Source organism: Centruroides sculpturatus, unplaced genomic scaffold, assembly GCF_000671375.1.
Source record: "Centruroides sculpturatus isolate CEXI.00-Female unplaced genomic scaffold, Cexi_2.0 scaffold1015, whole genome shotgun sequence".
Classification (NCBI taxonomy): Eukaryota; Metazoa; Arthropoda; class Arachnida; order Scorpiones; family Buthidae; genus Centruroides; species Centruroides sculpturatus.
The window spans coordinates 225,264-297,352 of NW_019385196.1; the positions used below are offsets into that span (position 1 = coordinate 225,264).

General features: G+C 31.4%; 5 protein-coding genes and 1 long non-coding RNA gene across 7 annotated transcripts in view; 3 read left to right on the plus strand and 3 right to left on the minus strand.

Annotated features, from left to right (window-relative positions):
• Positions 1-4,299, plus strand: part of LOC111636008 — a 58,374-nt gene extending 54,075 nt beyond the window's left edge. For both annotated transcript variants that reach the window (XM_023381161.1, XM_023381160.1), the window contains exons 2-4: positions 867-1,073; positions 1,502-2,747; positions 3,309-4,299. In XM_023381161.1, coding sequence (XP_023236929.1) covers positions 867-1,073; positions 1,502-2,747; positions 3,309-4,083 — 2,228 coding nt within the window. In that variant the 3' untranslated portion in view covers positions 4,084-4,299. The remainder of the gene's footprint in view (positions 1-866; positions 1,074-1,501; positions 2,748-3,308) is intronic.
• A 10,417-nt stretch (positions 4,300-14,716) lies between these two features.
• Positions 14,717-18,144, plus strand: LOC111636009. The gene is made up of 3 exons (XM_023381162.1): positions 14,717-14,918; positions 15,347-16,592; positions 17,154-18,144. The coding sequence occupies exons 1-3, from the start codon at positions 14,789-14,791 to the stop codon at positions 17,926-17,928; spliced, it is 2,151 nt and encodes a 716-aa protein (XP_023236930.1). The 5' UTR covers positions 14,717-14,788; the 3' UTR covers positions 17,929-18,144.
• A 2,100-nt stretch (positions 18,145-20,244) lies between these two features.
• LOC111635998 (lipoyltransferase 1, mitochondrial-like) lies at positions 20,245-22,923 on the minus strand. The gene is made up of 3 exons (XM_023381146.1): positions 22,849-22,923; positions 22,369-22,768; positions 20,245-20,276 (listed from the first exon to the last, which is right to left on the minus strand). The coding sequence occupies exons 1-3, from the start codon at positions 22,855-22,857 to the stop codon at positions 20,245-20,247; spliced, it is 441 nt and encodes a 146-aa protein (XP_023236914.1). The 5' UTR covers positions 22,858-22,923.
• A 3,915-nt stretch (positions 22,924-26,838) lies between these two features.
• On the minus strand, positions 26,839-50,939 carry LOC111636001 (lipoyltransferase 1, mitochondrial-like). The gene is made up of 4 exons (XM_023381152.1): positions 50,371-50,939; positions 46,517-46,624; positions 44,076-44,204; positions 26,839-27,269 (listed from the first exon to the last, which is right to left on the minus strand). The coding sequence occupies exons 1-4, from the start codon at positions 50,848-50,850 to the stop codon at positions 26,856-26,858; spliced, it is 1,131 nt and encodes a 376-aa protein (XP_023236920.1). The 5' UTR covers positions 50,851-50,939; the 3' UTR covers positions 26,839-26,855.
• An 8,373-nt stretch (positions 50,940-59,312) lies between these two features.
• LOC111636000 lies at positions 59,313-59,694 on the minus strand. Its single transcript, XR_002758471.1, has 3 exons — positions 59,655-59,694; positions 59,437-59,580; positions 59,313-59,369 (listed from the first exon to the last, which is right to left on the minus strand). It is a non-coding gene; the product is annotated as an uncharacterized LOC111636000 (long non-coding RNA).
• Positions 59,695-64,441: 4,747 nt separating this feature from the next.
• LOC111636002 (endoribonuclease LACTB2-like) overlaps positions 64,442-72,089 on the plus strand; it is a 25,609-nt gene continuing 17,961 nt past the window's right edge. Inside the window, exons 1-2 of the mRNA XM_023381153.1 lie at positions 64,442-64,643; positions 64,715-64,878. Coding sequence (XP_023236921.1) covers positions 64,522-64,643; positions 64,715-64,878 — 286 coding nt within the window. The 5' untranslated portion in view covers positions 64,442-64,521. The remainder of the gene's footprint in view (positions 64,644-64,714; positions 64,879-72,089) is intronic.

A 72,089-nucleotide genomic window follows, 5' to 3' on the forward strand; every position in this document is an offset into this window, starting at 1 on the left:
GCTCAAACAAAAGATGATTCGATGAGATTTGAAAATCACATAACTCTGGGTTCGCGTAAGTCGAGGTATTACTGTACTTTACAGCAACATACATACAACATTAAAATTTATATATNAAACCTCTAAACCCCCAAAATGCTAGATTTTAAACCTCTAAACCCCAATAATGCTAGATTTTAAACCTCTAAACCTCAGAAATACTCGATTTTCGAGCTCCTAAACCTAAAAACGACTCGATAAACTTTTTGAGGCTTCAATTTTTTTTGAGTGTTTACAAAAAAAAACCTGCTTAAATAACTTTTATAGCCCGAAGCTAAAAGAATTCATTAAATCTTAAAATTTGTAAAAATATTAAAGTTTTTGGGACTTAATTTATATCCTTTAGCTTTAGGCTATGAAGTATATAAAAAAACGCTTTTAACGAGGGCAACACTTCACTAAATTACACATCTTCAATCGGAATATTCTTCAAAAAGATGCATTTTAATTAAAAATTGCTTGCTTAAAGGAAATTTTGGCTTAAAAGTAGCGTTGTTCGTGCACTTTTTTAACTTAAATTTAAATTTTTTAAGTAATCGCACATTATCTTTCAGTTTAATGATGTATTTTAAGCACAAAAATGTAAGATTTTACAGTTAAAATACTTTAAAAAATTAAGAATTTAACCTATAAAGTATTAAATTTAAGCAATTTTCTTACATCTAGAAGCTCTAACACCATTTTTTTTTAATATCTAAACAGCATTGATACTATTTCAATTCATAAATCATCCTTGAAGATACAAAATAATTTAAGTTTAATGCTTTGTAAGTAATACAAAATTATATAAACATAATAATTTACGTATTTAATGTGAAATTTTACAGGTTTTTTAACTCAAAAATGCCATGGAGAACCGGACAAGTCGTTCAAATGCCCAGAACAATTCGGTTACTTCGCAGATATGGACGACTGCAGCAAGTACTTCGTATGCGTGTTTGGTGATGCTTTACACGAAAGTTGTACGGGTGGATTGTATTTTAGTGCAGAACTACAAACGTGCGACTGGCCTAGGAACGTCGAATGTGCCAGTGGTGAGTGTTAACTTTAATTAATTTGACACGAAATACGTAAATAATCATGTGAGAAAAAGCATCCCTCTTCAATTCAATTTCCTTTTATGAATATCATGCTTAGATTTTTATCGTGTATGACATATGGCTGGTCACGTTTCTGTACTATTCCACAACTATTACGCTATCTTACAATACTCTTTAACCTGGATATGAAAGTCCTTGAAGTTTATACAATGTCGAATGCTTAGCAATTTCCTCAATTCCACTTTCAATGCCTGCGATTGAAAAAAAAGAAGAAAAATATGTCAGCGATTTTGCCATTGTTTGTATAATAAGAAAGCTCTATTATCCGGATATGATTTTTTATACACGCGCGTATAAATGACTTGACTAATGATTTGTATCTAGAACGCCATTTTAAACTTATCCCCTTTATGTTTTTTCAGGTGAAAAGCCACCAAACCCAACTGAAGAACGTCCTCCTCAAGATGGTTTTGATTCAAACAGGCATCGCTCAAACATCACAATCATCTCCACCCCCAACGATAATCAATTATCCTTCCATAACAGGAGCAGAAGCACTACAAACAGGCCAACTACCACTACAACAACGGAACCCACGACTATTGCAATATATAAATCTCCACACGATTACAAAAAAGAGCTAGAACCTGAAAATCTCAATCCCTATAACCGTCAATCCCCTGATGTTAATGAGTCTTACGAGCCCGACACACCCGATTCGGATGAAGCTGCACCCCCCTACGTCGATTCGGAAGGTGGTATATACGTCAATGACGGACCCCCGAAAACTTCTGGAGTGATTCAACGAATACCGGGTGTATCTGATTACGATGTATTCATAAAACAGATTCTGGTTAAAGACGAATCGACAAACACCAATTATCGCAGAGATAACACCAATAAATTAAATGGCTATGGTAAAGAAATACGCGATCTACCTCCTCTACACTCTAATAATGGTAAATCTTACGATCACGATGCCGATCACAACCAAACAACGATTTTAGGTGGGTACGATGACAACTTCGAAGCCACTCGTAAGACTTCGATCAAACAGAACAACAACCAACCACGAATATACGAGCCACCACCAGCGCAATATGATTATCCACCCGATTATAGTAAGAAACACCTAAATTCTACCAGAACACCAACTATCTATCCTACTAACTACGATACATCGCCCGTCCAAGATTATCCGGATTACCAATCAAGCGATTACGATTACCCTACCAAAATTACCAACAGAGGACGTATACCAACAACCACAGCATCGCCCACAGTAGCCACGACGGATAAGACGACACTTAATTTAAGAAACACTCCTCCTTCGCGCCCAAAATCTGTTTATTCTACACCACCCCCTTTCGCTCAGGCCGTTAGATGCGATTCTTATTCATGTGCTCTTCCAGATTGCAGATGTGGTGGCACAGATATCCCTGGGGGATTAACTGCCAATCAAGTGCCTCAGATAGTGTTATTGACTTTCGATGATGCCATCAACGACCTAAATTATGATTTGTATAAAAGTATTTTTCTGACGGGAAGGAAGAATCCCAACGGGTGCCCTATTTTAGGAACTTTTTACGTTTCTCACGAATGGACGGACTATGGTCAAGTTCAAACACTCTACTCTCAGGGACACGAAATGGCCTCTCATTCCATCACGTAAGTACAAATTTTTGTTCACGTAGTACAAATTTTACTAGAATTTTGATATAAAAAATACCTTACAATGACCTTGAAGCTTCTCGAAACCCCTCTTTCCAATTACTCCATAACATACGTTTTCATTGACCTTGAATGTTTGTTTAATGGTGGCCTTGTTGCGACCTTCACATTTTACCGTTAAATTTCGAAATTTTAGTCACGTTTCTTTAATATACAGGCTAAAGTAACTTAGATTTGTTGTTTATATTGTTGTAAAAATTGGGCAAATTTTCAGGCAGATGCAGTGCATCCTCTTTTTTATTGTACAGTACTAACTTTCACGGTGAATTACATGATTAGATGATGAATTACATGAGTTAGAATCACCTGGAAACTCAAACAGGCAGAAAATTTTACTTCTAATATGAGAAACTATCCATAGGTTAAGAGGGTTAAACTTAATTATGATGTATCACGAGATAGAAGATCAATGTATGGGTATACAACTCTTACAACTAGTTTAATTATACATTTGTGATATATAATATTTTGCAAAATGTTAACAATATTTTCTTACAGTCACAGTTACGGAGAGAAATTTTCCAAGTCGCAATGGTACAAAGAAATTCAAGGTCAGCGTGAAATCTTGCATAAATATGGAGGAGTGAAACTTGAAGACATCAGAGGGATGAGAGCTCCATTTCTACAAATAGGTGGCAACAAAATGTTCGATATGTTATACGAAGCCAACTTTACCTACGATGCCTCCATGCCAATCTTCGAGAATAGTCCACCCTTTTGGCCCTACACTCTCGATTATGCCATAAATCACGAGTGTATGATAGCTCCCTGTCCTACTAAATCCTATCCCGGACTTTGGGAACTCGGTCTGGTTATGTGGTTGGATCTAAGAGGTGGTCGATGCTCTATGGCAGATGCTTGCGCCAATCCGCAAGACGAAGAAGGTGTTATCAAGATGCTGACGAAAAACTTCAATCGCCATTATAAAAACAATAAAGCTCCCTTTGGGTTGTTTTACCATTCGGCATGGTTCAACACGGATCATCATCGTCGTGGTTTCCTCAAGTTTCTGGACAATATTTTGGATAAGCAAGACGTATGGTTCGTTACTAACTGGCAACTGGTACAATGGATGAGAAATCCTACCCCTTTAGATAATTTAGCAAATTTTGAGCCATGGCAATGTGACAAATCTAAATATACTGGACTACCCGAACCCTGTCCCCATCCTACAGTGTGCAGCGTGTGGTATCAAGGTGGTGTTCGTTATATGAAAACTTGCCAGCCGTGTCCTACAGAATATCCATGGGTGAGTCCTGAAGACAAAGGATGAACTATCGTTTGACACTTTATCCATATTACATATTTAATTCTCCGCACAAGACTTGTAGATACAGCATTCCCCCGATCAATAAAAGAAAAATCTTCGCATTGTAAAATCGAGTGTATAATAATTTATTTTGCATATCAAAATTTTCAGCACAACAAAGTATATCCTTAAATTACGTTTTTAAGACCGGAATTTGCATAATTTAATACACAATTCAAAGGAAAAGAATGGAAGTTTTATGTTTTGATGCCCTAAATTTGCATTAAGAAAACAAAACAGAGAATTGAAAAATACGATTATTGTGTTTTCAAAGATCAAACTCCATAAATCTTATACAAAGGACAGTGAGAAATAATACAACAATTGTGCTATTAAAATGCAAATTAGTAGAATTTTCAATATTTAAAAACGTAAATCGTTATGTTCTAAGAGCAAAATTAATAAATTTTAATAGAAATTTGCATACTTTAATACGTAAAAAAGTCATTTTATAACACAGATAACGACCAGAAAATTATTTTGCGATTATAATTCGCGAATTTGTACTCATAGTTGTGGTGTTTTTCAGTCAAAATTTGCATATTCTAACAAATGCAAAAGAAAGAGCGATTTTATGACGTATACAACGAACAAAACTAGATGATTTTACAATAAAATTTCGCAAATTTTATACAGAATAAACATAACTCGAAAATAATCACTACATTACAGAGAAGCCAAACATAACAAAGATTAATAATAATAAAAAAATCACCCGACTACCGTGCGTAACGATCAAAATTCTCACAAGATCTCTAATCACAAAAGGGTTTTTTGAGGATGTGGGATTATTATTATTATTAAAAGACTAAATGTAACATCCCACAACACTAGACTCGAGTATTGTGTTAAGTTGCTATCGGGTTCAGAGGTCAAAACAGTCTAGACAAATGTGCACGCTCGACCGATTCCCAGATCAGTATCTGTCAGAATCGGGACAGATGATGATGTGGCTGCCATATTGTTCCATTTCTTTAACCGCGTTATACCGAACTTCAATGGAATTTGGGCTAACCAAGAAAAAGGGGAGAGATGGAAAGAAGAGATTATGGAGTCCAATTCACCTACAAATCGCACAGGGGATAGTTTATAGATAAGTTTGGGTGTAGACGGCCTTAAAATTGAAAACAATTGTTTTGATCCCGAGCGAGCCGCTTGACAATGTGTTATAGAAAACGCTCCGATGATTATGCAGAACGAAACAAAATCGTGCAGTTTTTTTATTATTATTATTTATTTAAACAACCCCACTGTAGATTTTTCTGTACCCCGAATACCTAGAAAAATATTGATTTCAATGAGGTGCATTCCTGTGTGATTGCTCAATCGAAGAGCCTTAAGGAGAACGTGTGAAATTCTTGAATATTTACGACCTTACACCCTTTCTAGAGTTACTATAAATCAAATTATGTTATTGATACAGTCATTTACCGTTAGACAAAGGTAATACAAGAAAGTGGGTGGTACTTTCACTGAGTGAGGGGCAGATTAGGGATAAGAGTTCAACAATCGAGGTCATATCGAGCTAAAAGATCGGACAATTACCGATTTAAGAAAAACTAGGGTGGAGTGTTTATCACGTTTATCGTGGCGGTATTTGTTCTAGTTTTTATTGATGGGTGGTACTTATTCAAATTTCTATCTTACTTTTGATTAATTGTAGTTTATTTTAATCGATAAATTACACCATGGTTAGAACAGGGTTAAGTGAAATTAAACGTGAAAAAAAAGTGTATCAGATAGTAGAAAACTGCTCAAGTTCTAAGGTAAATTGAGATGTAAACATGACACACTTATTATAGTAAACTAAATAATTATATCTTATTCTGTGGTGCCATCCATTAATTCTGTATTTTTTGAGCCTCCTCCATGTTGCATATAACTGTACACTTTTGGCAAACCCTCTCCCCTTTAACTACATGTACAATAGTTCACAGATCATCCTGACAGTAATGACTTTAAAAAGTTATGTAAACATTTTCTGGTAGTTTATGCACATAGACTTATAAGAACAAATATGTATGGCACTAAATACCACTAAAATAGTCCAAGTAAACAATGTCTCAACTCCTTCCCAATCTTTCCTGTACTTTTTGCAACTCCCCTCTCTCCCTTAAACAGTATACTTAATTAATGAATGGCCCCTGTTTAATGTTTTTATTTTGTTCCCCCCTTGTTTATTTTTAATTATATAAATAAATACATACCTGAATCTTGATAGAAAAATGAAAAATTACTATAAATATATCAACTTTCTCGCTTCAGTTCAAAGAAATTCTAAACATTTAATGGGAATTTCGTAAAAAACAGTTGTTTGCTAAACAAAGAAATTAAATAAATTAAAATTATTATAAATGATTATAAACAATGAAGAGTGGATGGTTGAAGTAGTTAAGGCATCAGCCTACTGCTCTGGTGCTAGGTGAGCAACTCCAATGGGCAGCCTATCTTGGATGTGTTGGGTCTTGTCCCTTGCCAACCAGCTGTCCCACTGTAGATCAGGCTGAACCAACAATGGTTAGGGGATAAGACTCTCCTAATGGAAATAATTGAAAATGAAATAGTATGCTGTTGTTCTTTCTAGAAAACAATTCTGCTTTTAAGACCTGAATATTTGTTTTACTTTACATTTTTCAGTGCTATTGTGCTTTCATTACAATGATAGAAGAGCATTTCTAACTGGGATTAGCTTTAGATAGCTAAATGGGATTTGTTATATTAAGATAATAGCATATTAAGGTTATATGTCCAGCCACAAGTGAATATCAATCACAATTAAATTAATGTAATTTTGGGGATAATCCACAGAAAATAAAATATTCATATAACCTACCCTACTGTATATCTTGTGATCCCTTTCAAATTATCTTTCAAAAACAGATAACCAGCAGGTTATCCACTGAAATTACAGTAGCTAGCTTATTAGGCAATCAAATTCAATATGTCTCATCAACTGGGTATAAACTATCTTTTGTTTGTTTGTTTATTAAATTATGGCATTGAAACACTTGGGCAATCTGCCTAAGGGAGATGCCTTCCGGGAGGTCTTTTTAAGAGTAACTGGTCCCTATTCAGGCGTTACAGACATGGAGAAAACTTGGAAAACTCCATGTGGCCAGCCCATCCTGGCGAGGTGTGAACCCATGAACAAACTCCCAGTGTTCAGGGAACAGAACGTCTTGGTCACTGGTGGGCCATAAATTGTCTTTTATCCAACCTGATAAGATTTCAAGGGCTAACAACAAAGACAGTTAAACCAGCAAAAACAAACAGAGAAGAGAATGAAAATGATGATGTAATCCACATAAATTTCTAATCCATTAATTAATTAATAATTAATAATACGTAAAATAAAAATATTTTTTCTTCAGAGTAGCATTAAAAGTTGGAAAAATNCCATAAATCGCCTAAATACAACGATATATTTATAGTTCCATATATAAAATTATTTTATTTTTGATAAGTAAACTCCTTATAAGTATAAACTAAGCCCTAATACAGGAGGAGCCTTTGATCTAGGCCTCATATTTTGAGGCTGTCAAAAGGTGAGTGACTTCTAAGAGGCTTGTTACAAAACATGCACTTAGAAGTCGAAAGAACACCACTAAAAACATACAGAACAGAAAACACAGAAGACATAGCTTAAAATATACAGAACACAGAACAGAGAACATAGAATTATTTCTGTATCAAGATAACATGATAAAGGCTTCTTTTCACATCAATGACCTACAAGATCAAAGAACAATGGGATTTCGAGCTCCTATTTCTGAACTCTCTGATACCCAGCAGGTGAGTCTAGTCAAGGTCGACATCACCCGCAATAGAGAAGGGTCATTCAGATAAAAAAAAAAGAAAGAAAGAAATATTTTTTGCCTTGACATCAATAAATTCAACAACACCCATTGCAGATTTTCCAAAATTCTTTCAATTGCCGTAACAGGATGTGTACAACTATTAATTAAAATTTATACAAGGAAACGCACCGTTACGCTACTTTTATCCTGTATATCACGGAATATATATTTATTAGCAATTTATCAGATAACGGTGGCAAACAGTGATATGTTCAAGAAACGTACCGACCATAAAAAAGTAACAAGATTATTTTTCCCTATCTAAACGTAACGTTACGTCCGATCCAGATATGCAAATGAGATATACAGATAGATATCCTCAAACAGAATTGGAGTGAAATAATATCTGTAACGCGAGGGAATCTTATAAAATGGATACCTTTCCTCACTCGTTATTCTAATTTTAAAAACCTCCCACACTCGAAAGTAAGGTGGAGTGAATGACAAACGATGACGTAAGCTGTCATCTGTCATCCGAATAAAATGCTAAACGTGAAGTTCTGTAGTGTGACCCTCGTCGAAGTTTAACAGAAAACTAGTCAAACATTAAAGTGGCTCAAGGACTACCTGATAGATCGAGTGCTCCAAGGAAATTCCGGCTTCTAACTGACCCTCGGATCATTTCCAACGTGGACAATGCCCCTTCTTCTCAACTCCTCCGTCTTAGATCATCCTAAAAGATGGAGGAGTTCAGTCCAAATCCAAGATGAAAGGGTTCATCCTTCATCTTGTAAGATATAACACGAGTACTCAGCCTCACTAGAACTTAGACAAGTTGAATTTTAGACATGTCAGTGTAATTTTTTTATGTAAAGTTACATAAAAAAAAGTGACCGAAGACATAAAAATTCAAGTCGTAGAAGACATTAAAACAAATGTAGAAACTATAATTTTCTGCATGGTTTCATCTAACTTGTTTGGTCAGTGAATTTATTTATAAAATATCTTTGCTCCGTCGAACTTGTTACTGCTTTTTTTTCGACCGATTAGAAACTAGTAAAACAATTCCAGTCAGGTTAGAAGACGTTGAAGGTAAAATTCCACAAGAATTTATTGCTTAATTATTAATTTTTTCGATATTTTTCTGATCTAGTTTCTTTACCTTTATACACAAGAAAATAAGCGTATTACTCACTATTAATTGTTAACAAAAATGTTAATTTTATTCTTAAATTAACGCAAAATTTAATAAGTTATTACTTGTTTAATCTTGCAGAAACTGTCATTTTCTGCTTATAAATTTCAATTCTAGCCGCAAAATAGTATAAATTTATGTGTTTAATGTGTATAAAGCATGTTAATTATGAACGCAGTATGAAAATTATAGAAGAGACCCAGTGACTACAGAAAAATAAGCTCTCAATATGCTCAAGAAAAAGCTCAAAACAATGCTCCAAATATGCTAAAAATCTGAAGAATAAACTCAAATCATGCTCCAAAAACATTCAAAATACATTAAATAAGTTTACAGTAGCTGAAACTAAACTAAACAGATTCATTTGGTTACATAAGAACATATTATATGCAAATTTTAACAATGGCTGCATTGTAACCCAGTTTTAATCACTTTCACGTTGCATCAACTCTGTTAATTTGAACTAATTAAAGGGCCATGAATTTAGTTTAATTTAGAAATTTTAAATTCTAAAGATATTCCCGATAAACACATTATATAATATAAAATTCCGATAACGATCAAGCACCATCCTGCAACACGCGGTATATAAACTTACAAATCTTCAGCAGTGCATCGAAACAGAACCGATGTACGCGTACGAAACAATTCAAAAACTATCATTTGTTCCACACCAAATGTTTTTTTAACCAGCATTTAAGATATTGAAGATATTTATTTACGACTAGAAACATAAATTATGTAGGTATAAATATGTATAAGGCTTCATTCTTATAAGGAATGTTAATATCAATCACAGCAGGAAACATAAATTGGACTTAACTCTTTGACACTGGAAACCGTTCCGGTAATTTAGAGTTCATAGAAACGATCAGGCCTACTTGTTAAACCGGAACGATCTAAAAAAAAAACAAAAAAAGAATAATTTGATATAGGGGTGTGAGGCACCAACACCCAGCCTTGAGGGTGAAACGTGAAATTTTCAGGGTTCTCGACAATGGATCTTTTCATTGTTACTGTCAGTAACCTTTTATCAAACCATCGATATTATTTTTCCTAAACATAATCGAATTTCTTTACGACCTTGATTTTATTGAACAATCTCCACCCCTTTGTCTACGTGTTTCCTGAAATTTTGCCAAATTTTTATCTCAATTGATCTTACTCATTGACCTATATCCGTTTAAAAAAATAAGAAAAATGGATTCGATTTCTGTGATTTATACTTTAGTAAATTGTTAGAAAATTGCTGTTTTTGATTTTATACACTAACAAATCTGTTTCTTTAAGTCACAATGTTTAAAAGTGGAGATATAAACATACCATTATCTTCAAAACATTACCATAAATAACAACAATAATTGGCTTTAAGTAGCGGCTAGGATTTAAGGTGTCTTCAGATAAGAATTAGCGATCAGGATAAAGGATAAAGCAATAATTTAAGGAGAATCTTCAAAGAAATTAGGGCAAGGATGCGATAAATATCATCTTTTTTCATATAAAGTGAAGGAAATGTTCTTGCAAAGTGGTTTCTTCATTATATTACAGATAGGTCTAACTATATTCAATGCGCCTGATTTCGCTACATATTGCATAAAAGTCATTTAATATGGTAAAAAAAAAAGGAACCAACTAACAGAACATCCTTAAACTGCAGCGAAAGGAAAGTATCATAGAATAAGAATGTAAAGAACAAGTTCAGGATGTCATTGCTTAATGGCCGAACTATCATTAAGGATGCAATTGTTGAAGAAAAGACAAATCAGGATGCAACCAGGATAGTTAAAAGATATTTTTATAGTCACAGTGAGGTATGCATGCCAGAGAAAGAGCAGCACTATAACCGGGATAATCAGGCAAACCATTGTTACAAACAGGATAATGGAAGAAAAGATAGAATCAGGATAATTAAGCATATCATTATTAGTTTTACGGTAATTAAGTATTGTTATCAGAGGTAACATGACAATAATATAGTGTACAGTGTTTAAACCAGTATTTTATATTAAAAACTGATGTAATTGGCCCCAAAAATTTATATACATAACAATACAATTCGTCAGAATATCTGGAAGATCAGTTAATCATCATGACGTTCCCACGTATTGAAACTTTTGTTTACATAACATATAATTTTCCCTATGTCATCAAAACTAGAACAAACCTTTCTCTAAGCATAGAATATATTAAAAACTATAACTCATAATTGTATATTTGCCAAGAAAACGTGAAAGGTAGCATCGTGCAATGACCAAGACGTTTAAGAAGATAATGTTTTCAGTAACAGATACGATGATTTACATCAAATTAACCATAAAAAAAATAGTGATTTTTATCATGTTTTAACCGCAATCCGAAGCTTATTTCTTTATTTGTATTACTATTACAGTAACAGGTAAAACTGTACATGAGTAGTACTTTTTTTTTATCATTAATTTTTTGATAAATGACTCACTTATGCCTGAGGGTACGAAGCTTTGAAGTAACGTACTTTGGAGGACGTTCATAAATAGGACGTTCGTGTAGCGAAAAATCTACTACTAACGCTATTGTTCGACTCGATTTAGTTATTAAAAGTTAAATAATAGAATTCATTAAGTAAGAAAATTAATTTTTAAATAAATACATGTAAATTATGTGTTACGGCGTGGGTTCTTCGCGTCACGTATCTTCAACGCGTGAAAATATCAATGTTACGCATGACTTTATAACAATACTTTAAATAAATAGTCAAACGGGTTAACACGATTGGATTTTTACATAAGAAACCAGTATTATTTGACTTATATTCTATGGCAAAGGACTTAAATTATGATACGCAAAATTCGACTTTGTAGCGTGCCAGTTTTGATTAACACGCTCTGTTGGTTGTGAAACTAATTCGTATTGACACAATTTGATTAAATTTACCTTCAGAAACATCTTTATCCCAGTTAAAGAACAGTGACATAAGTTTCCATCGTGTGCCTTTGATGAAACTATATTGTATAATCGGGGTCGAGTTCCGATGTTTCATATTAATACATGATGAAAATGCATTGAAAAATGCAAAAATTTAATTAATTTTTCAGTAAAACATGTTAATTGATGATTAGAAACAGATACAGTAACGTAATTCAGTTGAAAGCAGACTGTTCTGTGTAAAAATCTCAAGTTATATTGCTTATACATTATATGAAAACGTGACGTTACTAGATACAAGGAAGAGAAGACAGTAAAAATGTGTATACTTTTAAAATTTTACATACTTTATAAGTTATTTTAACTTATTAGAGTTAAGAAATGACTGTATATACTCTTGAAATTGTACGCAGCATCTTAAAATATACTGAAGCGCGTGTAGTAATTCAAATATACCCTTCAAGATGATAGTACAGTAAAACATGTATAAACATTCATGATTTACTGTATATACAATATATACTACCATCTTAAAGAATACATGGCATCCTGAAGCGAATACAGTACATTATATGTCATCGTGCTGAAGCGTTGAAGCGCACACAGCATTATCTTGTAGCACTTATAGTAGCATGGCCTCATATGGTAACCAGTACAGTAGCAAGTTAAAGCATTTCGAAGCGCAATAGTAGCACCTTAAGCTGATTCTTGAAGCATATACACGGCGAAATAAAGTTAAAATCACTAACTTATCTTCCCATTAAACTCATTTCAACGACCGTTTTCAAAACTAATCTTCATATTAACACACTTTTTATTATTATAACTATAAATAAATACTACTTTAAACACCTTTAAAAAGTTAAGTACCTTTAGAAACAAGATAATTTATTACTTTATGGAATATTCTTGAATGAATAACGCGAGTCAACGTACAATAAATGAGTAATTATAGTATACAAGATTTAATGCCTTGCCCGTGAATTATTATTAGTAAAGTGTACTTAATGCATCAATGAACACTTCAACGATTTAAATTAGAGTGGAACTGTACTTTGTACATCGTTTATATTTATATAAATGGCTTTTGTAAAAATCGTTTTCACACTATCAAGTGTGAAAACGATTTTGTATGGATGAATAATTTGATACAGAAAAAAAAGTAGAATTTGTGTGATAAAAATTTCTGCTTATGACTTTTATACTATTAAATTCTTTTTTGTTTGCTTATTTTCATGGAAAGAATGGAGGTGAATAGTAAAAAAAAAATTAATAATGATCAAAACGTCTTGTAATTTAAAGGAAATTTTTCGTTACATTGTAGTAAATATTTGCATACAATTAGCATTAAATTTTATGATGTTTAATGTATTTTATTTAACCTGAAAAGTTTGATTTCAAGCTCGTAAACCACAGAACATTTGATAATTAAGATTTTTTTACGTATTTAGCTTCTAAATCTGAAAAAAAATATGTGATATTTAAGCCTCTAAACCCCCAAAAATGCTAGATTTTAAACCTCTAAACCTCAGAAATACTCGATTTTAAACCTCTAAACCTCAGAAATACTCGATTTTATACCTCTAAACCCCAAAAATGATAGATTTTAAACCTCTAAACCCCAAAAATGCTAGATTTTATACCTCTAAACCTCAGAAATACTCGATTTTAAACCTCTAAACCTCAGAAATACTCGATTTTATACCTCTAAACCCCAAAAATGATAGATTTTAAACCTCTAAACCCCAAAAATGCTAGATTTTATACCTCTAAACCTCAGAAATACTCGATTTTAAACCTCTAAACCTCAGAAATACTCGATTTTATACCTCTAAACCCCAAAAATGATAGATTTTAAACCTCTAAACCCCAAAAATGCTAGATTTTATACCTCTAAACCTCAGAAATACTCGATTTTATACCTCTAAACCCCAAAAATGCAAGATTTTAAACCTCTAAACCCCCAAAATGCTAGATTTTAAACCTCTAAACCCCAATAATGCTAGATTTTAAACCTCTAAACCTCAGAAATACTCGATTTTCGAGCTCCTAAACCTAAAAACGACTCGATAAACTTTTTGAGGCTTCAATTTTTTTTGAGTGTTTACAAAAAAAAACCTGCTTAAATAACTTTTATAGCCCGAAGCTAAAAGAATTCATTAAATCTTAAAATTTGTAAAAATATTAAAGTTTTTGGGACTTAATTTATATCCTTTAGCTTTAGGCTATGAAGTATATAAAAAAACGCTTTTAACGAGGGCAACACTTCACTAAATTACACATCTTCAATCGGAATATTCTTCAAAAAGATGCATTTTAATTAAAAATTGCTTGCTTAAAGGAAATTTTGGCTTAAAAGTAGCGTTGTTCGTGCACTTTTTTAACTTAAATTTAAATTTTTTAAGTAATCGCACATTATCTTTCAGTTTAATGATGTATTTTAAGCACAAAAATGTAAGATTTTACAGTTAAAATACTTTAAAAAATTAAGAATTTAACCTATAAAGTATTAAATTTAAGCAATTTTCTTACATCTAGAAGCTCTAACACCATTTTTTTTTAATATCTAAACAGCATTGATACTATTTCAATTCATAAATCATCCTTGAAGATACAAAATAATTTAAGTTTAATGCTTTGTAAGTAATACAAAATTATATAAACATAATAATTTACGTATTTAATGTGAAATTTTACAGGTTTTTTAACTCAAAAATGCCATGGAGAACCGGACAAGTCGTTCAAATGCCCAGAACAATTCGGTTACTTCGCAGATATGGACGACTGCAGCAAGTACTTCGTATGCGTGTTTGGTGATGCTTTACACGAAAGTTGTACGGGTGGATTGTATTTTAGTGCAGAACTACAAACGTGCGACTGGCCTAGGAACGTCGAATGTGCCAGTGGTGAGTGTTAACTTTAATTAATTTGACACGAAATACGTAAATAATCATGTGAGAAAAAGCATCCCTCTTCAATTCAATTTCCTTTTATGAATATAATGCTTAGATTTTTATCGTGTATGACATATGGCTGGTCACGTTTCTGTACTATTCCACAACTATTACGCTATCTTACAATACTCTTTAACCTGGATATGAAAGTCCTTGAAGTTTATACAATGTCGAATGCTTAGCAATTTCCTCAATTCCACTTTCAATGCCTGCGATTGAAAAAAAAGAAGAAAAATATGTCAGCGATTTTGCCATTGTTTGTATAATAAGAAAGCTCTATTATCCGGATATGATTTTTTATACACGCGCGTATAAATGACTTGACTAATGATTTGTATCTAGAACGCCATTTTAAACTTATCCCCTTTATGTTTTTTCAGGTGAAAAGCCACCAAACCCAACTGAAGAACGTCCTCCTCAAGATGGTTTTGATTCAAACAGGCATCGCTCAAACATCACAATCATCTCCACCCCCAACGATAATCAATTATCCTTCCATAACAGGAGCAGAAGCACTACAAACAGGCCAACTACCACTACAACAACGGAACCCACGACTATTGCAATATATAAATCTCCACACGATTACAAAAAAGAGCTAGAACCTGAAAATCTCAATCCCTATAACCGTCAATCCCCTGATGTTAATGAGTCTTACGAGCCCGACACACCCGATTCGGATGAAGCTGCACCCCCCTACGTCGATTCAGAAGGTGGTATATACGTCAATGACGGACCCCCGAAAACTTCTGGAGTGATTCAACGAATACCGGGTGTATCTGATTACGATGTATTCATAAAACAGATTCTGGTTAAAGACGAATCGACAAACACCAATTATCGCAGAGATAACACCAATAAATTAAATGGCTATGGTAAAGAAATACGCGATCTACCTCCTCTACACTCTAATAATGGTAAATCTTACGATCACGATGCCGATCACAACCAAACAACGATTTTAGGTGGGTACGATGACAACTTCGAAGCCACTCGTAAGACTTCGATCAAACAGAACAACAACCAACCACGAATATACGAGCCACCACCAGCGCAATATGATTATCCACCCGATTATAGTAAGAAACACCTAAATTCTACCAGAACACCAACTATCTATCCTACTAACTACGATACATCGCCCGTCCAAGATTATCCGGATTACCAATCAAGCGATTACGATTACCCTACTAAAATTACCAACAGAGGACGTATACCAACAACCACAGCATCGCCCACAGTAGCCACGACGGATAAGACGACACTTAATTTAAGAAACACTCCTCCTTCGCGCCCAAAATCTGTTTATTCTACACCACCCCCTTTCGCTCAGGCCGTTAGATGCGATTCTTATTCATGTGCTCTTCCAGATTGCAGATGTGGTGGCACAGATATCCCTGGGGGATTAACTGCCAATCAAGTGCCTCAGATAGTGTTATTGACTTTCGATGATGCCATCAACGACCTAAATTATGATTTGTATAAAAGTATTTTTCTGACGGGAAGGAAGAATCCCAACGGGTGCCCTATTTTAGGAACTTTTTACGTTTCTCACGAATGGACGGACTATGGTCAAGTTCAAACACTCTACTCTCAGGGACACGAAATGGCCTCTCATTCCATCACGTAAGTACAAATTTTTGTTCACGTAGTACAAATTTTACTAGAATTTTGATATAAAAAATACCTTACAATGACCTTGAAGCTTCTCGAAACCCCTCTTTCCAATTACTCCATAACATACGTTTTCATTGACCTTGAATGTTTGTTTAATGGTGGCCTTGTTGCGACCTTCACATTTTACCGTTAAATTTCGAAATTTTAGTCACGTTTCTTTAATATACAGGCTAAAGTAACTTAGATTTGTTGTTTATATTGTTGTAAAAATTGGGCAAATTTTCAGGCAGATGCAGTGCATCCTCTTTTTTATTGTACAGTACTAACTTTCACGGTGAATTACATGATTAGATGATGAATTACATGAGTTAGAATCACCTGGAAACTCAAACAGGCAGAAAATTTTACTTCTAATATGAGAAACTATCCATAGGTTAAGAGGGTTAAACTTAATTATGATGTATCACGAGATAGAAGATCAATGTATGGGTATACAACTCTTACAACTAGTTTAATTATACATTTGTGATATATAATATTTTGCAAAATGTTAACAATATTTTCTTACAGTCACAGTTACGGAGAGAAATTTTCCAAGTCGCAATGGTACAAAGAAATTCAAGGTCAGCGTGAAATCTTGCATAAATATGGAGGAGTGAAACTTGAAGACATCAGAGGGATGAGAGCTCCATTTCTACAAATAGGTGGCAACAAAATGTTCGATATGTTATACGAAGCCAACTTTACCTACGATGCCTCCATGCCAATCTTCGAGAATAGTCCACCCTTTTGGCCCTACACTCTCGATTATGCCATAAATCACGAGTGTATGATAGCTCCCTGTCCTACTAAATCCTATCCCGGACTTTGGGAACTCGGTCTGGTTATGTGGTTGGATCTAAGAGGTGGTCGATGCTCTATGGCAGATGCTTGCGCCAATCCGCAAGACGAAGAAGGTGTTATCAAGATGCTGACGAAAAACTTCAATCGCCATTATAAAAACAATAAAGCTCCCTTTGGGTTGTTTTACCATTCGGCATGGTTCAACACGGATCATCATCGTCGTGGTTTCCTCAAGTTTCTGGACAATATTTTGGATAAGCAAGACGTATGGTTCGTTACTAACTGGCAACTGGTACAATGGATGAGAAATCCTACCCCTTTAGATAATTTAGCAAATTTTGAGCCATGGCAATGTGACAAATCTAAATATACTGGACTACCCGAACCCTGTCCCCATCCTACAGTGTGCAGCGTGTGGTATCAAGGTGGTGTTCGTTATATGAAAACTTGCCAGCCGTGTCCTACAGAATATCCATGGGTGAGTCCTGAAGACAAAGGATGAACTATCGTTTGACACTTTATCCATATTACATATTTAATTCTCCGCACAAGACTTGTAGATACAGCATTCCCCCGATCAATAAAAGAAAAATCTTCGCATTGTAAAATCGAGTGTATAATAATTTATTTTGCATATCAAAATTTTCAGCACAACAAAGTATATCCTTAAATTACGTTTTTAAGACCGGAATTTGCATAATTTAATACACAATTCAAAGGAAAAGAATGGAAGTTTTATGTTTTGATGCCCTAAATTTGCATTAAGAAAACAAAACAGAGAATTGAAAAATACGATTATTGTGTTTTCAAAGATCAAACTCCATAAATCTTATACAAAGGACAGTGAGAAATAATACAACAATTGTGCTATTAAAATGCAAATTAGTAGAATTTTCAATATTTAAAAACGTAAATCGTTATGTTCTAAGAGCAAAATTAATAAATTTTAATAGAAATTTGCATACTTTAATACGTAAAAAAGTCATTTTATAACACAGATAACGACCAGAAAATTATTTTGCGATTATAATTCGCGAATTTGTACTCATAGTTGTGGTGTTTTTCAGTCAAAATTTGCATATTCTAACAAATGCAAAAGAAAGAGCGATTTTATGACGTATACAACGAACAAAACTAGATGATTTTACAATAAAATTTCGCAAATTTTATACAGAATAAACATAACTCGAAAATAATCACTACATTACAGAGAAGCCAAACATAACAAAGATTAATAATAATAAAAAAATCACCCGACTACCGTGCGTAACGATCAAAATTCTCACAAGATCTCTAATCACAAAAGGGTTTTTTGAGGATGTGGGATTATTATTATTATTAAAAGACTAAATGTAACATCCCACAACACTAGACTCGAGTATTGTGTTAAGTTGCTATCGGGTTCAGAGGTCAAAACAGTCTAGACAAATGTGCACGCTCGACCGATTCCCAGATCAGTATCTGTCAGAATCGGGACAGATGATGATGTGGCTGCCATATTGTTCCATTTCTTTAACCGCGTTATACCGAACTTCAATGGAATTTGGGCTAACCAAGAAAAAGGGGAGAGATGGAAAGAAGAGATTATGGAGTCCAATTCACCTACAAATCGCACAGGGGATAGTTTATAGATAAGTTTGGGTGTAGACGGCCTTAAAATTGAAAACAATTGTTTTGATCCCGAGCGAGCCGCTTGACAATGTGTTATAGAAAACGCTCCGATGATTATGCAGAACGAAACAAAATCGTGCAGTTTTTTTGTTTATTCATTTAAACAACCCCACTGTAAATTTTTCTGTACCCCAAATACCTAGAAAAATATTGATTTCAATGAGGTGCATTCCTGTGTGATTGCTCAATCGAAGAGCCTTAAGGAGAACGTGTGAAATTCTTGAATATTTACGACCTTACACCCTTTCTAGAGTTACTATAAATCAAATTATGTTATTGATACAGTCATTTACCGTTAGACAAAGGTAATACAAGAAAGTGGGTGGTACTTTCACTGAGTGAGGGGCAGATTAGGGATAAGAGTTCAACAATCGAGGTCATATCGAGCTAAAAGATCGGACAATTACCGATTTAAGAAAAACTAGGGTGGAGTGTTTATCACGTTTATCGTGGCGGTATTTGTTCTAGTTTTTATTGATGGGTGGTACTTATTCAAATTTCTATCTTACTTTTGATTAATTGTAGTTTATTTTAATCGATAAATTACACCATGGTTAGAACAGGGTTAAGTGAAATTAAACGTGAAAAAAAAGTGTATCAGATAGTAGAAAACTGCTCAAGTTCTAAGGTAAATTGAGATGTAAACATGACACACTTATTATAGTAAACTAAATAATTATATCTTATTCTGTGGTGCCATCCATTAATTCTGTATTTTTTGAGCCTCCTCCATGTTGCATATAACTGTACACTTTTGGCAAACCCTCTCCCCTTTAACTACATGTACAATAGTTCACAGATCATCCTGACAGTAATGACTTTAAAAAGTTATGTAAACATTTTCTGGTAGTTTATGCACATAGACTTATAAGAACAAATATGTATGGCACTAAATACCACTAAAATAGTCCAAGTAAACAATGTCTCAACTCCTTCCCAATCTTTCCTGTACTTTTTGCAACTCCCCTCTCTCCCTTAAAGAGTATACTTAATTAATGAATGGCCCCTGTTTAATGTTTTTATTTTGTTCCCCCCTTGTTTATTTTTAATTATATAAATAAATACATACCTGAATCTTGATAGAAAAATGAAAAATTACTATAAATATATCAACTTTCTCGCTTCAGTTCAAAGAAATTCTAAACATTTAATGGGAATTTCGTAAAAAACAGTTGTTTGCTAAACAAAGAAATTAAATAAATTAAAATTATTATAAATGATTATAAACAATGAAGAGTGGATGGTTGAAGTAGTTAAGGCATCAGCCTACTGCTCTGGTGCTAGGTGAGCAACTCCAATGGGCAGCCTATCTTGGATGTGTTGGGTCTTGTCCCTTGCCAACCAGCTGTCCCACTGTAGATCAGGCTGAACCAACAATGGTTAGGGGATAAGACTCTCCTAATGGAAATAATTGAAAATGAAATAGTATGCTGTTGTTCTTTCTAGAAAACAATTCTGCTTTTAAGACCTGAATATTTGTTTTACTTTACATTTTTCAGTGCTATTGTGCTTTCATTACAATGATAGAAGAGCATTTCTAACTGGGATTAGCTTTAGATAGCTAAATGGGATTTGTTATATTAAGATAATAGCATATTAAGGTTATATGTCCAGCCACAAGTGAATATCAATCACAATTAAATTAATGTAATTTTGGGGATAATCCACAGAAAATAAAATATTCATATAACCTACCCTACTGTATATCTTGTGATCCCTTTCAAATTATCTTTCAAAAACAGATAACCAGCAGGTTATCCACTGAAATTACAGTAGCTAGCTTATTAGGCAATCAAATTCAATATGTCTCATCAACTGGGTATAAACTATCTTTTGTTTGTTTGTTTATTAAATTATGGCATTGAAACACTTGGGCAATCTGCCTAAGGGAGATGCTTTCCGGGAGGTCTTTTTAAGAGTAACTGGTCCCTATTCAGGCGTTACAGACATGGAGAAAAATGGCCACGTGGAGTTTTCCCTTGGAAAACTCCACGTGGCCAGCCCATCCTGGCGAGGTGTGAACCCATGAACAAACTCCCAGTGTTCAGGGAACAGAACGTCTTGGTCACTGGTGGGCCATAAATTGTCTTTTATCCAACCTGATAAGATTTCAAGATTTCAACCTGACAGTTAAACCAGCAAAAACAAACAGAGAAGAGAATGAAAATGATGATGTAATCCACATAAATTTCTAATCCATTAATTAATTAATAATTAATAATACGTAAAATAAAAATATTTTTTCTTCAGAGTAGCATTAAAAGTTGGAAAAATATAATATATTTCATTAATTTAGCATCAATTGCTACTGATTTCATAAATTAAGGATAAATAATTGATTATTTAAGAAAAATTATATGTTTAAAATTAATTTAAAAATTGTTAATAAAGTGGGAAAAGACTTTTTATGATAAAATTTAGTCAAAGTAGACTAAATTTTATCATAAAAAGTCTTTTCTCACGTTGAAAGTTTTTTTAATACTCTTTCTGTTTCATAGGTAATGAAAGGGTCTTTTTTTTTCACAGCATTATAGGTTCAATCTTATCTGTAATGGGGTAACTGGATATTGAGGTATAACACCCAAAATTTCCAGGGCAAATCACTCATAAAATATTTCTGGAATGTGACCTGGGCTTGAACCTAAGTCCTCTACAGTAGATAGTTAAAACAGCAGATGAGCCCACCCATGGCCAAGTTAATAAAATCACTGAACATGAATAGTTGGTTTTGGCTTCTTGCCTGACCAGTGGGCTGGCCACATGTTTTCCAGTTTGTTTTCACATGTATAACACCTAAATAGGGACCAGTTTTTCTTAGAAAGTCCACCTGAAAGGCACCCTCCTTTGGCAGATTGTCCTTTTTCATCTCAGTTACATGGCCAACATATTAAAAGTGTTACAATAATACTTCCTTTATTCATTTAATAGGGAATTTTACTATTTATACAAAATAAATATTTCATAAAATATATATTTTGTTATAAAATTACTTTTAATCTTACAAAATATACTTAAAAACTGCTAAAATGGTAACATAAAGAACAAATATTTGTAGTAAAACTGTGTATTTACAGTATGTTTAGTCATAAAATTAAGTTTATAAAGTATTTTATGATATAAAAATCCCATATTCTTTAATTAAAATGTCATAAAATTTTTCCAAAACTTTTATTAAAGATTTTAAATTAATCATAAAAATCAAAACTTTACATTATTATTTGATAAAATTATTCAGATAATCCTATTTCAAATTTTATTTATGAAAATATACTTAATAATGTTTGTTTCACATACTTTTCCAATACTTTATGCTGACTATTATGTTCAGTCCAGGTCTTGATAGTTTGCAATATAATATCTGATTTCATGCAAATTCCACAAAAGTATTGCTTCAATGATGGACATATTTCAACATCAGACAATTTCAAATAAATATTTTCAATTTTTCCATGATAAATAATAACTTCAATAATTAATTTCTTGGTCTCATGATTACTTGAGCAACGTATAGGTAGATTTATAGTTTCTTCCACTATGAATTCTTTATGGAGAGTAAACCGAGGTGTTCGTCCATAAATCCATTCCCAGCTCTTCAAATTTCTCATATTCTCCTCAATTCCACTATATATTTCTTCATTTGGATAAATGTATTTAACTCTGTCTTCTTCGATCTAAATAAAATATTTAGAAATTAATTAGAAACAGGTAGAAATTTGTATTCTATGTAATTTATACGAAGAAGTACAATTACTTCAATCATTGTCCAAAATTCAACAAGTGGTAGAATTTAATGAAATCAAACTTCAATATAGCACTCACTTAAATAATATCACTCTCATAAAGTATCAATAATACTTATGAATGGATCTTCCTTCTGAAATATTAAATAAAAAACCCTGCAGTATTTATGAATTACAGTATTGTAAATGACATGTTTATCATCAAATTATATTATGCTGACTTTCAAATTAGTGAGTCTTATTGTTGAAATTCTTCAGTTCAGGAACACACTCGATTTAGTGCTAATTTCAGAGGTGAAAAAATTGCGGCATTTAATCAGTTTAACTGCGTATCAAATTTAAACAATATACAATCATTTTCTGTTTATTTCGAATATTTAAATATATTTCTTTTTTATCGTTTCAACTTTTTATATTACTCTAATTTTTAATATCCCAATTCAATGATCAATGGGTGGATTTTTATATCACTTACTCAAAAACTTGTATTGAAAGAACTGATATAAAACAATTGAATTTCAGTATTCAGATCAGTGTTTCCCAATCAGTGGGTCGCAACCCTTTCAGGGGTTGTGACCAGTATTACTGGTTAATGTCACGGTCTTCCAGTATACTGAAAGGGGTCACCAAATAAAAAAAAAATTGGAAAGTACCAAACAAGACAGTAATGTTCACTAGATATTAATGCAATAAAAAAATAACCTGAACTGGTTATTTCATTAAATATGTGAAAATGAACAATTTATATACACCAGCAATATGTTTAATAAGCAAATAAGCATTTCCAATTGTCTTTAATGACTATCATCAGGTTACAATCTCAAATATTAATGTTATAATCTGATAACAGTCACTGAAGGTAATCAAAAATGCATGTTTGCTTATTATATGAATGGCTATGTAAAAAAGCTGTTTATTTATACATATCTAGCAATAAGAAAATAAAATAAAATAAATGAAAGAAAATATACATTCAAATTTGAATAAGCTAAATTACTAGAAAGATGGCTAGATAAAAAAAAATACTTCAATAAATCTTAACAATTACATACTAACATGGGTGGCTGCACAGAGGACAAACATGGCACTTGCCCATCCCTGGGATGAAGTAAAAATTTCCACAAATTATAATCAAACATAATTGAAATAGATAACCTCACACCCTCAACTATGACTCACTTTAATGCAATACTGTATTCTATAATTTACTTGGGGGAGAAAACCCCAAAAAATTAAATTAAAATTTATTGATGAAATTATTTGTCTCTAAGCTTTACCCCCCTGGAAAATTTTCTGTGGACACCCATGCATACTAAGCATGGACGAGCCATTCTGGTTTGACCAGAAAGGCTTTAGAATGCTTGGAATGCAATTGTTAAAAATAAAATACTTCAATAAAGCATATCGGGTCATTTATCCCTTGTATATAAAAGAAAATTAATAGAATGCATAAAAAATAACTTAATAAATTTTCTGTATATATTTCCAATTTATTCAAATTGTATCAGCTTAATATTATAGCAAAGAAATTTGTTTAAACCATTCTATCTTGAATTTATCTAACAACAGACTTTGAAAACTACATTTATGTCTTAATTGCATATTTCAGGAGCGTATTTTCTTAATTATGCAGAGATTTTCAGACATTATGCATTAAAATATTCTTACAAGAAGTTTTATAAATTAAGATAATTTATAGATGCTGATTGATTACTTTATACACTCAAAATATTTCTTAGAATTTTATATCATTTCTTTATCAGCTATGTAGTAAAATTAAGTGGACTAACTGATATAAAAAGNTTTTGTTCCCCCCTTGTTTATTTTTAATTATATAAATAAATACATACCTGAATCTTGATAGAAAAATGAAAAATTACTATAAATATATCAACTTTCTCGCTTCAGTTCAAAGAAATTCTAAACATTTAATGGGAATTTCGTAAAAAACAGTTGTTTGCTAAACAAAGAAATTAAATAAATTAAAATTATTATAAATGATTATAAACAATGAAGAGTGGATGGTTGAAGTAGTTAAGGCATCAGCCTACTGCTCTGGTGCTAGGTGAGCAACTCCAATGGGCAGCCTATCTTGGATGTGTTGGGTCTTGTCCCTTGCCAACCAGCTGTCCCACTGTAGATCAGGCTGAACCAACAATGGTTAGGGGATAAGACTCTCCTAATGGAAATAATTGAAAATGAAATAGTATGCTGTTGTTCTTTCTAGAAAACAATTCTGCTTTTAAGACCTGAATATTTGTTTTACTTTACATTTTTCAGTGCTATTGTGCTTTCATTACAATGATAGAAGAGCATTTCTAACTGGGATTAGCTTTAGATAGCTAAATGGGATTTGTTATATTAAGATAATAGCATATTAAGGTTATATGTCCAGCCACAAGTGAATATCAATCACAATTAAATTAATGTAATTTTGGGGATAATCCACAGAAAATAAAATATTCATATAACCTACCCTACTGTATATCTTGTGATCCCTTTCAAATTATCTTTCAAAAACAGATAACCAGCAGGTTATCCACTGAAATTACAGTAGCTAGCTTATTAGGCAATCAAATTCAATATGTCTCATCAACTGGGTATAAACTATCTTTTGTTTGTTTGTTTATTAAATTATGGCATTGAAACACTTGGGCAATCTGCCTAAGGGAGATGCCTTCCGGGAGGTCTTTTTAAGAGTAACTGGTCCCTATTCAGGCGTTACAGACATGGAGAAAACTTGGAAAACTCCATGTGGCCAGCCCATCCTGGCGAGGTGTGAACCCATGAACAAACTCCCAGTGTTCAGGGAACAGAACGTCTTGGTCACTGGTGGGCCATAAATTGTCTTTTATCCAACCTGATAAGATTTCAAGATTTCAACCTGACAGTTAAACCAGCAAAAACAAACAGAGAAGAGAATGAAAATGATGATGTAATCCACATAAATTTCTAATCCATTAATTAATTAATAATTAATAATACGTAAAATAAAAATATTTTTTCTTCAGAGTAGCATTAAAAGTTGGAAAAATATAATATATTTTATTAATTTAGCATCAATTGCTACTGATTTCATAAATTAAGGATAAATAATTGATTATTTAAGAAAAATTATATGTTTAAAATTAATTTAAAAATTGTTAATAAAGTGGGAAAAGACTTTTTATGATAAAATTTAGTCAAAGTAGACTAAATTTTATCATAAAAAGTCTTTTCTCACGTTGAAAGTTTTTTTAATACTCTTTCTGTTTCATAGGTAATGAAAGGGTCTTTTTTTTTCACAGCATTATAGATTCAATCTTATCTGTAATGGGGTAACTGGATATTGAGGTATAACACCCAAAATTTCCAGGGCAAATCACTCATAAAATATTTCTGGAATGTGACCTGGGCTTGAACCTAAGTCCTCTACAGTAGATAGTTAAAACAGCAGATGAGCCCACCCATGGCCAAGTTAATAAAATCACTGAACATGAATAGTTGGTTTTGGCTTCTTGCCTGACCAGTGGGCTGGCCACATGTTTTCCAGTTTGTTTTCACATGTATAACACCTAAATAGGGACCAGTTTTTCTTAGAAAGTCCACCTGAAAGGCACCCTCCTTTGGCAGATTGTCCTTTTTCATCTCAGTTACATGGCCAACATATTAAAAGTGTTACAATAATACTTCCTTTATTCATTTAATAGGGAATTTTACTATTTATACAAAATAAATATTTCACAAAATATATATTTTGTTATAAAATTACTTTTAATCTTACAAAATATACTTAAAAACTGCTAAAATGGTAACATAAAGAACAAATATTTGTAGTAAAACTGTGTATTTACAGTATGTTTAGTCATAAAATTAAGTTTATAAAGTATTTTATGATATAAAAATCCCATATTCTTTAATTAAAATGTCATAAAATTTTTCCAAAACTTTTATTAAAGATTTTAAATTAATCATAAAAATCAAAACTTTACATTATTATTTGATAAAATTATTCAGATAATCCTATTTCAAATTTTATTTATGAAAATATACTTAATAACGTTTGTTTCACATACTTTTCCAATACTTTATGCTGACTATTATGTTCAGTCCAGGTCTTGATAGTTTGCAATATAATATCTGATTTCATGCAAATTCCACAAAAGTATTGCTTCAATGATGGACATATTTCAACATCAGACAATTTCAAATAAATATTTTCAATTTTTCCATGATAAATAATAACTTCAATAATTAATTTATTGGTCTCATGATTACTTGAGCAACGTATAGGTAGATTTATAGTTTCTTCCACTATGAATTCTTTATGGAGAGTAAACCGAGGTGTTCGTCCGTAAATCCATTCCCAGCTCTTCAAATTTCTCATATTCTCCTCAATTCCACTATATATTTCTTCATTTGGATAAATGTATTTAACTCTGTCTTCTTCGATCTAAATAAAATATTTAGAAATTAATTAAAAACAGGTTGAAATTCGTAACTCTATGTAATTTATATGAAAAAGTACAATTACTTCAATCATTGTCCAAAATTCAACAAGTGATAGAATTTAATGAAATCAAACTTCAATATAGCACTCACTTAAATAATACCACTCTCATAAAGTATGAATAATACTTATGAATGGATCTTCCTTCCGAAATATTAAATAAAAAACCCTTCAGTATTTATGAATTACAGTATTGTAAATGACATGTTTATCATCAAATTATATTATGCTGACTTTCAAATTAGCGAGTCTTATTGTTGAAATTCTTCAGTTCAGCAACACACTCGATTTAGTGCTAATTTCAGAGGTGAAAAAATTGCGGCATTTAATCAGTTTAACTGCGTATCAAATTTAAACAATATACAATCATTTTCTGTTTATTTCAAATATTTAAATATATTTCTTTTTTATCGTTTCAACTTTTTATATTACTCTAATTTTTAATATCCCAATTCAATGATCAATGGGTGGATTTTTATATCACTTACTCAAAAACTTGTATTGAAAGAACTGATATAAAACAATTGAATTTCAGTATTCAGATCAGTGTTTCCCAATCAGTGGGTCGCAACCCTTTCAGGGGTTGTGACCAGTATTACTGGTTAATGTCACGGTCTTCCAGTATACTGAAAGGGGTCACCAAATAAAAAAAAAATTGGAAAGTACCAAACAAGACAGTAATGTTCACTAGATATTAATGCAATAAAAAAATAACCTGAACTGGTTATTTCATTAAATATGTGAAAATGAACAATTTATATACACCAGCAATATGTTTAATAAGCAAATAAGCATTTCCAATTGTCTTTAATGACTATCATCAGGTTACAATCTCAAATATTAATGTTATAATCTGATAACAGTCACTGAAGGTAATCAAAAATGCATGTTTGCTTATTATATGAATGGCTATGTAAAAAAGCTGTTTATTTATACATATCTAGCAATAAGAAAATAAAATAAAATAAATGAAAGAAAATATACATTCAAATTTGAATAAGCTAAATTACTAGAAAGATGGCTAGATAAAAAAAAATACTTCAATAAATCTTAACAATTACATACTAACATGGGTGGCTGCACAGAGGACAAACATGGCACTTGCCCATCCCTGGGATGAAGTAAAAATTTCCACAAATTATAATCAAACATAATTGAAATAGATAACCTCACACCCTCAACTATGACTCACTTTAATGCAATACTGTATTCTATAATTTACTTGGGGGAGAAAACCCCAAAAAATTAAATTAAAATTTATTGATGAAATTATTTGTCTCTAAGCTTTACCCCCCTGGAAAATTTTCTGTGGACACCCATGCATACTAAGCATGGACGAGCCATTCTGGTTTGACCAGAAAGGCTTTAGAATGCTTGGAATGCAATTGTTAAAAATAAAATACTTCAATAAAGCATATCGGGTCATTTATCCCTTGTATATAAAAGAAAATTAATAGAATGCATAAAAAATAACTTAATAAATTTTCTGTATATATTTCCAATTTATTCAAATTGTATCAGCTTAATATTATAGCAAAGAAATTTGTTTAAACCATTCTATCTTGAATTTATCTAACAACAGACTTTGAAAACTACATTTATGTCTTAATTGCATATTTCAGGAGCGTATTTTCTTAATTATGCAGAGATTTTCAGACATTATGCATTAAAATATTCTTACAAGAAGTTTTATAAATTAAGATAATTTATAGATGCTGATTGATTACTTTATACACTCAAAATATTTCTTAGAATTTTATATCATTTCTTTATCAGCTATGTAGTAAAATTAAGTGGACTAACTGATATAAAAAGCGATAACCGAGTACTAGAACTCACTGTTTTGACAGTGCTTTACTGATTAACCTAACTGAAAATTTAATTATTTGACTGTTAAATTCCATGAAGGACATCCGTAAAAAATAAAGTTTGTAAAACCAATATTTATATAAAACAAATAATTTTCTTATATATTTAAATAAAAAATAATTAAATTAATAAAACATTTATGCAAATTAAAATCCTGTTTGAAGTGTGGAAGTATATGTTCATCAGATTCTAGTACATATTCATTAAAGTTTGAAACAATGCCATAGTTAAAATTAAAACTTGTTAAACAAGGTCACGTCGATTTTAACATAGAGAAGATTCTCAATTAATTGATTGATGACATATCACTCATTTTTTTAAAAATTTAAATAAAGCTTTTAATGAAATATTTATTGTCACAAGTAAAAATTTTTTAATTTTTTTTCCATAAACACAAGTGAAATTATATTAAAACACTGCTATAAGCTGGAAAATAATATAACAACTCAGACACCTCCTGTAAGTACAGAAGGTGTCTGTGAGTTATATTGTTTTCCAAATTAGAGTAGTGTTTTAATATATATAAAAAAAATTTAAAGTTTTAATTTTTTTTATTTACGTTTTATTATAAAAAGATTATTTAATAAGCTAATTCAATTTCTACTCCTCTCAAATACTAGTATCATCTACCAATGGCTGGGTGGCTGAGGTGTTAAGGCGTTAGCCTACTGCTCTGGAGACTTGGAATCGAATCCAAGTGATCAAAAAACTCAGGAATTTTTTCCAGATATATTTGGTTCCATCCCTTACTATCTGGTTGAACTCATGATAGGTATGAAAAAAGGCTCTTTTAATACCTACAGGGCAGAAAGAGTTAAAAAAGAACCTTTGTATCTACTATTTAACAGCACAAGGATAAAAAACATTATTTTCAAGTTATTATATAAGTTTAAACTTAATAATATAATAAAAATGATAGATATTCTTAAAAACTTTTTATTTTTAGCTCCATTATGTGAACAATTTTGGGTTTCTCAATTGTTAATAGTCTTTGTATCACTTTTAGCGATAAAACCTATTAAAGGTTGAGAAATATTTGAGCAATTATTGTTCAACTACCTACTATGTCTGCAAGGAAACAATTAAATAGCTGTTAAAGATATTTCTTAAACAATAACAATGCATAGCCATATGTAGAAGTATAACACAATAAAAGATAAAATTTAAAAACCTTTCCACAGATTTTGATAATGAAAATCACATTAAAAATCTTACTATAAATGAATATTTATGATATTTTGCATTATTAACCCATTAAATAACAGACTGCCATTAACTTATCTCTAAGATCTGAGGTTAATGTAAGTATGAACTCCATTCTTCTATGATGCGGTATAACACTTTCTTCATATAAATCTTTATCAACTTAATGAACCCAAAAGTTAAATAAATAAACTGTAAATGACGTTATATGTATTATGGTAAAAGATTAAACAATACTATATAAAAAATATGGTTTAATAAACAATACACTGTCGGCATTATCTAAACAACAATCAGCCAAATAAGTTATTAGCACTAAGATAACACACAACCATCTGCACAAAGATTTATGATTTCCAGTTTAAAAAAATGAATGAATACTTTGAAACAAAAAACCTTTTGAGGGTTTTTTTGAAGTTTAATTTACATTTTTAATATATAATGTCATGTCATAAAATATTTTTATGTTAAAATTCACGACATTTTTTACTTAAAAATGTAAATTTTTATGATTAAAATAGGAAGTTATCTGTTTTTAATTCACTTATCTCATACTTAATCAATTTAGATATTGGCCAGATGGCTGTGAAGTAAGGAATCCATCTATGCCATAACGAAACAGGATGTGAATCAGATATAGGATTTTTGATTTTTTAATAGACAAAGAATGCCTCATATTAAAGTCGTAACAATATGATGTTACAATGTCTCTGAAACACTGTAATGCAAAATGATAATGTTGAATTATACAGTTTCAGAGTCCACAGTTTAATCATTACAAATGTATAAATTTGAGTGAGAATGTTTGATCTCTGTAAATCAAGACACTTAAAAAAAGAGTCATCTACCTTTTTTCTCACATTCATTTCTTTCTAAATCCAACTGATCTAACTAAATATATGGATTCTGTAATAAAATTACAGGTAGTTATCATCAAACGTATACTACCCATTATGACGAATGAAAAAGCCGATGTCTTTACCATCCCCCTTGCATAGAAATCTGGTAAACCTATTTGTGAGCAAGAATCATTTACAATTGTAAAATTGAAGATAATCATATGGTCCAATATGTGTTGACATCTCTCAGGAAAATTTAATTTAATCTAATACAGTGATACCCTGAACTTATGCGATAGGTGGGACCGAGCGATAACTGCATAAGTCGAATTCGTGTAAGTTGGGGTATAATTTTGCAATTTGTGTAAAATCCAAGTTGGAGGTATGTAAGCTAATAAATATTCTCGTTAATCTTATCTCGTCTTTTGATTTATTCACGATTACAAGAAATCACCACATAGAGTCTCTCAAGTCTCCGTAGATATAAAATACACAGAAATAAATAACACAAAATAAATTGTAGCTATGCATCGATTCCGCGTGACACGTCCGAACATGTAAGCTGAACAAAGGTATGGGGGAGTGAATAATCAAGAGTTACCTGGAGCTCAAACAAAAGATGATTCGATGAGATTTGAAAATCACATAACTCTGGGTTTGCGTAAGTCGAGGTATTACTGTACTTTACAGCAACATACATACAACATTAAAATTTATATATATTTTTTATATTTAATGTCAATGATTTATAATTTATAATTTGTATGTTGCTATAAAGTATTGGATTATTATAACAATATAAAACAAAATTACAATAGATTAGACAATAATGTTTTTAATAATAGATTTTTGTTTTTTAAATGTCTATGGTTACAATCAATTAACCTCTATTACCAATGACTGTAACTATTTACTTGTGATAAAATGTTATGAAATTTTGAGAATAAACAAATGTTTTGTAATTCAAATAATTACCAATAGAATAAATTTCTTATTTCTAGAATTACAGATTAAAACTGGATAAATAGAATAGAATGAACAGCCATTTTCTTTTAAAAATAATACAAATTAAAGACTAAATACAAATAAGCTTTGCTGTCCCTTTACATTCTTTCCAACTGCAAGAACACAATTAATACTTGTATTTAATTCAGAGGGATTTTTAATCAACTTACATAACTGTAAGCAGGGAAGGGCTTCAAAGAAAAGATTGACTCTGTCAATAACTTCCACTTCCACGTTGATGACAGTTATCAATGGATAAGGCAGAATTATAACATCAAAATTTAGATATTATGATGTGAATTGATGGTCTTAATCTTCAATATAATTATTTAAAATTTATTTTAATGTAAAAAATAAAAAAACAACTTAAAAACTACTTAGAGACAGATAGCATCAGTAGTCAAATTAAAAAAATTTAACATAGAATTGAAGTAAAATAAAGAAAAATGTAATAGACTATTTAAAAAGTATAAAATCATTTAGCATTTGCACAATTTTTTTGTTACTTCAAGTTACTTTATTGCAATTGTTAAAATGTATTTCAGAATAATTCATATATTCTAAATATTTAAAAATAAATTTTTGTGGCAAAAATAAAATTATACTAATTTATAATAATAAGTTTTAAACACAAGGACATTTCAACTTCTGAACAGAATTTTAGTAATGGCAATGGAATTGTATGTGTTACGTAGTCCCAGTTATATTTCCTTCTCTAGGTACTCTCCCTCCCCATGCTGACATTCTTTATTGTTTTGTCGATAATGCCATGCCTGCAGAACAGAAGTCTTTTAGCTGATCTCTGAGCTTGGTCCTGCACATAATGGAGGAGATCAAAGGACTTGGTTCATAAATTCTGGATCTATAATCTGGATCTGTCACCATGCAATTATCACCTGTTTGGTCTTTCGAAAAAGTGAATCTCCTCTCTCTCATGACAGGACATTCACCAAGAACACCGAATCAGAGAGTTTGTCATGCAGTGGCTCTGATACCAGCCAAAAGACTTCTATCCCATTCTATTATAGAATCATTGTTAAAATGATGAAAGAATTGTCAGCATGTGAAGGGGCCGATCTACAGAAAAAATAATAATAAATTGGAACTATGTAACACAAACAGTTCCCTCACAATTACTGAAATTACAAATGGAAGTCGAAATACTCTCTTATATATAAGTTCTAACTCTTTAACAAACAGTACTTCACTACAATAAAAATTATACCATAAAAGATGAATTAATAGAGCTAAAAGATATAAGAAAGAAAAGATATAAATAATGAGCCATTCTTTAGGCATTTTTGGGTGTAAAAAAACTCATCATCAGAAAGATGGCATCTATAATAGAATACAATTGTACAGAGATCACGTATAGCCATTATATAGAAGAATGACTGAGCTGGAAAGACCTGAAATGCATTTTCATGTCAATGATGTAAAAACAAGATGCCTATAAAAAACTCAGTTTATGTTTTTTTGCTTAATTTTTGTAAAATCCAATTCACTAGTTGACAAATAAGATTTTACTTTATTTACGAAAAAAAAAAAAACAATTCCACATCTGGAATGAAAAGCCACAAACTTTACACTTTAACTTGCATTTAAATGGTTCAAAAATTCAATGAAAAAAAGGTTTTAGTTGCTGCAAAGCAAAATTTTAATTAAATGAATAATGTTTTCAGTACATAAGTTTAACATAAATAAGAATTATAACAGAAACTCTAACAAAGATAAGTAGGAAAAAAAATCTAAAATTCCAATTTAAAGAGCTATTTTATATGGATAGCAATAGTTAATTTGATTATAAGACAATACAATATATTTTTAAAGGCATTGTATAAAACAATAGTTCTACAAAAACAAATAAACAAAAAATCTAATTTGTTGGATTCTCTCCAAAACAAGATTCTAATTTTCATTACCAATTAGCTAGAATGAAAATGTTGACAACTAAAGTAAAAACTAGGTTCCAGCTGTATTTAGTCCTTGATATATAAAATAAGAGTCAGATAAGAAGACGTGGGTGTCCCTTGTAAGTAAAGTAAGAGGTATAGAGGATGCGATAATATCTAGAAATGGGTTTCTCTAACGGAGTATTGTGTTTATATTCGAAAAAAATTTATTTATATCAGCTACTGTTATTGTTCTCTTGAAAACAGTAAGCAATTAGTTAAATGTTTAGATTTATTTTATTGCATTCGGAAGTGAATTAATTGACGAATAAAACTTAATTTAAAATTTATTAACAAGTGTAGAATATAAAGTTATTAAATTATTTTGAAAATTTAAATAACTATTAGTTTTTAAATTGACTGATTGATTAATGGATTACAAGTTGACCTCAATTTTGTCCATTATGGGTTAACCCTACTGTTGACTAGACCAACAATGGGGTCAGTCAGAATGGATGAGGAACAGGATAACTATCCCATTCTTCATCCATGAGGAAAATATGAGGCTTTCTCTCTCATCCAACAATGGAATTTGCCAAAATGGATGAATGATGAGAGTGTTATCCCAACTCTCATCCATACATGAGTGATGAGGTTCTCTCCCTCATCTATGGATAGCTGCAGATCCCATTCTTCTTCCCTGAGGGATGAGACTTGAAATTTTCTAAATAAATTCATGATTTAAACTTGAAATAAATAAATTGATTTAAACTTGGATCCCTCATAATGATATGCTACTGAACAGCAATCTAGCTGACCTTGTTTAAATTGGATTAATATAATTAAAAATTAGTTTTCATCAAATAAAAATATATTATTTTTATCATTTATCTGTGCTTTTTACTCTTTTTCACCCTGCGGGCACTAAGAGGGCCTTTTTAATCATACTCATCGTTAATTTAATTCAATCAGGTTCACAATGTCGAGGCTTGTTGATGAGAAATGGAGTTCAACTTATCCAGACAGACAACAACCAAAAAATTCCTGGAGTTGCTCACTTGGATTTAATCGTGGGCCCCAGATAGGCAGATTGATGCCTTAACTGCTTCAGCCATCCGGTCATCCCCATTTATGTTTTAAAATTTTTGTATAATTTAACTGGTGCTATTGTCTTTAAATCTGTACAAATGTTTAAACTGAACAAAATTAACAATTTTAAAGTCTTTTGGAAATAAGAATAATAAAAGATAAACTAAAATATAAATATAATAATAAATAGTTGACACAGTTTTTAAGTACAGTGGAATATTTTCTATTGTGTACTTAATTATTATTTTCTTTGTTGTATGCCAAATTATTAAATTACAGAAAAGAGTTTAGAAGATTACAATTGTTTGTTCATATTCACTCTTAACCTTACAAAAAGAAAACAATTAACCTTGGAGAGAATGTATTCCAATTACCCCAATTAAAATCCAGAAGAAAAAACACTATTGGCAACTATTTTAAAGTACTTTAGGAGAAAGTACTATTTCTACATTTAAAATAAGATATTATAAAATTATTTTATATTTTAATAAAAATATTGCTTTTTTTTAAAGATTATTATGAGATGCATGCTTCGAATTGGTGTAATGTATATTTTTCTTTTATTGCTATTAAAAAGATATAAAAGATTTGTATTTTTATCATTTATATACATCAGAAAACTTGCTGATAACCTTAAAGATAACAGTGTTTTTCTCTGTTTATATATTTTGAAACAATAAAGGCATCAACCTGCTGCTCTAGGGATTTGACCCAGATTTAACCCAGGACCTCCCAAAAAATTTCCAAGCACATATGAACCTAGGTCAAAACACCCAAAAAAATTTCTGAAGTCTGCTCAGAAATTTCAAGGTTGGCTTGAACTGGATAGATCAGGCATTGACCCTAACCACCTTCCGATGATCTTTAGTATGGGGTTGATTGAACCTATAATGAGTATGAGAAAGGTTCTCTTAATGCTCATATGGTGATAAGAGTTAAATAAGCACTATTAAAAATAAAATGTCACAACTTTTTACTTTCCTGGCTCTGTTATACATAATGGAAAATATAGCAATCAGTCAAAAAATGATCCCTCAATGTTTTTACATGTTTGGATTCATGGGCCCTTAAAACATCAAGAAATTCAAAAAATTTGGCGTTTTTATCTGTATGTATGGATGTTTGTATGTATATGGCATGACTTTGTTCACCCTCTTTAAAGCTTAATAACTCCTGTGCATTTTGTTGAAAATTTCTGAAATTTTGCAGGGAGGTTTGTGTATTGGGGGATCGATGCTATTAAATTGTAGTTGTTAAAGGTCGACAAGGAAGATAAAGGGGGTTGGGTGTCATATCTCAAGTAGGGTCAGACTTAATGATGATTTTACTTGTTATTAACTTAGCATTTACAATGTTTTATAAAACTCATGTCTACCGTCAAAATTAAGCTTTTTGTTATTTTATAATAATTAAAACTTCTTTTTGCCAAGCAATGCCGGGCTCATCTGCTAGTATTATTATAATTATTATAGTGAATTATAAAAGGAATTAAAATAAATAAAACTGACAATGAAAGTTAAATATATGTAATATATTATTATACTGATTATGAAGAAAATCAACATATAATAGATAAAAATGATTACATTAAAGATCAAATATAGCAGACTACATAAAAGTTAACAAAGTTAATTTTTTATTTAACTAAAATACACATTAGTTGCATTAATAAATTTCAATGTTATGAGTTCTTATGCTAGATATGAAGTAATCTAATTGAATCTGATAAATTCACAAAGGATATTTAAGATAGCATCTCCCAAACTGACCCTTTTATCATATAAATTTGTCAAGTAAATGTTAGATAAACAAACAGGATGAGAAAATGTTTCGCAAGTCCTACGGCTTTTGATTAATTACCTTTTTAAGATAGAATCACAGCAGTTACACAAGACAAAAGACATTTTATATTAACGGATGTTGGTTCATTCAGTCAAATGCAAAAGATGTTGACTGTGATTCTTTCAAAATTTGATTTTTATTATCTACTTAATAGCTAGACAGTAGCTAATGCCCTTTTAAAATGTTTTTTAAGAATTTTAAGGAATTAAAGCAAGTTGTGATTCACCAAACTAACCAAAACTGAGAATGAACTTGAACATTGAAAATAGCCAAGTATCACATTTATTGATGCATTTGCCTTTTATAGTTAAAACATTTTTCATGAACTAAAAGCTATATTTTTATTAAACTCAAACTTATTTATGGAATAAGTTCAATTGTTCTAAAACAATTATTGAAAAAAAAATCATTATAGCTTATACCCTATAAATATTTTTAAAAATATATCAATATTTTATTGTCAATATTTGCAGTAAATGGCACAGAATTCTACATCTTTAACAATTTAATTATCTAAAATTTAATGTAAAATGAAATCTTTAAAGCTTTAGTTTCATACTTTGATTCTGTCCAGTTATTACTTGCATTAGAATGTGATGATATATTTTTTTTAATACACAATATAAATTATTATAAATTATTCTTTATTCAAATTTAATTTGAAGAAAGTTGATGACACATTTTAAATATCATCATATTTCTGAAAATAAAAATAAAGTTCAGGAAACTTTTGTCCACAAACACTTATAAAGTTCACAAACAATCATTTTTTAAACAGGCAGAACCATTTGATCAACTATAATTAGTAGATCCAAGTCTAAATTATCTGAAACATAACTCTCTATAGCAACATTTCCCAAAGTGATATGCTTACTTCCAAGGTTATATGGTAGTTTTTATCTATGTATCACTGATACAGAATCATTATTATAAAAAAAATGCTGGCAAGGGTTCTTGCTCAACTTTCCCAGCACTCAAACATAAGGTTGAGTCCAGAAAATTAGTCCAATAATTTTTAATTATACTACAATATAAAATTTAAATAACAACAAAAGATTAAAAGAAGTAATTTTTGTTAAAATAAGATAAATTTATCTATTTAAAAAAATATACTTAAAGTTTAAAAAATACAGTAGAGTCTCGAAAACTCGGCACTCGATAACCAGGCACTCCGGATAACTCGGCCACACCCTGGCAGAGCAAAAAAATCCTTAGTTAATTAATTTTCATTATAGACAGCTTTATGCCTCATAAAGTATTTTTCTGAGGTCTGTCTTATCAGGTAAATTACTGTACACAGTGTATTCATTAATTTTCATTTTCATGTAGTAAAGGCTCTATGCCTTCATAAAGGACGTACTTTTCCTTTGTTTAAGGTTATTTGGGCAGTTTATTCTCTGTTGTATTCTCAAGTAAACAATACATACAAGCACAGTAAAGTATGTTCTGAGGAAACACTCATACTTATTTTTTTTTAACCCCATTCCCAATAACCCGGCATTTTCACAAACTCGGTCACCCTTCGGTCCACATTAGGCAGAGTTTTCGAGGTTCTACTGTACTAAGACACTAGCTCGAAGTTAATAATGTGTGGTGCCATCTGTTATGAAAATTTATTATAAAATAAGTTTTCATATGATTAATTATTATAAGAAAACAAAAGATTTAATTTTGCAGTTAGAGATGTGTTTCATAAAAAAAATTACAAGTATAATTTTCATTAAGTCTAACCCCGTTTGAGATATGACACATGACGCATTCTATCTCTCCATCCCCTTGACCTTCAATTACCAAAATTTAATAGCATGAATGCTTCATATACAGAAATGATCACACAGAGCTTCAAAAATTTTGGTTCATACAGTCCTGAGATATAATGCAAGATAGATGCTGAAACATGAAATTTTGTAAGAGGATTTTTACATTTGACAAATGCAGAAAACATCAGATATGTAATGTATTGGTGAAATTTTGACCTATGTCATATTCTATGTTAGTTGGGAATGAAATATAATATTTTTCTTGCAGTAACAAATTATTTTAAATATATATATATATCATGTACTATTAATCACACATTATGTAATCTATTTCAGTGTTAAATTAGAAGAAAACAACAAATTCAAGTACTTTCATTGATTTTAATGTCAATGTCTTCAGGAATATATTTAAAATTAAAAGAATTAGAACATACAAAAGATTTCAAAAATTTGAAAAATGCTATGTTTATCTAGTACACGGATGTGGATTTTCTACTTTTTAATATACAAAATAATAAACAATAATGAACTTAATGAAAGATNATTTTAAATATATATATATATCATGTACTATTAATCACACATTATGTAATCTATTTCAGTGTTAAATTAGAAGAAAACAACAAATTCAAGTACTTTCATTGATTTTAATGTCAATGTCTTCAGGAATATATTTAAAATTAAAAGAATTAGAACATACAAAAGATTTCAAAAATTTGAAAAATGCTATGTTTATCTAGTACACGGATGTGGATTTTCTACTTTTTAATATACAAAATAATAAACAATAATGAACTTAATGAAAGATGAAAATAAAGAAAAAAATAATAATACTTGAATTGAAACTTGTTTCTTTATCTTTTCTCTAAATTTATCACCAGAAAAACAAGTTATATAGTACATATTAGTTGTTCATTGCCATCTAGTAGCATTCATCTCTCTTTTGTTCTTCTTTAATGGAATTACAAAGTTGGCATTCAGTTTATATACAAGTTTTTGATTATTTTGGTTCTAAAAGATTATTTAAAAATAATCCAAATAATTTAACTATTTCTAAAATTAAACAAAATAACTTCTTAGTTTGACTAACACCAAAATTAGAACTCATATAATATAGAATTTATAATTTATGTACATTTTAAATGTTTATATATATTGCATAGACATAATTTTACAGCATGATAATAGATGTAATTATATACTTATGAGATTTGACAATTAAGTTTTAAAAAATTTAGTAAAAATATATAAAAGTCCTCTAGAAAGATATATCTACCTAAATTTATTCTTACATTTCTATAACAGAAACTTTTAATTACATCAAGAATTTGTAGAGAAATTATAACAGTTTCAAATATTTTGTATTTATATGCAAAATTACATATTTAACTTACAGGATGATGTTTATAACAGCAATTATAACTTTGAACTGATAAACAACTATCTGTATTTATCTGTATATAAATTTGTTTGGATGATCACATTGTAAGTGCCATTTTTCTCTAAATATGTTTTGTTGAAGAATTGAATTCTAAATGCAATGTTTCCTGCTGCAAAAAAATATTGTGCTGATAGTGATGGTGTACGTGGCAGTATTTTGAAGTTGAATTTATGTTAAGACATAATGTTTAAAGTGACAAAGTGCAAGTCACATGACTTTTGGTGTTTAAAACATTACAGCTTATATTTACATCATTTTGATATTCCAGAGAATTTGTAACCTAGTGAGTTTTACAACATTTTATTGTAAAATTGAGATGAATTCATTCACTAGAAAAAGTATTTTTCACCTCTCCTGAAAAGTTTGTTTTTTGGCATTTAAACATTATGGCATTGCATACTTCATATATACTTCATTACTAGAAAAACATTCATATGTTTTTTTCATATGTATTGATAAATAGATTTAAATCTAATGAAACCATATATACTTTCTATATTATTTTAGTCTAGTTCCGCCAACCAAGATGGAATCTGAATAAATCCTCCTGAAAAATTTTCAATAGGGATGATATCTAGTTATTACTGTTAATATGGGCACACTAAATTATAAATAATGTTCCCCTGTAACCATGTTTGATTGCTAAGAAAATTTCATTTTGATAAATCCTCCTAGAAATATATATGTTTGAAATTCTTAATATCATTTTTGATGCTATATCTATAAAAATATCTATCATTGTTAATAATCAGGGAAACAAGATATTTCAAAATAAACACTTTGCTCTTCTAATGTACAGTCATCAATTAATGAATTAACTGAAATATTTACCATAAAAAAATCTACCTTTAATATATAACATATTAAGAAATGATAACGAACCACAATACCAAAATACCATTCCAGGAATGTACAATATTCCAACCAAGAATGAAGCATGGAAAAGAAAAACATCATATATAGGATACACATCCAGAGCATTTAAAAATACAATAAAGAAATACAAAGGTGATATGATATAACATGAAAAGTAATAAATGGATCATCATGAAGATTTGCAACAATGCAAGAGAACAAAATATATTGAAACCAAGCAAGAACTCCTGTATTAGCACATAATGTACAGATGCTGAAAATATATAAAAGTCCATTAAGGGTAATTGTCTTAACCAGGGGTCACCAAACTACGGCTCGCAAGGTCAGTTCATCTGGCCCACCCGCGCACTGTGCCACAAATGAGCTAAAATATAATTATTTATATGGAAATATCATAGATTGTAGACAAACTTACTATGTAGAAAAAATTAAAATAAGTGTAAGTAAGAATGCCAAAATTGGTTCAATCTGACTTTTGTATCTGACAGTAACATAATATTTAGGAAAATCGGTGAAACAAAATGTTCGGCAACTTTTTGCAAATTTGGATAACAGTGCTTTTTGTGTAAGTACTTGCAATGATGTTTCTAAGAAAATGGATGACAAGCTTGCTGCAGTGATCATGTTTGTGTATTGGTAAATAAATATATTGGTTGATGTTGTCGAAACCGTGTTGTATTTGCTTATTGTGTACTGGCACAATGAAGTGACGTTTTTCTCAACACTGGGCTAGTTGAATCTTTTATTTAGTTAGTATATAAATAAAAGAAAGTACTAACTAAATAAAAGATTCAACTAGCCCAGTGTTGAGAAAAACGTCACTTCATTGTGCCAGTACACAATAAAAAAATATATTGGTTGTCTTTATTTTTTGTGTATTCAGTGTACTGTATTGAACAAAATAGTTATGTGGCCCATGCTCATCATTCCCTGTTATCTGGCCTGCTGTGAACAAAGTTTGGTGACCCCTGGTCTTAACAAATGGATTAAGACCAGAATTTGTATCAAATACACTAAGGCTAAATAAAGTTGCAGGATTTTACAAGTAGTTAAATGTTTACCCTAAATTTAAAAAGTATCTACAGTTGTATTACTATTTTTATATGAGTCCACACAGAGGTATGAAAACAATTTGCACAGTGTTGAGTTTAATTAATTTTAAATATTGTAAGTACATGTTGATATGTTGGAAACATATGCATCTATTTCAATTTTGAATTTTAAACTTGTTCTACCAAATTCATTTGATAATGATTATGTATTATGGTTTTATAATTTTATAATATTTGATGAATCTGATGATGATCCTTTAAAGGAATTGGAAATACATGTTCACAGAAAACAAATTCTGGAAATTATAGGTGGATTTTTTATTATACAGGCCATCTTTCATATTTGTGGTGTATTAGTTCCAAGATGCTCAAGTTCCTTAAATAAAATGGTGTAGTATTTGCATATAAATTATGCATATCCTCCTATATAGTTTAAATAGCGCCTAGATTACTTATAATACTTAATGCATTGTAAATACTATGTAAATAGTTGTTATATTGTATTGTTTAGAGAATAATGACAAGAAAAAGTTCTGCACATGTTCAGTACAGTAATAACCATTGCAGGTCTAACTATACAGTATATTATCAACAGTCTAACATTTTCTTTCTTTGAATATTTACATACTTCTTTCATTTAATGACTTGAATATTATATTATTTATAGTTCTTAGAAGAAACTAATTAAAGATGAGCATAAAAGTTTGAAAAAATGGAAAAATAGAATAAGATTTTTGTTTTAAAAACATCCATCTTATTTTTCCGATTGGCTGATAAGTGACATATGTATTGTAATGAAAATAATATTATGAATATTAATATTGTTATAGAGTTACTTTTATGAGAAATATACAATTATATCTGATTTCCAGAATAACTGTTAATATGATCATTCTGTTTTTAAAAATCTTTAAATGTTTGTTTTGTTCAAAAGATTCTTATTCTGTACGTTGCCTTTTGAATAAATTCTGTATTAGTGTTAATGATATTTACTTAAAATATAAAATAACAACTTCATAATCATGCAGTCATAGCAAGAAAGAGAATCAAATATAGATCACACTTTTTATTACTAGAAACTAGACAGATAGATGATCCAAAATTTGGTCTTTTATATCAAAGTGAAATAATTTAAATTTCTTTTTATACAAAATTGAAAATTTATTTTTATGTATTTTGTTTATATAGTTTTATGGGTATGCCAAATGACTGCCAGATTAAATCAAGCTATTTACTGCTATTATTTTTAATGAAATAGTAAGAATCTGAGGATGGTTATATCAAAACTGAATACATCTGGAAGGGAAGATCAGGATGAAGATCTGGGGCGATTCTTTTCTTCCAGAATATTATAAATTAAATTATTTCTAATTATTAAATGTAACANATTGATTAAAAATAATAGCGGTAAAGTAGCCTGACTTAATCCAGCAGTCATTTGACATATTACTAAACTATAGTGTTTCGGGATGTTTATATATTTTTATGGGTTTTAAAGAAACCTAAGACGAAATTTTGCCGAGTTCCTAAACACAATGTTTTAATAACAATTTGGACATCACCCATATGATACAACAAGAAATTTCACACTGATATGAGAAGTTATCAATACATTGTCTTTAGAAACATATGTATGCCAACATTGACTGTTAGATACTTATTTTTTGTGACTGATCTGATTCCCATCTCCCTTTCTCATGCCTTGGTTAGAATATATGTTTTAAATTAAAATGATGTAAACATTTACTTAAAAGTTTCATTTTTGTAATAATTTAGAATAATGTAGCATTTGAGGAAATAGATAATAAACTTTAAAAAAGACTTACTAAATAGTGCAAAGAGTATTTTTGGTGGCTTTAAGTGTAGAAAAAGTCAACTTACGCCATAAAAATTGTGAAAACATTTTGCAATTTCTTGTGCAACATCTTCAACTTCTAAAATTGGATACAACTCTTGCAAATTGATAACTTTTGATTTTACACTTTCAGTGGCTTTGTTGATTATTCCATCCTAAAATTAAAATAAATATAACATAAATCATCTTTAGTATTGTTTATATTATAAAATTTAGATCAATTATAGTATTAAAATACTAATACTAATACTAATACTAAAATACTAATAATGGACTATATACTGTAGCTAGCCTGAATTCTATTTATTAAAGACACAACAGACTCAGAAAGAAATTTTCCAGCATGAGAAGTAAGGAATAGTTTTGATTGAATCATTCAAGAAAAATTACAATATGAGATGTATTGAGTAGGTTATCTTCTACTTTAATAATACGAAACATTACACTGTTCATTTTGTATTGATTAAAATATTTATCTGTTTAGAACTCTTTTAAGATAATTTCTTTGTAGTAAAGCTGATTTTTCTATTACAAAAGTTACATATGGCTAAAGAACAGGCTTATTACACATTCAGCCTATTTAATGAACTTATCACAAAATACTTCAGTTAGATCAGACGATACCCTTAAAAATGAAGGGGCAAAACCCCCCAGATAATTTTTCGAAGTCTCTCCACCAAGTTAGAAGACAGCTAGTATTCCTTTGGAAGATGTTGTGTGTATGATTACATCTAGATTTGGAAAGCAGTCATCCAATCACTGAGACCAGCATCCAGAGCTGGCAGATTGTACAGACACTCCCACCAAAGTGACCATCTCCAAGTAAAGGAAACTGGGCTCAAAGAAAGGCTGTAATGTGACTTTTGGATGAGCCCAGACATGTTCTAACTAAAAAGGGAGAAAGGAAAGATCATTTGATCAGGAATGGATTGAACAGTCAACCCTTGTGTCTCTACTACTAATATTTGGCAACATTAGCGTGATGCAAATCAGTTATCTATCATCGTGAGTCTGGCAAATTTATAGTACGAATATTTTCTGTATTTAGGTTTAATAAAGCATTAAAATAGGTATCTAATTATTATTTTTTTTACCTACATATTACATATTTTATGTTAGTTCATTTAATTGTGACAGCTGCTTAATTGGGCCAAAATGGACTAGTCCCAATGTGTCCCAATTAAGCAGAATCGATTGTATTTAAAAATGCAACTTAAGGGAAATTCCCTTATTGGGTATTAAATTAAATGAGATCATTGACATCACTGCAACATAAGTGCAATCACCAATCCAGAATCGTAAAACATTTATTCTATAGCTAATATTTCTGCAAAATAAAGTAGTTTATACTTTCTGTCAGAACATAAAATGAATTTAACCAAAATTTCATCTGGATTGGACAAAAATATATATACAGTAGTTACAAGGAATTCACACACACGCGCGACAGAGTTTATATTAGTAATATTGTTCTTTGTCCAGTTATCCAGTTATGGACAGGCAGGGTAAGAAAATATAAATTCCCTTTCTTTCTATTTAACTAGCATTTCTCTTGCTTAACTTCCTACCAATTTCCTCCTTTCTTCTTCACATTATGCTTAATTTTGTCCATCCAACTATATCTAGGACTCTGTTGAGGACCTTTTCTTTACATGTTTATTTCAAATATTTCTAGACCCTGGTACTAAACAATACACAACACCGGGTATAGTCAACAACATACCTTACAAACTGATGACCAGTGTGCAAAGAAAAAAACAAAACTTTGATTTTGTTTTTTCTTTGCATACTGGTCATCGATTCGTAAGGTATGTTGTTGACCCTGATACTATCATGAGTTATAAAAATTAACAGAAACCCAAAATTTCTGGCAAATGGGGCAATGATGAAGCTATAACAGGTCTTACATGCCAAAAGTGTCAACTGCTTGAAAATGCCAATGGAATACCAACTAAACTGTAATATTTACTTTTATATACTATTTCTTAAATCTTGTAAATTTAAATTTGAAAATTTTCTATTTTTGTTTTAACTTTAGCAGTATTAGGGCATTAGAATGACTCCATTTTCATGCTCATCATGACCTATGAAAAAAAGCTACATGATAACAGACAAAATTGACATTTCCAAGTCAAACAATCCACAAAAATTTCAGAGTATGACTTGGACTTGAATCAAATTCTCCAGAGTAGCAAGCTGAATTCTATTGTTTAAACCATACTGGTGGTCTTTCCTGTATTTAAATCAAAATATTACTGTGCCAACATGATTATTTTTTCATAAAATGAATTATATGAAAGTGCATGACAAAAATATATTAATTTGTAAAAGAAAAAAGTTGAAAACTTGGAAGAGACTCATACTTTGTTTGCATTAAGTGGTTGTCAACAATCTAATGTGTCATCAGTTTGTGACTTTATACAAAAAAATATATTATATTTATTACTTTAAATTTTAAGATACTTACTCTATTCTTATTCAAAACTTCTTTCAGGATTTCTGACTTCACAGAAATTAATACTGTGCAATGATGATAAGCATTATCTCTGCCTAGTTTAGATGCAGTACCTGATATCTATCAATAAAAAGCAGAATTACATTAAACAGAAAATAAAATTACATTTTTGGCAAAACAAAATCTTAAAAAGTATGAATAACCTTTATATTAAACTATATACAGTCAACAAACTCACTTTATTCTATAATAAATCATAAATTATGCTCTCTATGAACATTATTTAACTGAATATGCATACAAATACATTCCTCCATTCATAGCAAACGTGTGTTACTATAAGTAAAATGTAGACAAATGCAAATATACCTAGTTTCATGCATAAATTATATATCACCAATATTAATATGTTCCTTTGAGTAGTCTGTTTTGTAAATTCATCTTGAATACCATACTTTTCAAACTAAAAATCAAGATAATGTGTGATATCCACAAAACTATGTTAAGGGATCTGGTCTTTTGACTAATTTATATATGCAAACATAAAAATAAATATATAAATATTCATTTCATCAATTAAAAATAGGCCAATGAAAATTATAAATGTCTGAAAAAGTTTAATAATAAATAGGAATAATTAAATATATAGCAGAGATGACAACCATCAACTTTTTGCACTGACAGTAAGCTTCTTGGGGAGTCCTATCAGCTTGTCAGTGCATTGTATAATTTATCGGCTTTTTCCCAACTTCAGTTTTGCTTTCTCTGTTTTTTATTCTGGTATCTTCAAGTTAAATCCACTTTAAGTTAGCTGAATTAGGATTCACCAAAATTTTCTTTTATATGCTTGCATAGAAGTAGGGTTGTCAAGAGCTTGCATGGGACACAACAGTAAATCAGGCCCCTTTTGCCATATATATATATATATATATATTTTTTTTTTTTTGAACAAGTGAAACACATAGAACGTTTCTTCATTAATAAAAATCAATCTTAATTTATTTTCTGTTAGTAAAAATAAAATTAATTCTATAGGGGTAGGAATACCTAAATTTTCTCTGAACTTGCGAAAAAATCCCCAGCCTCTCTCCACTTGACAGCTCTCATTATATAAACATTGTTAAGCACAATGTATTAAAAATAAATCAAATGCCATTAATTATCAATGCCATAATTAAAATTGCCATAATTAACATCAGACTATTTTTTGCTACTATTATTAATTAGATATTAAGTAATTTGGTATTAGAGGTGAATGTTAGGTACCAACTCTTATTGAAATTAATAATTATTAGTGATGTAACGAATATTCGGTTACTATTCGGTATTCGGTCTATTCGGCCTATTTTTCACTATTCGGCCGAATACCGAATATTTAATTACTATTCGGCCGAATACCGAATACCTAAAAACAGGAGTAACAAAAACACAGTAAATTAATCATTTTGGTATTTAGATATAATGTAATCGAGTTAGTGTTGTTTGTTTCTATTTATTTATAACTTGTAACATGCACAAAATAAAAAAGAAAATAATATTAGTCACATATATTTACAATTTATAATTACAAAGATCAGCACACGTACACGTCTATCGTTGGAGAATCCTCGCACATCTGAGGGTCTGACCCTACCTATCCTTCTTTTTAAGCGCTCGTCTTTGCTCTTCCCTTTCTCTTTCCTCTATAGCTCTAATCCATGTATGCCTGTGCATACATCATAATACGCGCTCACGATACTTTCGATTCGTCATTTTTCCGTTGTAGAGTTTCCATTTTACAATTACGTGACTCAGCCTGGTGATAACGGAGAAAAGAGACAGATAGGACGTCGATATAAGTCACAATTATGATTTCACAGATTCGAGACAGCTTGATAGCCCGAACGGCCCCAGGCTTTCGCCCGTGCACGCTAAGTGACTTTCATTACAAGCATTTAGCTTTCGGAAGTCTATGATAACAATTGTTTGGCATTGACAGCCGCGAATTTCGTGCCAATAAGCTGCCTCGACTCGTTCGATTATGTTATCAACTCAATTTCATATTTATTTTCACATTTTCACTTCGTGGTCCTTCTCTGTTCTTTTTTCGTTATTTACACGTGTAAGTCATTTCATTGTTATCCACATTTGATATCATCATTTATCTCGTACTTCCATGACGCTCATGTCTGTCCGCTACAACTGCCAAGAATTAACGCGATTGGCGAAGCGTAGTGACAGCGGGCCAATAGAGAGCAGGATCCTTGCCATAATGAGGTTTGCGCGCCAATTTTCGTACGTGCGTTAATCAAGCCGAATAGTTTGGCCGAATATTCGGCTATTCAGCCACGCTCTTGGCCGAATATTCGGTATTCGGCCTGAGGCCGAATATACTATTCGTTACAACACTAATAATTATAATAATTTATTAAATAATTTTAAAATAGGCCTAGCAAAAATAGTATTGTTATTAATATCGATAGTAGCAAAAAATAGTCCAATTAAAATTATGGTGATTGTTTGATTTAGATCTTATGATATTCTTGTGCGTGGGTTTTAAAATAGAAATTCCAAACATGTCTGGGGTCAAGTTTCCAGATTGGACAATTAATCAAAAAATGAGACTGAAACTACTAAATTGCATTTACTTAACATATTTTTCAGCTTTTTGTCCAATGTCAGCCTTCTTAACGTTTTGAAGTTGATTGGATCTGTATTGGAAAGTCTGAATATATTATATGGAACATTAATAATCTTAACTATTTCTATAGCTTCAATTTAATATTTTTACTATTAAAATTGGCCACAACTTTATTAGATCAAGCATTTGTTGAGAAAGTTCCTCAGATATAAATTCAACTTGAGTTATTTTTCTTGGAGTGAAAAGTTTTTAAAAAATTCCAAACACACTTAGTCTATCAACCACAAGAAAAATAAGAATTGAAAGAAAAAGCCAGATTACTACTAAGCAAGAGCAATGTATCATTTAAAACTGAAACTGATCTTAACATTAATCAATATCAGACCTTCCTTATGTCTTCCAGCAATACTTCATTAGAAACAAATGTTTTTGGCTAATTTACAAGCCTGTTTCAGGTTCTAAACCTTCAAACTGAATGATTTACAGAAAAAAAGCACTGTTAACTTAGCTTAAAAATTATTACAACTATTCAATTAAAGGACAAGAATTATTAAGACGTGAATTATTAAGACATCCTTCTAGTGTAAAAACTAAAAAAGTAATGAACAAAAGAAAACCTACAATCTTGGAAATATTTCTTCCTTTCCTTGATTATTACAATAATGATGATGATAATGAGATAGACAAATGGCAAAATGATTAAGGTGTCAGTCAACCAGTGGAGATCCAGGAATGAATCCAGATGTGTCAAAAAACCCTAGCAATTTTTCAAATCTCTGACCCATTGCTGTCAGAGATGGGTATGATTAAAACAAGCCTTCTTAATGTTTGCAGGCACTAAGAGGCACACAAGAGAAAAATGGGGGGGAAAAAAGCAAATTAATGGGAATAAAAATAACTCAGATTACAATTAGGGTACCTTCTCATGAGGAAAGAGGACAATTAAAAAAAAACACACATTCCCATACATTTTTCAAAACAGTTTGCATTTTCTGAAGAATTTTTTTTAAATATCCAAAATCCCATACAGTTCAGAAAATTCTGAAGTTGACAACTGTAGTTGAAAATAAAGATGTATGGAATATGAGGAAAAGTTAAAATATGTGCAGAGAATGGAAGGAAGCATATATTGTAGCTAACCTCAAGCAAACGTGGAAATTTTGAGGTATCTTTGTATTTATAACTAATGAGATATGAAAAGAACAAAAATTATTGGTAAAATTATAGTAAACTACCAAATGGATACTTTATATTCTCCTTGAATAACAATATCTTCTCTTTCTGATATGGAAACATCAAAGTTCCATTTCTGTAAAGCCTTACACATGATTTCCAAGTTTGTTCTACGTTTATATTTAGAACGTGAAGTTAAAAAGGAACAATTAAGATTTCCTAAATCATGATACACAGTTCCACCTCCACTGTTTCTTCTAACTAACATTATATTATTTTCTTCAAGAACTTTTAAGTCGCATTCAACCCACGGGTTTTGGTGACGACCAATAATTACTGCAGGACGATTCCACCACATTAACAGCAAACCAGGATGCTTATTCTTGAAATCTATCTTGGAATAAATCCAATCTTCAAAGGATAAATTTCGATAAATGTCTCTAGATTTTGAGAAAATAACTGTTCCAGATAAAAAGTCAACATAACTGTTAGTCGACAGATTTCTTCGATGAAATGTTAATGATTTTAAGATTGTTTTAATTTGTAAGATCATTTTTAATACTTTAAAATACAAAATTTTTTGGTGCGATGAACGAAAAAATTCAGTTTTCCACAGGCATGTTGCTAACAACACAACACGTGGCCAACACTACACTAGGGAAAAAGCACGTGGAACTAGCTATAAGTCATTAAATAATCTGTAAACGTTCATAAATTATTAAAAATTTTGAAAACAAAATATTATTTTATTTAACGTTTTTGAAATAATTAAAATATTATTTAATATTTATAAATATAAAAATTAATTTGCAAAAAACTCATAATGACTACATCTGACGCCAGGTTACTTATACTAAATCATTTTCGTTTGACTTTATGAAAGAAAAATTATTGTATTTGGTTTATTTATAAACAAAATAATATTTTAAAATAATTATAAATTAAATTTATGTTAAAATAAAATAATGAGTGCATATAGTATGTAAACACAACAATAAGTTTGCATTATCCACTTATACATTCTAATTTTATTTTCTACAGCATTTGANTATTTTATATTCTGTATTAAAAAAAAAAAATTTAAAGTTTGTAAAAATGTTATAATGGCAGAGTTGCCAGATTTGGCGAAAAATCGCCGATTAAGCTACTTTTGATGGCGACAAAAAAAAGTGTTTTGGAAATTATCACCAATTGGGCAATTTTAGTTTTTTTTCATCATAAAAGTTGAAGACGGCTCCACACATTCGGTATTTCCGAATAAGGGACTGCCCATAAATTACCTCAGCATTTTTCCTGAAATGTTTACGCCCCATCTCCTCTTATCTGAGTTAGCCCAAGTTTTCTCTTCGGACGTTCAACAAAATTCAAGCTCCCTTAAAACCTTTATTACTGCATGAATAATAGTTACCATAAGTAGAAACGAAGCATACAAAATATTTTGAAAAACATATAAGAAAATGCATAAACACTATAAAGTTTAACACTGGCAAAGTAAGCAAAGCGCTTAGTAACTGGACACATCCTAAGTTGCAAAGCAGTAGGGACATGGAAATTTTGCCATTTTGAGTATTCACCTTCGTGTGAAAGGCCAGTGTTGTTTAAATTTCAACTCCACAAAACAAGTACTATTTTTTCTTATAGCAAAGATGTACGGAAATTTATCTGATATTCCTTACTGTGAAGGTAAGTCGTCATTTAATGAGCGTTTTTGGTTAAAGTTCAACGTGGAAATGGTTTCCTCCCGTAGTGCATTGTTCTGTAGTGAAATGTTTTACTAGTAGAACACTTGTCGAAATACTATACGTTGCTTTGGCCTGTTATAATCGTTTAATTAAACAACAGCGTAACAAACTCTTTTATTAAAGACGAGAACACTGCTTAATGTTGTTCTGTGTGCACTTTAACCGAAGTGGAAGAACGAATCTCGAATGATCGTTAGCAAATTGGAATGGAAAGTCAAATCCAGTTGATTAAGTGGTAGCCGGGTGAAAGGTCAATTCCGGGTAAAAGTGTCGTAGTTGGGTGAAAGATCACTTCCGGATGACTGTCACATTCGGTGATTTGTCGAAATCCGTGCAAGAAGGCTCGGCAAAACGAGTGTTATTTTTAGCAGCAGAAAAACAACATTTTCCACCAAGGCCTTTTGCGCTGGACGGCTTCTTCCACCATTTCTTCGGACGATAGCCCTGACAGTTGGGGACCATGTTAAAGTAGATATCCAACACTGTACAAGTTCAAAGGAAGCATGGGATACAATAGCAAATCTCTACGAAGATAAGAGTATTCTGAGAAGGCTGCAAATAAAAAGGGAACTTTACTCCATGGATTTTAACACATGTTCAGGTATGGCTGCTTATATTAACAAAATACAAACCCTCATTGACCAGTTGAGGAAAATCGGTTGTGTAATCGATGATCAGGAGCATGCCGAATTATTATTAATGCGTTTACCGGAGGAATATGATAGTTTACTGACCAATCTAGCGATTGCCGCAGACGTAAAATTAACCTCAGTTGCAGTTAAATCTAAACTGCTGCAACAGGCTGCCAGAAAACATGAATGTAGTAACACTAATGAGTCAAAAGTGTTTAGTGCAACAAGAAACCGTTTCGATAGAAGAGGCACTGGTATCAAACAAAAGTATGACGATACAAAAATCTTTAATGGAAAATGCTTCAAGTGCAACAAATATGGACATAAGGCATCGCAATGTCACAGTGAAACAGATCCGAACCAGAAAAATCGGATAATATTATGTTCAATTAAAAACAAAAGTGTTGACGCACATAACTCTGATTGGATTATAGACAGTGGCAGCACTCATCATTTAAGTTATGCTCGTGAGCTTTTCATAAAGTTCAGACCAGCTAATCACGTGATATATGTGGCAAACGATTCAACTTTAAAAGTCGCAGGTGAAGGTGATTTATCTTTGCGCTTAAACGTGAAAGGTGTACCTTACAATTGCATATTAAAAGATGTTTGGTATGTGCCCGAAGCGACCGTCAATCTACTATCAGTAAGCCAGCTTACTAAGAGAGGCTTGAGTACTTATTTTTTTGGAAGTAGATGTGTCATCAAAAAGGGCGAACTTATGTATGCCACAGCAACGAAGGTAAATCATTTATATGTACTAAACACATATAAAAACATTGTTAATGTAGCTAGACCTCAGAGCAAATATTGGTTATGGCACAAACGAATGGGACACACAAGTGAAGCCACAATGAAGCACATATTAAAGGAGAAACCAAACAGCATCGACTACAAAACAGTATCAAATGAAGCTTGCGATGTGTGTATTAAGGGCAAAAGTCAACGCCAGCCGTTTGGTCAAAGAAAAAATCAAGAAACAAAAGGTCTACTTGAGCTTGTACATAGTGACGTATGTGGCCCTATGGGAGTGACATCACTCGGAGGTGCGAAATATTTGCTGACCTTCATCGACGATTATTCCGGATGGATTCATGTATATCTCATGAAACACAAAAGCGAAGTACTCGATTGTTTTAGAAACTATAAAAGATTGGTAAAAAAGCAAACTGGTAAAGAAATAAAAAACTTGCGAACTGATAACGGCGGTGAATATGTGAATAGCCGATTTAAAAGCTTTTTGAGTGAAAATGGAATCATTCACCAATTAACTTCCCCGTACTCACCGCAGCAGAATGGAAAATCCGAGCGGATGAATAGAACTTTGTTGGAAAAGGCCCGCTGCATGTTACTAGAAGCTAACATTTCACCGGAGTACTGGGGTGAAAGTATCTTTAACAGCAGCTTACATCGTGAATCGAATTCCACAAAAGAATGGAAATAATCCGTATGAGAAATGGTTTAACCGAAAAGTTAGTCTGAGACACCTTAGAGTATTCGGATGCACAGCTTATGTACACATCCATAAGGTGCAACGAAAGCATAAGTTTTAAGCACGAGCACGAAAATGCATCTTTCTTGGTTACTCGCCCACCATGAAAGCCTACAGACTGTATGATCCGAGCAACAAGTCCATTGTGATATCAAGAGACGTAAAATTTGATGAGATGTCAAGAAGATATACATTTGACAGGAAACTGAAAGAAACTGTCCACGTATTCCCCATCTCTAATTCAGATTACAAGGAAAAGTTCAACGAAGATGAACACCAAAGGTCAGCGGGGGCTGATTCCAATTGTGAGGACTTGGATGATGAATCTGAAGAGCACGAGCAAAATCAAGAGCAGAACTATTCATCTGTCCCTAGAAATGCTCGATTAAGAAGAAATGTTAGACCACCACAAAGATACGGAAATCCAATTGTTTATGCGGTAGGTCAAGTGCCTTTTTCATATATGCAGGCAATTAAGAACGCAGATTCTAAAGATTGGATTAATGCAATGAAAACTGAGTTAAAGGCGATTGAAGATCAAAAGGTATGGTCTTTATGTGAATTGCCCAGTAATAAGAGAGCGATAAAAACTAAATGGGTTTTTACAAAGAAGGAATTAGAAGGGAAAAGTAAATTCAAAGCTAGGTTAGTAGCTAAAGGCTGCGCTCAGGTTAGTGGAGTAGATTTTGGGGAAACATATGCATCGACCGCTAGGAGCACAACTATTAGGATGCTATTTGCATTAGCTGCAATGAAAAACCTAGAACTCAGACAGTTTGATTTCGAGACAGCTTTTCTTAATGGAGAGTTGCATGACGAAATCTATGTAACACAACCAGAAGGTTTCAGCATAGAAGGGAAAGAAAACTGGGTTTATAAGTTGCATAAAGCATTGTATGGATTAAAACAATCAGGGCGCGTGTGGCAACAGACAATAAAAAAAAAATTGATGCAGATAAAATTGAAAAGGTCAAGCTCTGATGACTGTTTATATTATAGGGCTGAAGGTACGAAAATTTTATTACTGTTGATTCATGTAGATGATATTATTATAGCTCATAATAATGATAAATGGGTAGACGAAATTAAGCAGAGATTAACAGAATCGTTCAAACTAAAGGACTTGGGTTTTCCAAAGTCATTCTTAGGGATAGAAATTAGGAGGGATAACAACACAGGTACAATTAAACTAAGCCAGGAGAAATACATTCATGAAACTTTAGAACGCTTTTTTATGGATAAATGTAATGCAGTGTCAACTCCATGCGATTCTAGCTTAAAACTAAAGAAACCTGAGGTGATAGATTCTGAATTGATGTCGAGAATACCCTATCAGCAGGCAATCGGATGTTTGATGTATGCCGCGGTAATGACCAGACCCGATATCGCGCATATTGTGTCACATCTGAGCAAGTATAACAACGCATTTGATAGAACTCACTGGGAGGCAGTAAAGAGAGTATTCAAGTATCTAAAAGGAGCTGCAGATGTAACACTTAATTATAAAAGAGACGGAGAAATAGACATTTTAGGTTTCTGCGATGCCGATTATGCCAGCGACGAAGACGACAGAAAGTCATATTCTGGCTATTGTTTTAAGATAGGAGATAACCTCGTGAGCAGGTCAAGCTGTAAACAAACTACTGTTAGCCTTTCAACGTGCGAAGCAGAATATGTATCAATTACCAACGCTAGTAAGGAGGCAATCTGGATTAACTCGCTATTAAGAGAATTGCTATCAAGCGAACTTAAAAAAAAACGGTTTGTATATTCTATGATAATCAAGCAGCAATATGTTTGGCAAATGGGGAAGGCTCGCACAAAAGGGCAAAGCATATTGACGTAAAATTACATTTTATAAAAGACCTCGTCAGTGAAGGTAAAATAAAACTGAAACACATTTCGAGTGAAAATATGCCCGCAGATGTATTGACAAAGGCACTTGGTCCTATTAAACACAAGAAGTGTTGTAAATTATTGGGTCTTAATATTCGATAATATTAAATATGTTAACTATTGTTATTGAAAAACCTGTGGCCACGCAACAGCCAAGCGGGGGATTGTTAGGAATGTGGCTGTTACGTGTGAAAAAGTTTATCTCCTGATCCTCTGACAGGTATAGTGTGACATACGAGGGCACTGTTTATTTGTTCTAGTTGCCAATGACCCTCTAAGTTATTACTACTTATGTAACATGTGTGTCCCTCCGTAACACTTGTGAGTCTGTAGTCTTCGTGGGGTAAAGACGTGTAGAAGTTTCGTCCGTCTCCCGTATACATCCTTGCTGGCTCAATATATCCGACTTAACGAACAAATATTACTAACACTTTTTATCTTTTAATAATAATATAATCGAATTTATCGCTTTTTACTTGTTACCAAAGTATAGGTACACTTTCTAAAATTACATATTCTATTGATGAGTCGTGTGTAGCTTTATTCGTTTTTCTTTGGTAAAAGTGAATACACTGTTTTAAAATAAATAATTAGTTTAACTGAAAATTGAAGTAATAATTGAGTTTCACAGTGCTTCCTTGCAATATTGCATATGCTTGTAATCAGTTAGAAAATTTGTAATTTAAATGCATGATAAAATAAGAAGAGATGATCGTAAGGGGCCGTCCATAAATTACGTAAGATAATTTCGGCCATTCTAGACCCCGACTCACTCTTGTGTAAGAAACCGTAATATTTTCTTTGATCCCCCTCCCCTTCCTTATCTTACGTAATATTTAGGCATGATTTAGGCCTTTAGCTGGGGTCATGTAACTAGTAAAAATTCAGTAGCAGGTAAATTATTTTCTCTTCAAAGACAGTTTGCCATCAGAATTTCGAAGTGCTGCAGAACTGTTTCTACCAATGCCTCTCAGACACTAGCTGAGTTCCTTCCTTTGCCACTATGTATTATAGAAAAGGTTCTAAACTACTATATCAGAACTACAAACGTCAAGGCTCAACAACGGTGTCTACTCCTATCTACGGCTGTTCATACGCTACCACATTGCAATTACCCTACTATCTCTGATCATCATCATGTAAACAAGGTTATTTGGTGTCATCTGCTTCCAGCATGGAAATTATACACATATAATAAATTACAGTATTTACTCGAATATGAGACGATCTTGCGTATGAAACGAGGAGTGACTTTAGAGATCAAAATAAAGAATGTTATATTTATTACTACAACTGTAATTTGTTTAATCACAATTGTAATATTATCAAATGCACGTATTAACGCAAAACAACAACGTTTGCCTAAATACGTCATAAATAGAAAGTAAATCGAAAACATTATAATGGGCATGACTAAAAAAAGTTTATTTTTAAGGATTGAGAATGTTCTAATATTCATTAAAAATAGCACCATACATAACACAAAATAAATACATTTATAGTTATTGCTAATTGACCTGTATTTCATTGATGTTTTTAAAAATAAATAGTATTTTCTGCTAACGAATGAGACGCAACGCGGTTTTTATTTAATGGACGTAGGATTAAGCCAATAGATAAAAGAAAGTGTTACTTAACTTGCCTACAGTAAATTCCAACTTACGATAAATAGACTGTAGATCTATAATGACAACATGAACTAAACACGGTTCACAGAAATTATTTCAAAAACGAAAACAATCCTTCGCTCGCGCATATCGGACAACCTAGGTTTTCGATGAAGTAAAAAATGAATAAAAGCCTCATATTCTACGCGAGTAAATACGGTACATTATTTGGTAAAAATACTCAAAATTAATACTCAAAATTCGAAAAAGTGCTTTCCACGCTCCTGTAATTTCATCCATCGTAAATAGAGCGAACGAATGTCTCCATTTTCATGGTTCATGTTTGGACACTTCTGTGGACAACGAAGTTCATCTACTAAGACGAACCACTTATATTGAAAACTGTCATTCAAGCAAATGTAAATACGCACTTTCTCCCATTCATAGGTTACAGAGTTTATTAATTTATTGAAATTTCCCCTTTTATTAAATCGGAATAATTAGAAAACATGCATAACTATTTAAATAGTAAAGAAATTAGTAAATTTAACGTGAAATGAATACTATTTAAGTATTAAGTACAAACGAATAAGGCCAAGAGTTTGTGGCAATTTATGAGAGAGTATTTTGATAATTGTAAAAATCTATTTTTATTGGACATTGCTAAAAAATTTAGATAAGTGTGTATGTGTAGGAGTTTTAATAAATTTCGATTAATAAAAATAAATAAAAATTCAAATGAAAATTTATATTATTCATTTATTACTTCTAAAATATTACAAGTTCTTTGAGAATTTTACATATATATCTGATTTAGTGGAAGAAGTTCTTTACAAATATTCATTGGATAATCTTTTTATTTATTCTATTAATTCTTACTACAATTCATTATGGAACACAATTAAAATAATGCAGATTATAAAATTCTAATTTGCATATTACTGCATCCACGATCACAATCTATTTGAGACAGGATGGTATAAATTGCAACGATGAGGACGATTATTGCTTAATTTAATATATCTGTGTACTTTCAACGAGTGAAATTTTTTCTCACAAAGTTAGACATAATGGAAATAACCATCGAAGATATTCAATTTCTATTTACAGTATTCATATGCGGGATATGGATATTCANGGCTAAAATTTATTGAATTATTACACATATTTAAATACTGTATTTAAGATTTTCCAAATTCGGCTATCGATTTTTCCAAAAGGTAAAGGAAGTCCGTCTGTTGTTCCGCATTTCTTCTCTTCTTTCCGGAAGTTATCGAGTGTCCGTTTCCGTTTCCGTTGCCATTCATCATGTTCATGCAAAGGACCGTCAAGAAGGGCATGGCGAACAAACCGGCTCCGATGGCCATCATCACCGGCATCAAGATGTAAGCGTCCAAAGGATCGGGAGGATAAGTTCGAACCACCTGGTCGTGGAATACAAATTCCCTGGCGTCGGGTTTGGCCGTTATTGCCGATATCATTAACATCAAACACGCCGTCGATATCTTGAACCAAAGCATCTGAAAGGTAATTTCTAGCCTTTTAACCTTATCAATGTGACTAAAAATTATTTATCAGTTACATACAAATACAATAAAGGTGCGGCATACAAATACAATACAGGTGCGGCATTAACCCCTTTCTTCCTTACGTTCGTCCTCGTTTGACGCGTAACACGTGGAGCGAGAGAAACAAAGCAAGATCTGGAAATTAGGAGGCAAAGGATTAGGTACGTAACACGATCGAAAGCCAAGAAACAAGAAGACTTACCAGCAGATATGCTAGCTTCATGTTTGATAGAGGATGGAACATAAAATGTTTATGCGGCTTTTATTATTGAAGAGGCAAGTTGTAACATCTATTGAAATGTCATCAGAGCACACAGAAGTTAATAATTGCTAAAAATATGTAAAGCTGCAATAAATAAACAGAATTAATATTACACGTTTATACAATATAAGCACTAAAAAACACATAGTAATACTTACATATAAAATTCTTTCTAGTCTACACGTGTAAAAGAATTAATAACTAAAAATATGTATGGCTGCAATAAATAAAAAACAAATTATTATTACACGTGTATACAATATAAGCATTAGAAAACACATAGTAGTACGTACTTACATAAAAAATTCTGTATAGTTTAGAAAGCTAGAAATGGTAACGAGAAAAATATCAATTGATGCATTTTTTAAAAAATGACGCTATCTATTATGCGGATTGAATAGTATTTTAAAATGACAGATCCTAGCGAGTCCTGTAAATAGACTTACACGTTAGAAAACTAACTTAAATAATTATTAATAAAAGCCTTACATTGTTCAACTCGTTTCCAGTGAATATCCATAACCCGCATATGAATACTGTAAATAGAAATTGAATATCTTCGATGGTTATTTCCATTATGTCTAACTTTGTGAGAAAAAATTTCACTCGTTGAAAGTACACAGATATATTAAATTAAGCAATAATCGTCTTCATCGTTGAAATTTATACCATCTTGTCTAAACTAGATTGTATTTTGCATATTACTGCATCCACGATCACAATTTTATAATCTGCATTATTTTAATTGTGTTCCATAATAAGTTGTAGTAAGAATTAATAGAATAAATAAAAAGATTATTTAATGAATATTTGTAAAAAATTCTTTCACTAAATCAAATATATATGCAAACCTTCAAAGGACCTGGAGGATCGTCGTTCGAAGTAAGGAAAAAAGGATCTGGTCTCCATCAATAACGGTAACNAGGAAATTCCAATAAATTAATAAACTCTGTAACCTTTGAATGGGAGAAAGTGCGTATTTACATTTGCTTGAATGACAGTTTTCTACATAAGTGGTTCGTCTTAGTAGATGAACCTCTTTGTCCACATAAGTGTCCAAACATGAACCATGAAAATGGAGACCTTCATTCGCTCTATTTACGATGGATGAAATTACAAAAGCGTGGAAAGCACTTTTTCGAATTTTGAGTATTTTTACCAAATAATGTACCGTATTTACTCGCGTAGAATATGAGGCTTTTATTCATTTTTTACTTCATCGAAAACCTTGGTTGTCCGATACGCGCGAGCGAAGGATTGTTTTCGTTTTTGAAATAATTTCTGTGAACCGTGTTTAGTTCATGTTGTCATATTAGATTTACAGTCTATTTATCGTAAGTTGGAATTTACTGTAGACAAGTTAAGTAACACTTTCTTTTATTTATTGGTTTAATCCTACGTCCATTAAATAAAAACCGCGTTGCGTCTCATTCGTTAGCAGAAAATACTATTTATTTTTAAAAACATCAATGAAATACAGGTCAATTAGCAATAACTATAAATGTAGTTATTTTGTATTATGTATGGTGCTATTTTTAATGAATATTAGAACATTCTCAATCCTTAAAAGTAAACTTTTTTTAGTCATGCCCATTATAATGTTTTCGATTTACTTTCTATTTATGACGTATTTAGGCAAACGTTGTTGTTTTGCGTTAATACGTGCATTTGATAATATTATAATTGTGATTAAACGAATTACAGTTGTAGTAATAAATATAACATTCTTTATTTTGATCTCTAAAGTCACTCCTCGTTTTATACGCAAGATCGTCTCATATTCGAGTAAATACTGTAATTTATTTCATGTGTATACTAAAACACAAGAAATAGACATACAGTGGTACCTCAGGTTACAAACGCCCCAGCATACGAAATTTTCAGGATACGACATGAAATTCGAACATATTTTTGCTTCACGATACGAACAAAAACTCACCATACGACGTTACATTAGTTCGCATTTTTCATTTGTTTTTCTTACTACAGTTATTTTTTTGTTAATGTATTACTTGGCTTTAATTTGAGTATGTTTTTCGCGTTGGAACGAATTATTTGGTTTTACATGTAATCGTATGGGAAAAGATGATCCACCTTACGACATTTTCATGATACGATCTCAGTTTCGGAACGGATTAATTTCGTATCCTGAGGTACCACTGGTACTGAACTTTGACACGGAAGACGTACAGAGTCATTCCTCAACTGCTAAGCTTACTTCAATAAAAGAAACAACGAAAATAAAATTGTCAATATTTCCAGCTATTGAAGGCTTTCATATTTGTAATTATCCGTTGGTAGAAAGTGACTGTCATTGGCGAAATTAATAAAGCAATTATTAATTGTAATCAACAAAATGGGCCGCCATCTTCCGTTAAAATCTATTCAGAATCTGTTACACCATCATATGATAATTTTACATTTCGAAGTCATTTTAGAACGAGTTAATGATTCAGAATGAGAGAATAACTTTGCGATTCTTATAACAAAATACGTTTACTCCAACACGAGCAGCCATCTTGCAAATCGTACGGCAAGATAAAAACAATGACGTCACTAGTAGAAGTTAGCATAGACAAAAGAAGCTGACTGAACTAGCTAGAATTTTAGTGATGGGAAGAGTCAAGCAGTAGTTAGAAACGAGTTCAACATCGCAGCATAACTAGACTTAGCAAGAATTCTGCGTTACTGAACACGGCCCTGGTGATATGTCTGCGGCCTCCAGAGCCTGATCGCACTGTTTGTGTGCTCTGACGTCAGCTCAGAACTTTTGTGAAACAGCTATCCTGCTTCCTCAGTCTAATGATAAAACCTTCTCAAAACTATGTTCGGTAGATGTAATGCCTTTGACTGCGCTGAACAGGCATGCGTGGCATTACTGACGTTTAAATATCAAGGAAAAGAAAAATGGGTGGTGCGAATTATTTCAATTCCTGAATGAGTAGTGTATAATTGTCCTTAAAATTAACTGACTTATGGTTTCACATATAAAAGTGAAGGTAGTGTAAACCCGTTAATAGTAGGTGACACTGCGAAAACTAACGTGATAACAAATAATGCTCTTGCTTAGCCAGCAACTACTGTAAGTGATGTCCATAGTACTTTTTGTCTCAACTATAAAGTAGACACTAATAGAAAAAAATATGTTGTTCAATACTTTTAAAATGCTTCATTTTTTCAGTTACATATATATTAATGCAAATTTGAAGCCGAATATTTAATCAAATTTGCTTTACAGTATTTATCTGACTCCTATAATATGATAGATATTACAGTTGTATAGCTATGTACTGAAAACAGGTTAAAACAAAACAAACTGCACATGAGATATTCCTGACATATACAATGCTCTGCATATGTCAGAATTTCTCACGTTTAGTCCATTTTTCATATTTTGAGCTCTAAATTTCACCTTTATTATAACACGTAAGATTAATAGTAAACTTTTGAGTGACGATGAGTGAAGAGAATTTGTAACGTTTCTAAACCAGTATATGGCAAAATGTGGCGTCTGGTAATATAATAAAAAGAGAATATTTCTGCTTAAAATCATTCTTTGTTACAGATGATGTGTTTAACTTGGTAACAATTACATAAAATTTGGTGTAATATCCACTTAGGTTCTGTCCAGTCCACATTTGTGTCCTTTCTGGACTCGTGCAAAGGTATTACTTCAGGTTCAATTATAACTTTTTAGCTGTTATATACGACAGGAAAAGTATGGCGATCGGTCAGAAAATGATTTTTCAAGGTTTTTACACGTTCGGATTCTGGACATCTTAAAACGCCGAGAAATGTAAAAAAAAAAAAAAAAGGAAAGGCGGTGTTCGAGTATATATGGATGTTACTGTGTGTTTGCTTGGTCTTCAAAGAATGTCACGATTTTCTAGCTTACTACACAACAGTTACTTTAAATTAAATTCATACAAAAATATTAAAAAAATCGCACACTGTGCAATAGTGTATGTAATGTATATAATAAAACATTCGTCATTAAATTTATTATCAGATTGGTCATAAATTTATTAATTTGCTTATTTTCGGAAAATTGCGGAGACCAGTCTTAAACGTGTATATAAACTTTTACTTAATAAAACTTTTTAAATTTATATTGATTGATTACGTGTATCAGTTTAAATATTATATTTGCACGTTTTATTTCTGGACTAATTTATAATTAAATGCTAAGTTGAGGACTTTGAAAATAAATTCATTGTATCTTTTGATAATTAACTATTGTGGCGGGCTACCGCTCTGGGGACCAGGATCAAATCCAGACGGGTCAAATATCCTCAGGAATTTTTCGACGGGAGGTCTTCACCACTCGGCCACCCCATTGTGGGTCTGGCCGAATTGTAGCTCTGTTAGTGCCCACAGGTTGGAAAGAGATTGATAAAAATTTGAATTAATAGAGGCTTTTCATGAGATATAATAAAGATGTTTGTTTGAGAATCACTGGCGCACCCAGAGGGAAACCGAGGAGTCCTGGCGTCCTCCAAAGAAAAAGAAAGCTAGAAAATTTTTCAAAAATATTTTCCTAATTAAAATGAATTTTCTGTCGCATATCGTGTCGTGTCTTCTATTTCTATACTTCTTATGAATTATCGGCCATATAAAGTAAGAATTTTATTGGATTTGCATTTTTAATGCAAAATTCAACAAAATTCTGAATGCGTTACTATTGTGAATATAATGGATCTTGGAATTGATCGGAACTTCACAGAGTGAAGTAAAAGAAAACGATCTACAGGATCTCACCAGGAGTGGTACTAATAAGCTCTAAATAATAGTAATAATAATAAAAATAATAAAACTTTATTTAATATGTAGAAATTAAAGATTTTGTGGGAATTTCCATTTGGACAACTTTGGGCTACTTCACCGCCAGATTTCGGTAACTTTTTGCTACGATTATCTGGCAGCACGTAAAATGCCAGTATTTGACGCTAGGTGGTGTCATTCTGTTTACTTCCGCTATCGTCTGGTTTTAGATCAAGGAAAGAGAATCGTCGGTTATTCGTGAACATGACGACAGTTTTGCCTAAAGTTTCTCAATTATCTCAAAGAGTAGTGAGGATTTTGGGCTGCAATCCAGGTCCTATGACGCTTCAAGGTACTAACTCTTATCTTATAGGATACGGGAAAAGGTATATTGAGAAAAATTCATTAAAATTAGATTTGTATGCGTTTATGACGTGATATTGTTTGTAATTTTCAGACGGATTCTGTTAGACACTACGGAACCAAATAAAACTGAATATACTAAACTCTTGAAGCAATATTTAGAAGAACATGATATTTCCTTACAACATATCCTTCTCACTCATTGGCATCATGATCATGTTGGTGGAATTAGAGACATTTTTGAAATTATCAAGCCAGGTAAATTCTGAAATTAATATTCTACTGTATTTATACTTTATTTTCAGGGTAAGGTAAGGGTGCGATTACGCCTCTGATTACGCCTCTTGTCGGATTACGCCTCTGATTACGCCTCTTGTAAGATAAGGGTGCGATTACGCCTCTTGTTGGAGCAATAGACTACCTATAGGAGCAAAAAGTCAAATGAATTGTACCTCTATGTGCAGCTCTTGGTGAGATACGGTCTCCTGAATGTAGATCCGAGATTGGCCTATTTTCGGGTCACGGGCGATTGGGATTCGTGACTCCACTAAGACTATTGTGTTTAACTATTTAGCCTGTGCCATTATGTTGGCTTTAGTGTTGCCACCTTTTGAAAATCGACCTGGACAGCACGTCGGGTTTGTTCGAACAGAAGTTCGTGATGCATGCGCCATGTCATTTTACAATGTGAAGAATAACATGCATGCCGGTTCTAAATCAATTACAGTTAGGGACTAGGGATTTTGTGTAGGAGTAATGTAAGTAATCTAAATTAAGAAAGAACGGGTACAAATAACTTAGCTCTATTTCAGACATGTACGGTCATACAGGTATACCTCGACTTACGTCGTTTCGAGTTACGTCATTCCCGATTATACGTCGTTTGTTAAAAAAGTATACGGAAAAATAAAAATCAAGTTTAAGTCGTTTTATTTGACTTTACGTCTGTCTGCCACAAATATTGAAGTCGTAATATCACTAGAAAAGCGTTTAAAGCACATGTGAGACTAATCGGGGGTAGGATGTTTACGAGGATTTTCCTCTCCTACCACTTACTCGACTCAAGACCTTGAGGTCTGGTCTCGCTTGTCTAAAGGATGGGAAAAAAGGGTTAGGAGAAAGGATCGTTAGATTCTTTCACCTGTCAGGATCTGACACCAATCTATCAATTTATCGCGGATAGATACGCGGATAGATAGGGAAAATTATCACGAGCGATCTCGTCGAGGACTTCGGGTTCAGTATGGAGTGGAAAATGTCGGAAGAAATGCACTCCAATCCAAGTTCGTTAACAAAATACCCGTTTATTCCATACATTTATACATGGTTAATAATAGGAATACAAATCCCTCTCGGGGGTTCAATCCGTATAGTTCATAAAGTAAAGGCAAAGTATAAAGTAGTCGCGCCCCTAACCGCGAGTTTGGAATAGTCGAATAGCGAGAGAGAGCTTACATATCATTGCGTGTAGGATAAATACCTCGAGTTAAACTGTGGATGTAGTTTCTTGTTCTCCTGGATTCGGAATATAGTCCAAAGTTCAAATCAGTCAAAGTTCAAAGTCTGTTGAAGACAGTGGCAACGAGAGGCAGGTAATCCACACACACACACACAGTATAGAAAATAACTTTTTCCCCCCGTGTCGTCATTGCACTTGTCTTTTATATGGGGGCTCTCTTTTCGAGATTTCCCCATGTATGTCACAGGTGATGATCTTCGTTGACCAATGGTGGGCGAAGTGACAAACCTATGACACAACAGTTAACTCATCTTCTACAGGGAAGTATTGTCGTTGGAACGGAGTTTTTATGAGCGATTTTTATGAGAAAATTTGTCAGTTGTTTTATCCCTTTTTGTGTTAACCGTAACTTTAAAAAAATCGGTTTGATTTTGAAACAAAACGGTAAATGAATGAATAAAATGAATATAACTATTCGAATCTCGGCCCTCACACACATAAAATCATATTAAAATATTACATTTACAAGTATGTACTGTATTTAAAGTACATGCATTCGTAAATTTAGATTACTTTTTTCTGTACTATATTAAAAACCAAAATTTATTTGTTTGTAATCTTAAAATAATCCTTATTAACTGTATATTATTAGAAATGCATTAATAAATAAAATACAGAACTGGGAATGGTAATTTATGGTTTAGCCTAGTGACAAGTAGATTCGGAGACAAGTAAATTCGACTTATGTCGCTTTCCTGACCAATTACCGACGTAAGGCAAGGTATACCTGTACATGCAAAAAATAAGAAAAAAAAAAAAAAATCAACAGGAGTTTTACGCTACAAGTCGGCGTAAACATGGCAGAATTGCAGATGGGTTTCAATGAGCGTGACTTCTTTTGCTGTTAAAATAATGTAAATTTGTAACAATATTTGCAAGAACTTTGTTTCATTATAATTTCTACGAAATTCCCGGACAAAATTAATAGATCACCTGGACAGTGAATCAATTCCCGGACTGTCTGGGTGAAAACTGGACAGGTGGTAACAATAGCTGGCTTTGAGTAGCTTATGTGACAATTTGTTAAGTACTTGTCGTTATAGAGTTTTAGGAGGGTGTGCTTCAGTGCTAGCTGTCATTTGCATCAAAGGGCACAACTATGTGTGGAGTGTGGAGAATAGGCAGTATACTAATTCTGGCACGTGGTAAAAACCAACCTTTGAGGTGAATATTTTGCAAAGGATCATATATACAAGTATGGCTCATCTGACTTTTTGCTTGTACAGGGTGGGGAAAACTCCTCATTCAAAGTTTACATCATACCAAGGACAGCATAATGTTGAAGTGATTTAGGCTTGAATTAATCTAAAGGAAGTAGACATCCTGTAATTTGACTCCCTGCACTTTTATCTCAACAGTTTTGGTTGGGATGTCGAAATGTTCCATATTCCAGGATTTCCTGGAAAAATAAAGAAATTAATCAAAGAGGAAAAACTGGATTTTACTGAATTTCTTGGTTGATTGCTAGTATTTCCTTATTGATTTAATTTCTTGTTAAATGTAATGGGATTTATGTATATAAATAGATATATTAAATACAGTATATATAATAAAAATCCAGCAATGAGATGCTTAACTTTCCTGGCAACATTTATAACTGTGTATATGATGCAATCTGTTACAATATTTTTATCAAAAAAAACTTTTTATAGTTTTAATTATTATAAAATATGTATCAAATTTAGTAAGATGTTTATATTTATTATAAAATAGCAAAAAGCTTAATTTTGAAGGTAGGGATGGATTTTATAAAAAATTGTAAATACTAATAATGAGGAAAATGTCATTTAAGTACAACCTTACTCGAGATATAACACACAACCTTCTTTATCTTTCCATTTTCTTGACCTTTAACCATCAGAAGTTAAAATCATCAATCCCTCTAATCCTTTCTGCAAAATTTCTGAAATTTTCAACAAAAAGCACAGGAGTTATTAAGCTTCAAAGTGGGTGAACAAAATTGTGCCTCCTCCCCCACACACACTAACATATACATACAGAAAAACCCCTGAATTTTTTGCATTTGTCAACATTTCAAGGTTCTCATAGTCTAAAAATGCAAATATTTTGGGAGACATTTTTGACTGATCTTCATAATTTTCCTTTGTTATATATAACAGAACTGGAAAAGTAATCTAATATTTATAACACATTTATATATATACTAGCAGACTCTGCCACGCCTTGTTGTGGCTCAAAATGTATCTATTATAAATGTATAACACTTCCCCAGTGGGGGAAAATTTTTCGAAAAATTTTTTCTTAGTGTACATTCTGTTGACGTACCCTATTAAAACGCAATCAAAAACGCAAAAACCCGCATCTAAAATAGTATAATAGAAGCCAAGTTTTTCAGAGTAAGCCTTAATCCTGTCTCTCTCCCCCGCGGGGGGAATATCGAAAAATCCCTTCTTAGTGTACATTCTGTTGACGTACTCTATTAAAACGCAATCAAAAACGGAAAAAACTGCATCTAAAATGGTATAAATAGAAGCAGAGTTCTTTACGGTAACCTTTTCCGTAAGGCTTACCGTAAAGAACTGTCCATCCCCCATGTTTAACGGAATAATATATAGCCTATGTCCACCCTGAAGTTCCATTCTAAATATTGGTGAAAGAATTTTTGAAATCGGATGAGTAGTTTCGGAGATTACCTGCTGCATACAAACTAACATACATACATACATACATACATACAAACATTACCTCTTTATAATATTAGTATAGATATATATATATATATATACTAGCTGTACCTGGCCACACATTGCTGTGGCTCAAAGTGCATCTCTTATAAATGTATAACACCTTCCGTGGGGGTGAATTTCGAAAAATCCCTTCTTAGTGTACATTCTCTTGACATACCCTATTTAAACGCAATCAAAAATGCAAAAAACTGCATTTAAAATAGAATAATGGAAGACCAGTTCTTTACAGTAAGCCTTAATTTTGTCCCTCTCCCCTGCGGGGGGAATTTTAACATCTGTATAATATAAAAACATGCATGTATTTGAATGCAGCGTTATGTTAAAGTTTCAAAGCAATCAGTTAAGAACTTTCAGAGATTTAAGATTTTGAACTAATGAACATTTACATTTTTATTTATAGAAATAGTTAAATAAATAAAACTCACACCAAAATTGTATAGCTTCTTGATAACAAGCACTAAGTTCAGCGTTAACATGATTTTTTTATATCGCATATAAGAAAATCGTGTTAACGCTGAACTCAGTGATTGTTATCAAAAAGCTACATTTTTATTTATATAGATTATACATTTAGATTAGATTTTATGTTTACATATATGAAATGCATTTAATTTGATTTAGTAATAGTTGTAATAAATTTCAATTAAATCATTATTGTATTTCAATCATTCTATAAAATCATAGAATAAAATAATTCTTTTATTTTTAGTTATTAAAATTTCAAGTTTATTTTAAAAAAATGCAGTTTGTTTTTATGAAGAAAGTATAAATTATTGTTTTATAATAAATCATTAAGTAGCCTGTTATACTGATATTGAAAACACAGTAAATAAATAAATGCTTATATTTTAATAATAAAATGTTTATTTATATAGTATTATTTATTTCTGCTTACATTTTTAACAGGAAATTTTTATATTAACTTTATACATATATTATGTCAAGGAAATTAATAAATATACTAACATTAACTCATAAAGTTTAATATATTTTCCTGGCACAAATTCTTTATTAGTTTTGATGTACGTACTTACATCAATTAATATCATTAAAAAAAAATTATTTCAAAACTCATTAATTTTAGTTTATTTATAAATTTTCTTGACATAACATATAAAGTTAATATGAAAGTTTCCTGTTAAAAATTTAAGTGGAAATAAATAATGTTAGTATTGTCATGTAATAGGTTTTATTGCAAAATATTTACCTAAATTAAAACATATACATTTGTTTAGAAATATATTTTTATACGTTCAAGTTAATAAATCATTTAGAATTCTGTAGCTACAAAATAATCTATAAAACATAATCTATTAGATGCAGTGATCAATAAGTGTAGGAACCTTCTTTCATTAGAGTAGTTGATCTAAGACATTGTTGCTGTTGCAGTTAGTGTCGAGCATCTCTTGGTATCTTTGAGTCATTAAGAGCATGTTACATGTCCATTGGGACCTAGTTTCTCTCTTCTTTGAAGAGTGATCCAAGGATAAATGTGGTTGCAAATCCACACCAGGCCTTAAAGTGCCAGTTACACTTATTATCTTAAAATCCTCTTGGTCTAAACTTCACATTTCTTGTGACTGTCAATGAGATTTTTATGGTTTGAGATTGATAACTATTGTTTGGCAAAAGACTATATAGCCAAACTCCAACTGTCTGTTGGCTATGCTAATGTGTGAATCCTCTGCTACTAATGAATTGAAACACATTATATCACATTAAACTGAAACTTTAGGTGGATGTAGTGGAATCAGGGTTTACATAAAGGGTTTACAGAGCCCAAATGTGACAGTTATAGGTGTTTAGTATTCCACAGAGGTAAAAGTGAGTTAAATAAGTTTCAATTTATGTTTTTTTTTTCTGTAGGGATGACACAAAAATCTACATTATTATATAATTATATTAATTTGTACTAGTATAGATGATTTATTTATGATTTAGAAAAGCGATTATAGTAGATTGACTTTTATATAAGTTAATGAGTAATAATCTTTCTCCCCCATAGTACAAACATCATTTTGATGTCATTTAAAATAGCATATTTATTATCATTTAAATTAAGATAATTTAATATGAATTATTGAATGAATATGTGGACTTTGAAATAAAACAACGTAGATATTTTATGTCACTTGAAGTTTAAACAAAGTTTATTTACAATAGAGGAAACAGTTGATATTGATTAAAAGTTTAAAATTACAGCATATTGATATGAATAAGCTTGAATATTTTTATTGTGAAATAATTGCATCATCATGTAATATCAATTTGTATTATTTATTAATAGACTTGAATTAATAACATTGTAAAATATTTAACCTATTAAGCTGAATTAATTAAGGCACTTTAACATTGAGTAAAGTTTAAATAATGCTAATGTTTCTGACTCAAATAATGTGCCATAATTAGGTTTGAACAGTTGAAAGTGGAATGCCCTTCACATTCTACAATGGCATTCCATTTTCAACTATCTATGGCTGAAGATAACTCATTAACTAGCTTAGAAACATTAGAATTCTTTAAACTTCATTCACTGTTAAGGATTGATTAATTTAGCTGGATAACTACAGTTGATCTTTGTTAATCTATTAATACAGGATCTTCCGAAAAGAATGCTACCATATTTAATTATTGTAATTATGTTATTATCCAAGAACATCATAATATACTGTACATTAAAACATTGGGAAACTGTCCAAGTTTCACATTTGCCCATTACAATTTCTCAGTGTCTGTACTTCACATTGCATAACATACATCCAACTGATACTCAAATTATTCTTCAGTTTGCTACAGCATATTCATTGTCACTCCTTCCACAGCAATCAAAATTCTATAGTTCCTGCAGATTACTTGTGTTCAGAGTGACAAGTGATTGCAACCTTGCAAGTCACAGAACACTAAACATCTCTGATGTGGAGTTTCCATTTTTGTTTACGGGAGTGGACAAGATGTTCAAATGCAGATGGGAGATGAAATGTAGGTGATTACTGTATTGATTGGTATGTATTGCACATTTTTCAGATAATAATTAACATAATTACAGTAATTTAAAATGGTAGAATTCATTTTGGACCTTTAATATGCTATTATGTTGGTTTATATTATTTAATAAATAAAGTTTAACTTTTTGTAATTATATATTAGTTAATTCAAATGTCAAAATTATAATAATTTGTTATGTTTTAATTATGTGATATTAGCATAAATTTTTTTATGAGAAAAGTATAATTTATAGTTTT

Coding starts and splice junctions, on each gene's coding strand:
- LOC111636001 (XM_023381152.1), bottom strand. CDS start 50,850: ATGATCTTACAAATTAAAACAATCTTAAAATCATTAACATTTCATCGA. Junction 46,625..50,370: donor TTATTCAAGGAGAATATAAA/GTATCCATTTGG, acceptor TTTTATTGATAG/ATATCAGGTACTGCATCTAA. Junction 27,270..44,075: donor GTTTTCACAATTTTTATGGC/GTAAGTTGACTT, acceptor TATTTTATTTAG/ATCGAAGAAGACAGAGTTAA.
- LOC111636009 (XM_023381162.1), top strand. CDS start 14,789: ATGGACGACTGCAGCAAGTACTTCGTATGCGTGTTTGGTGATGCTTTA. Junction 14,919..15,346: donor GAACGTCGAATGTGCCAGTG/GTGAGTGTTAAC, acceptor ATGTTTTTTCAG/GTGAAAAGCCACCAAACCCA. Junction 16,593..17,153: donor ATGGCCTCTCATTCCATCAC/GTAAGTACAAAT, acceptor ATTTTCTTACAG/TCACAGTTACGGAGAGAAAT.
- LOC111635998 (XM_023381146.1), bottom strand. Junction 20,277..22,368: donor TGTGAAACAAACATTATTAA/GTATATTTTCAT, acceptor TTCTTTGTTTAG/CAAACAACTGTTTTTTACGA.